The sequence below is a fragment of the Schistocerca gregaria genome, chromosome 2, assembly GCF_023897955.1.
Source record: "Schistocerca gregaria isolate iqSchGreg1 chromosome 2, iqSchGreg1.2, whole genome shotgun sequence".
NCBI lineage: Eukaryota > Metazoa > Arthropoda > Insecta > Orthoptera > Acrididae > Schistocerca > Schistocerca gregaria.
In genome coordinates this window covers 922,478,956-922,551,044 of record NC_064921.1, presented here as the reverse complement: position 1 = coordinate 922,551,044, position 72,089 = coordinate 922,478,956, and positions in this window count along the sequence as shown.

Below are 72,089 nucleotides of genomic sequence, written 5' to 3'. Positions count from 1 at the left end.
GAATTTCACCGTTGCCTAGATTAAACTGTACACGTGAACAAAATTCGTATATAATTTTTCTATGGAATGAAAATAGCACAGACAACTCTAACATTAGCTGAATGCTGGTTATCAGTAACGCTACTAGGGCCGGGATTCAAAATCGCATTTTATCTAATAGTAGCTTGCCACTTCTTAGATTTGTGGGGTTCCTGCGATGGTGCTTTGTAACATATACCGGAGCAACCCGAAATTCTTTCTCATCTTCTTTGTCATCTATGGTCAACCATTCATCATCTACGACCATACATTCATAAACGGAATATTGGATGCTAATGTCAACAGAGATCTCATAGTTCTGTTTTCCAAGAACGTGTATATATTCCATCTCTGCAGGAAACGGTATGTTACCAAAGTTTAATTTTTCTGCATATGGCCAACATTTAGACAAGTCGACTGTATTCTTATTTACGGGATATAAACTTACTGAAATTGACAACTTGAAAGAGCAACTGTTATTTGACTGAATGTTTAATATTGCATGTTTATTTGCCATTAGATTAGTTGTGTATTAAATTCTTTCATTTTATTAACCTTAACATACAGCTGCACTATTTCTTTCAATGTCCATCCATAATCTCTCTCTCAAAAAATTTTAAGTTTCTATAACAGCTTGTCAATAACGTAAGTTGAGTATCAGTCATCACTATTTCTGGTGGCACTAAACTCACATTATTTGTAGTGAGTTAGATTTATTTTACTTCACCTGGGATTGGACCATCTAAAGTTGCAAACTAGCGAAACACTGAAGGCAATAGGTTTCTTAATTAGCCAAACCGTGTTCTGAAAACCGTAAAAACAGGCTTCCAATGAATGCCTAACTCCTTGAACCCAACCTGATTATGTAATAGAACTTTGCACACACGACTTCTAAACACAGACTCAAGACAGCGCATTCAAGATCATTGGTTGGATCAAGTGCAGTACGTTTTGGAGACAGTTCACCTAGTTCTGTGAACTTCCCTGACACAAAAATATTACTAGGTCAGTTTCAAAGCCAGCGAAGTCCAAGACGTTCAGGTTATCGAAACTTGTCTATCGATGGTCTTCAGTCTTTTTCCAATGCTGCTCCCAAATCGCTGCAGTGGCTGCAGATTCTGCAACAAAGCATCCTTGAGTTACAGCTAGCAGATGAATTTCGGAATGACGTCATGGATGCATTCATAAATATGACAAGGTCTGAAGAGACTGGGAACTGTCAAAAGGAATATAACTAAGAACCCAGGTAAATCCTATGAAAAGAAACGTTTAAAGTTGACAAAACAGTTAGCAGAATTTTTTTTGTAATAAACGTGAAAGATGGGTCGTGATGAAAAGGATGCCAGAACACAGGGAATGGTGGCAAGCTGAATCACACCAGTTAGAAGATTTAAGGCCGACAGTACAAACAGTTAAAAAGATCAAAATTTATTTGCCTGAGGAAATGTAAAAAATACAAGCAATACAAGCCAAAGAGTGTCACGAAAACACGAAGCCCTTTACCACAACTTCAGTGACTGTAGCAAAAATATGTCAATGTCTACGTAAAACTACCTTTCCAAAAAACTTTCGCAATCCTTAGATGGTCTGCCTGAATGCTTTTTGGAACGTTTTGACATACCAATCCAATCTGTATTTTAAGTCAGTGGCAATGCATGCGTTGCGGAAATTTCTGACAATCTGATCCATCCAGTTTTTCAATGGTCTCTGTGAATGAAATTCCTACTCATTCCGTTCCGTTCCGTTTTTCTAAAGACCTGTTTCTGACGGAATTTCCTACCCGTTCCGGTGCGTTTTAATGGTTTTTGTGAATGAAATACATCCTAAAACTTTTTGACATTCCATTCCGCTCCGTTTCAACGAAGTACAACTCTTGCAGCGCAGTTAATCAAATATCTCCGTACGTAAATTTCAGTAGTTAACATGGAAACACCTTTTTGCATGCTGCGCATGAATTTTTTAAAATATATTTATGCACCTAGACGTGTTTCACATTTTAACAAGGTGTCTTTGGTGCGTGTAGCACGATTTCTCATTTTTAGATTTTAAACATTTTGCGTAAAATTTAAATACAAAATGAAGAGGTACATTTAGAAATGGTCTATTTCATTATTTAAAAATCATGCATTTTTCCCTCATATGGAAAACTAGACGGAAATCTCCACTCAGCTGTTTCTTAGCCCATGGATATAACGTGTAATTAAAGCCTGATAATATATTTGGTAATCGTAGCTTACTAATATATCAGACCTCAATTTTATTTAATACATGTATGATTTGAAAGTAAGTCCCGAACTATTGCTTGCAGGACCATACAATTTCGTCTATGAGACTACTTTTACACTCTGGACATGGATCCGTATTCGGTACATGATCAACAGTGCGGGGTCCCAGTATGTTCCAAAAAGTCTAGTGCGTTCTGTTGATCACAGAGATCAGGAGTCACGTGTTTCGGAGAGCCCTTGGTCTAGCTGCCATTTGTGTATCTATCTCGAGAAGGGACACATTCTAGCTATCCTTCAGTACAGGGTCAACATTTAAACATTACACACTTCGTACAACCTACGCACATTGAGCATTTGCATTAAGTGTGTTGTACGCACCATTTGTTCACTGATGGCGCCTGAAAAAACTCCGTCAATCATGATTTTGGCTGCGAAAGTACCATTTATTGGGATAGCAACTTCTACACTATACAAAATTTTTACCATACGTTCTTAAGATGATATTCTCGGGGAGGTTCTAAACTTTATGTGTATCATAATCCGTCGCCGAGATCCAGAGACTGAAAGTTACCGCAAGTACGAAGAAAATAGCAGTAAATCGAATTTTAGCCGTTTTTCCTCGGTGGGCCGTAATTATCTGCATAGGTAACTGTAGCAAATAGCTCAGATCTTATCTGTAAATTCTTTAGATATATCATCTAGAAACGCTATTTTCCAGTTTTCTAAAACTTGTGTCCGTTATCAAAATACACCCGAAAATCCGTGATTTCTGCTTACCAAAAGTACCAATTGTGGGCATGGCCACTTCCTTTATTTCTATTCATGGTAATTCGTGTGAGGTCTTAAGATCACGGTATCGGGGAACTGTGAGATCTATCCGTTACCAATTCCAGAAGGTTCAAAGTTATCGTACCTAGCGCATAATATCCAATATGAGCCAAAAGTGTTGTCTTAAATAGTGAACATATGGAAAGGATTGAAGGATCAATACAAGGGTTCTGAGGGCAGCAAACTAAATTTTTAATCTACAGTTTGTCATCAATACAAATTTATGATGAGATGTCTCTGAGCAATGGGCACTTCACACGCAAAGCGCTACTGCAGTGACAAAAATGGGCTATAACAAGTCTTACCATGACTGAGAAGAAATGGAATGACTATTACAAGTTATATAAAACAGGAAAGCAAAATATTTCTAATAACGTTTTTACACTTTTAAGGTACAACTCGTAAGCCCGATGTTTTCTGTTAATTGAGACCGATGAGCAAGGTATCCACAAAAGACGTAAAACAAACCCTTTTGTGTTAACAATATATAATATATACGTATTTTTTGCTTATAAGGGTCAAAGCATATAAACGTTTTGAAGCATGTAAACATACTGTAAAAACTTTACAGACCTATAGAATTCTTCTTATGTAAGCAGAATATCGTACTGTAGCAGTGACAAGAAGGGAAACAGCACAAAAATTTTACTGGCAGAGCACGAAAAAGGCGAACAAGATCCCATTTAAGAGACACGGACAAAACGGTGACTCATCTGCCTCAATCCTCGTTCCAAATTCCTCTCCAAAAGTTATGGTATGCAAACAAATTCGCGCTTCCCTGAGGTGAAAGAGTGTAGCGGAGAGACAGTGACTGTGGAACAGGCAGGCGTCTGTGGAAGTGGGAGACAATGCGAGAAGAGAGAGTGATGATGGGACAGAGAAAATGACAGAGAGAGAGGAATGGATAAACGTAACAGCAGTGTAGAAGAGAGACACAGTGAAGGTGGAATAGAAAGGAGACTGTGCAAGAGGGAGACAAATCGAGAGGAGAAGATGATGATGGGGTAGAGAAAATGCCAGTGGAAGAGAAAGAGTAACCGTGGTAGCCATAGAGAGGGAGGAGATCCTGGTGCTCAGTGAGAGATAGTGACAGCAAAACAGAAAGTGATATAAATGGAGATAGAAGTAGTGAGGGGAAAAGAGAGAGGAAACAGTGGAAAATGAAAACTGCAGATAAGTGGAGATATACAGGTTGGTGATAGGTGGGGTGGAGGACGGATATAGCACAAAAATTAGTTGGATCATCAAACTTTTTAAGCTGTCGAAGTGTGGAGGAGACAGTGATAGTGATCGTCTAGGTGAGAGAGGAGGCAATGGCAGAGGGATATACTGTAAGTCAGTCAGAGAAAAAAAGAGGCACTTGGAGAGAGACATAAACAGATATTGACAGTGACGGTGAGAGGGTGATGATCAGGAGGGCTTAACTACAAACAGAGACTGGGTAAAGGGATTTAGATTGTTCTGTATTAAAAGAGAGCGAATAAGTTCGCATGTCAAAAATTTTGGTGAAACAATTGGAATGAAGACTGATGCTTCTGGATCCCCAGTTTTCTATCAGATTTGTTTTTTTTTCTGCTTCGGCAGGAGCCTTTTTCGCTGGTGACAATGATGGGTCATGATAGATCGCTATTTTCCGGTCTTCAAAGGCTGATACACTGTCTCTTTCTGCAGAAGAGCTAGTAGTGCCTGGTAGGATTTGAGCTTTGTTGTGCATCACATGACAAGTTGAGGTCACTTAAGAACAATCCTAGCTTGTCGACTTGTGCACCTAGCTATTTAATATTGCTTTGATCACAAGTCCTACCTTTATATCAGCCCTCTCACCTCATGAGATGTTAACTTAATATCTGTCCACAATAAGATTTCTCCCGTCAGCTAGGCAATTAAAAACGACATTACATCTAGACGTGATAATTCTCTTAGAGCACACATGGGCTCCACGGGTATATTTCTGTGTTGGTGAAAGTGACTGGTCGTGGGAAATGATATAATTTAATACTTATAACCACCCACCTTCTGTCAGTGTATGTGCACTGCCATGGAACGTCTTTTCTGCTGCTGCGAGTTGAATGAGGAAAGGAGCAGCAGAATGGTCGTCGTAAATTCTTCTGTATTGAAATTAGTAAGATGTTTGTAGTTCGTTATTATTGCTTGTGTTTTTGTTGCTGCTGCAAGTACGTTGTTGTTGTCTTCAATAGAAAGACTGGTTTGATGCATCTCTCGACTATACCCTATACAACACATATGCATTTGAAAATACCTACTAAATCTATGATTCGTTATATGTTCTTCAATGTATGGCAGACATTTCTTTTCTCGTTACTTACTTATCATCCTTAGAGAATAATATCTCATCACTAAAAAATACAATAAGGAAAATGTGTCATTAAGTAGCTCGTATGGAAAACAGGAAACAAAGTGCCCCTGGCAGTAGTCGAAAGTGCCGATAAAACTTTAATTTAAGATGAAAAATAATTCTGCTATTTATGCTATACATGAATACGTCCGTTTTCCTCTTACACACGATATTACAACTGACTTGGTTAAGGCCAATGTGAGCCCCTGGTTCTGCATGGAGGGATTTTGGTTCGATGTGTATTCTACTTTTTCACAAAAATAGTGAGAGAGGGTTAGTCGCTACCATCGAAATATTCATTTTGCCACTATCACAGTACCCTACACCTATGCAGGTAATAAAGTATGTTGTTAGTTGGCTGAAAACAACTGCATAAATCACAACATAAAATTGTCAACACTTCAGGTACAATACGTGTGGGCATCATTATTGAACAAGCTTTCTCATTTATATTGACCACCTCAAATAACTCTTTTACCAGCACGAAAACAAAACCAGTGTTAAGCAAGTGTTGTTTTGCTACCAGGAGCATATTAACCAGCATGTCCGTCTTTCCTGTAACGTTGTTCCTAATGAAGATGCGCTTCTTTAAATAGGACTCAATATATTTTTTTTCGATCTACATCTACATATACATCATACACCGCAAGCCACCTATTGGTGTGTGGCGGAAGGTACTTTCGGTACAAATATCTGATCCTTCCAATCCTGTTCCACTCACGAATAGTGCGTAGGAAGAATGATTGTCTATAAGCCTCTGTATTGGCTCTAATTTCTCGAATTTTCTCCTCCTGGTCAGTAAGCGAGATGTACGTTGATGGAAGTAATATGTTGTCCGACTCCTCCTGAAAAATGCTGTCCCAAAATTTCAGTAGTTAATCTCTCCGTGTTGCACAATGCCCCTCTTCCAACGTATGTCAGTGGAGTTTGTTTGGCACCTCCGTAGCGCTCTTGCGCCAGCTAAACGATCCCGTGTCTATCTCCTCTACCAGTCCTACCTGACAGGGATTCCAGGTAGATGAACAGTACTCACCAATCGGGCGAACAAGTGCATTGTAAGACACTTCTTTCGTGGATGAGTTACATTTCCTTAAGATACTTCGGATGGATCTGAGTCTTGTGTCTGCTTTTCCCACTACCTGTTTTAAGTGGTCATTCCACTTAAGGTCGCTCTGTATAGTTATGACTAGATATTTTATGCCAGACGCTGTCTCCGGCTGTTTGTCATGAATAGTGTAGGTGTACAGTAGTGGATTTCCTACGTATGCGCAATATGTTACATTTATTTACGTTCAGGGTCAACTGCCAGAGTATGCACCACTCATCAATTCTCTGCAGGATGTTCTACAAATTCTTACTATCATCTGGCGTTGCTACTTTAGTATAGACAACTGCATCATCTGCGAATAGCCTTAAAGAGCATCCGAAGCTTCCTACTAGATCATTTATATTAATTGTAAACGGGAACAGTCCCATCACACTTCCCTGTGGCACTCTTTATATTACCTTCGCGTTGAAAGGTGGCTACACTGAGTCACACCGCCAGAGATTGCACCAAAGATTTTTATTCCACCGCCTCCACTGGGGCAGTAGTAGTTCAGAGGATGTCGAGATTAGTCGTTGTTCTGTTGAGCGAGAGGGTAGAGGATCTGAGTGTTGACTGAAATATTGTACTGTTCGGTTGGTGTAATGTATAGATGGAAGAAGATGCAATTGTCCGTATGTATTTGAGAAAGGAGATAGACATTTGATTTATGGTGCTGGTGTAATGGAATATTTCTATTAATATATAATGAGGTAAAAAGGTATCACAGTTTACTTTAATAACAATCCCTCTTGCTCACAGGTACAGTCAAGAAAGCATCTGGCTCGTGTTCATTTATTAGACTTGTAATTCTGGTTTCTATGTGCAATTACAGTATTTCTGGTTTTTCAATTAGTTCATTGTAAATGGTGTTTAAAATATTTCGTCGTATTGAGAAAGAACCGAGCCAGATACACGTACGCTGAGTAACACTACCACACACAGAACAGTTACACTCGTGCTTTGTTGTTTCGTAGATTTCATAGTTGCAGGGGACTTAATTAATCAATTGTGTTGTGGATATTCCTTGTCAATCTTTATTTTTATTTTATGCAGTCAGATTGCGTGCTAATACTAGCCAGGGCCAACCGGTTACGAGACTTCGTAATCGGTCACACAGCTAATAGAATTATTGCATTTATTCATTCATATCAGTCTTTTCTTTTAAATTAAGCCACCTTCCAATGTCTGTCGATGTAGTTCCGTTAAGAGCGACGTGTTGAGTTCTGTCTGCAAGAAAGTCTTGAATCCAATCGCAAGCCTACTCCGATAATCCGTCAGCTCGTATTTCTTTCATTTAATAATTCGAAAATCCACTTCCTGTCGTCAAGACCTGTCCAAAAATGTTTCACAGTGTACCATGCAAGTAAACGTGACGTTTTTATACACTTAACACAAAACTGACTTCGAGTTCCCTGTACCAGCTGACGGAACTAATACCAAGGGCGACGTAAACTCAATCCAGTTACTGAAGCTGACAATCAGCAAATGAAAAGATAAGGAAAAAGCACACCGGTCATTCAGACAACCGTCTTCAGTTAAAGTTTTGCCCTAGTGTAAACTGCACTAAGCAAGAGAAAGTAAAAATACTACTCATACAGGAGAAATGGATATTAGCGGAACAGTAATTGCGCTACTGTTTTCTTAAATACAGTACGGGTACATGTAGCAAAGCTCTGTAGTAATTTGAGACGAAATGTTAAGTACAGTAAAGGCAGTTCTCGGTCGGTAACCGTGTTATCATTATTTTTCTTAATTGGTGTGTATTGTATTCGCACAGACGTTCAACTAAAAACGGGTGACTGAGTGACCAGTGTGGCGTGTTCCTTGTGTTTCTATATTTTCACCGTCGACTCCAGCAAGTAGACGAGTTACTTCACCAGAGGTACCTACACTGTGCGTTAGTACAGAAGAGTCAAGGTCCATTTTTCGTTACCCTTTTAATAACGTCATCTTCACGTGAGTGGTACACTCTGATACGTTTCTGAAGAAGTCTTGACGAGAGGAATGGATTACCGAGTAAAACCATATTGGGTACTGTTTCAAAAAGTCGTACTGCTGTTCCTAAGCTTATATCAAACAAATTTACAAGAAATGAAATCATAATGGTTAACATCCTCCTGGTATTTTGGCTATGATCCAGCACCCATACGCTTTTTAGTACAGGACGTACTGTATGTACAGCCAGTTCCTTTACACAAAATTTTTTCAGTTGACCACGGTTTCGATTGTACTAGGATAATCTTCATCAGAATAACAAGTTGCATGGAATATATAATCACACCATGGTTGAAAACGTCTGACTAGAGCATTTTTGCTCTGACATTTTAATCCGTGGTGTGATTACATGTATTCCATGTAACTTTTTATTCTGCTGAAGATTGCCCTAGTGCAATCGAAACCGTGGTCAATTGACAACATTTTCTGCAACTGAAGTGGCTGTATATACGTCCTGCAGTTTAATAAACAACGTTTGTTTGATGCATTTTTTATCTGGCACCTAGACGAAATGTTGTTTGGATGGCTCAGGATGAATGGAACATTCTGCATACGTGACAAATTATGTAAGTAAATTACTAAGTTGTAAAATCTGACATCGATGTATTGATGAACTCTTTGATAATTAATATGCCATATGAAGAACTTTCATTTGAAACGGTAAGCAGAAAATTCTCCGTTAGTTGGCATACAGAACTGAAGAGAGCCAAATAAATTTCGATGTTTCTTGAAACTGGTGGGAAGGGACCATCATACACTTAAAGTTCTATTGCTCCAGTAATAAAAGGGAACATGGTTGCCATAGCGAAATTATTGGCAAATGTTGATGTCACAGAAATAAAAAGCTGCTCTTAAGACGATTGGACAACTGAGGTCGTCATTCATCTCATAGCTGGGTAGGAATCTGTGGAAGTTAATGTTTGGTTAGGAAATTTTTTTTACCTGGCTGTAAAAAAATTGTGGTATCAAATCACAAACACGTGGACAAAAATGAAATGTGTGAATTTGGATTCCTGGCTAACTATATGGAAAGAAAGGCTTCATAATGTCTGCAAAAACGTTCGACAGATGAAATAGCTATGAAGTAGCGGTATCAATACAGAATTTCACGACCCTCATTTTAAGATGTCCTCATATTACCTGTATATTGTATATTCTATGTAATTTTCTCCCGGTTGCCTTGTCGTCACTGTGTATTAATGTCGACAACAACATTTCACATCTGCTTGTTAAACGCGGTGAACAGAAGATTCCTGCGATGTATTCACAGCGTGCAGGCTGAAATATGGAGCTCATTAACTCTGGTACGTGATCTGTGGATAGCTGCCGTCCTTCTCAAATTCACGTGTTTTGATCCCACGATACACTGAATTAATGAGAACATATGACACAATATATAAATCATATATCTCGCATTATTAATGGAGTTTGATTACGTGCTTTTATTCGCTATTGCTGCGCCCGTGTTAAAGCGGCTGGTTAATTGCTGTTCAGCTCTCTACGCTTGCTAACTTTGTCATCATACACGGTGTTCGGAAATTCGCGTTACAGACTTCTACAACATGTAGAGAGAAGTGAGTGCATAATATTTTTAGCAGGAACCCATGACTGGATACGTACAGTTTCCGTTCTCCGACAGTGACAGTTCAGATGAGTAGCGAATTCACGTCTGCTGAGGGAAAGATAAGAGTGTCGGAGTTGCTTGTCCCGGTATGCAGTAGGGTAGACAGGACGATGTATACTACGTCAGACGGTCAAATGAAGTCACTTGATGTCTGCCTTGGTACTAGACTGCTGTAGAGACCGAGGATGATCTGCTCCCACGTGCTCTGTCCGCTGTTCTGGAAACTGAAGAGACACCATTTGGTATGGAGAGTGTGCACCAGAAAATGTTCCGCAGACTCAACGTCTCTAACAGCGAAGGTGGTCGCCGCATTTAGCTGCTGTTGTAATGCTTCAGTACTGTTCTGTACGTGTAGTGTACAGTGTTCTTTTTTGTTTTGGAATGATGTAAAAACGCCATATTTAAGTGTTTATAGCAACAAATATGTTTGAGTGAAAAATGAATATTTCGTTATCTTTATTTTCAGATTCTTACCTACTAATTGTAGTACATCATGCCTAATTCAGTTTCTCAAGCAGAAGTGGATGAGTTCAAGTTCTGAAATGAAACCGTCGTACGACGTACGTTTCCGTACACGGGTTCCAATTCAAAATATCATGTACTGTGACGGTACCTTACGATTACTACTTGTGTGTAGTTGCTGTTTCGAAACAGCATCCCATACAAGCAGAGCACCTACGTCTTTACCTGTGGTTACTCGCAGTTTAAGTATTGCGGCTATGCACGGCTCTGTTTAAAAAGAATAGCTTGATGTAGTCATAGGGTCAGGCTGCGCACGTCTACTTTCATGTCACGCATATAATTCACTGCAAATAATACCTTACAGCGGTGATCCAGCAGTCAAACAGTCTATGAATTGTCTGGAAGTACGAGTTAATAAACTTCACATAAACAGAAAATAAATCACAACTGCTTTATTTAATAAAGAGGGTTCTATTCCATCGTCTGCAGTTAATGTAGAAGGCAGAGAATTATGTTGAATAATATTTATTCCAGAAAGAACATCTCAAATAAATCGGGAGTGGTCCTACGATATTCATTTAAAGAGCGGACAGAAAATACCTTTATCAAATGCAATAAAGTTATGTTCAGGTCTATAAGAAGATGTTACCAAAACCTGCGAACTAAATAGTCATCTAAGACTCGCGAGAACTAGGCCCATTTCGTGATCACAATACGCGAAAGATTCAAAATTTCAAAGCAGTTCAGAGTTCAACATGATGATTCAAAAATTAACACATTCGATTTCAAGAACAGTAACACATGGTCTGTCTGTTCTCAATTCCATAGATCAAGCGGCAAAAGTTAGACTCCTGCTCTGGAGCCCATTCAGATGTTTTTAGAGTCACTTCGAAAATAATAGTATTGTAGCGGTCATTCGCCATCCAGAAACAATCACCTAGTTGACTGAATCGCAAACATCATTCTAGACAGTTCTGGCTTTTTCCAGAAGTCCACAAAAAGTGTTCAGAATCACTCTGTTGAGTTCTTCACTCGGAAAGTTCGAGTCTCTACCTGACTCCCGCCGTTTTCTGCTACTATTTGCTTTTCCATTGGCTGAAGTCCATCCTCATCAAAATTAAATCGTCTGCAAGTTCTGTAGATATGATAGGCTTCAAGTTGACCACTTTCCCAAACTAAACTATTATATTACAACAATATTTAAATAAAAGAAATGTTATAAACATTAAGTCACACTTAGACCATGTATAATGATTACAAATGGAAGTATGCTCATAAATAAATAAATAAGCCGGTATTCTTGCGCCAGTGAACTCACTTTTCATGACAATGATTGGTCGTTAAATTTTATTTTTAACAGTTATTTATGCGTTTTTTGAGAGAAGTGTCCCTTGGTTCTCTTTTCAGTTGTGGTGATCACCTTTAAATTAGCGCAGTTCTTAATAGCATTTACAACTCACATGTAAATAAATGTTACTGGCATAGTAGTAAACTGTTCATTAAATAACCTTACAAGTGTGATAAAATAGGAGCTATTGGCACTCTGTTCCAATACTCAGCAAAGGTGGAGAATACGATGTATTGACAAACATTTGCATAATGAAAGAAATACAAAGGATGTCATAAATCAATAATGATACATGTTGGTAGCTTTCAGAGACGCTAGCTTCGGTGCAATTACAACATCTGAGAATTGTTGAAATCGTATAAAGCGATTAAATGTTGTTAATGCAGTGGTTCATTGTGTACATGTTTATTCATTTTGAAATATCAACTTCTGTTATTTTAAAATAATAAAATGTTGTTATGTCATTGTATAAGTCTCATTCTTCTGAGATCGCAGATGTTTTCAGATTTGCATTAATATCTGACACGGAGTTATTCTCAAATCTCAAAGAGGTGTAACTTAGCTGTCTTTAACGTTGTCTGACACTTGGCCATTCCTAGGAGCATTGTCTCCTGCACCCTCAATCTCATTATCCTTCACTAGATTGTCGTGGCCTACCTCTAACTCATCAGTATATATGAAGCTCCCTCTAAATCCGCCGATACACCATCAACATAAGCAATAAATATATTGATCCCTTCTACACAATATAAAACGTTGTCTCTCTAACACAAAACGACACTTATCTCCGCTGGATCACTACGAACCTCATCACAATTAACTCCATTAACAAGCGGGTAACTCATAAGATTCATTAGTTAAAACAACCGTCACATCTTTCGATACATTATAGAAATAATCACCAATAACTTCATCCACATCTTCTGATAGACCTCTGAAATTGCCGTTACTACATCGGACAATATCAGAATTGACAGTACACTCGAATTCCACCAATTTCGGTATTACCTCTGTCTTCGTTACATTTCATTTCTCTCAGATTTCGCCAACATTTTGTATTCTCATACATTACCTAAAACATTGCTTTCACGTTGACCTTCCATGTCCACTCATAATTCATTCTTCAAGTAACAGAAGTAAGTGCGCGAAGTACGTCCTGCGAGATATGTAAATATCTAGCCTCAACTTTTGCAACTTCAGCCTTTAAAACATCACCTCTATATCTCTTTATCAATAAATCACCCTTATCTGCCTATATGCAATAAAATTAATCACCAGCTGACGAGACCATTGATAAGCCATCTTCACAAGCACCTTCACGTACTTCCATCGAGAAACCAGATAATTCATCTCCAGCTGACGAGACTACAGCTTCGCCGCCTTCACGGATAGTTTCATCTACTTTCTCTGACACAAAATCATCTACATCACATTCACCTACATTACCATAAGTGTTACTACTGATCGGTACTCATGAGATTTCGTCATACATCCGACCTCTACCAAAATCAGATCTAACCTCAACCTCTCTTCTGATCAGTGAATCTTTCAACAAACACTCATTCATTCTATCATTCACATCCCTTTCACAAAATAAAGTTTAAGCCCCACATCTCCATTATCAAATTTCTGTACACATTTTAGGAACTTTATGGAGCCGTCCTCACGTTTGCGCTGCTTAAATTTATTCCTCATTTTATTTTTAGCTGCTATAACCTCCGTCTCCAACATTTGAGGCTTCTTTGTCGGATTTTCGATACTCACAGGATTTTTAAAATAGCATGTCCTTTTCAACGCCGGTTTATTTTGCCGGGTCTGAGATGCGATGATATCTAATTTCAGAACCTCGTGTTCTGGTGTTGCATTTCGTGAGGCACCTGCCCTTCAAATCTTTGGTCTCCATTTTGTGTTTTGCTACGAAAGTTCTCGTTTCCATTTCCCCTATGAAAATTATTATTCCGGTGATAACTATTTCTGTTATGATTACTATAATTGTTGTTGATATTACTATCGATCCAGTTCTGGTACCCATCTCCCTGTCTACTGTTCCCATTGTGTGGCATGAAAGTCAATGAGTGTTCAAGTTCCTCAATAAAATCTAAAATCTCGTCAGCAGAAATTGACGGACTGTGGACAAGATCACATTGCTAAGTTCCGTCGTAATCTTCGTCAGCACTCCCAACAGACGATTTATATGCGCCAAATTATCCAGTTCACGCACGCAAAATATCCCACAATCGACCCACTTCCGTGTCCGAAATTTGGTGCGTTTAGAAACTCATTCAGAAGTCGCGTTTGTTTCGCTTCACTAGTGTCATAGTGAAGTTGTCGTTGAAACTAAGTTAATTGGATGTTTTACAGACCACGCTATTCCGCTTCGACAGTCCTAGAGACAAAGAAAGTGTAGGATCAGTATCGCGAAAATACCTGAATCATGCAATAGTAGTGGGACGTGACTTTAACGTATCGAGTGCAGCGTGGGACGTCTATGGAGTCATTGCAGGGAGTACAAACAGTCTTGCGAAGTACTTTTGAACACCCTTTCCAAAAACTGTCTTGAGCAGCTAGTTCGGAAGCCAGGACGGAATGGAAATGTTTTAGACCTTGTATCTACAAACATGCCGGAGTTTATAGATGGTGCCACAATAGACACGAGGATTGGTGATCATGATATCATCATAGTGACTATAGTTACTAAAGTTAATAAGTCATTAAAGAGCGCTATCACAGTGTTTCTGCTAGAAAGAGAAGGTAAGCAGTTGTTAGTATCTCAGACTATTAAATCTCATCATTTAATGCCATCATGATGAACATAGAAGACTTATGCACGAAGTTTAAACAGATTGCAAATTGTGCGTGCTTAGGAAGTGGATTAAGGACGGAAAAGACCAACCACGGCTTAACAACGGTATTTGGAAAATGTCGAGGAAGCAAAGACAGCTGCAGTATTGGTTCAAAAGAGGACGCGCAAGTAACGACAGGAATAGATCAATAGAGACTGGCACATCTGTGAAATGAAATGAGCGTTTGGCGTCATTGGCCGGGAGGCTCCTTACGGGGCAGGTCCAGCCGCCTTGCTGCAGGTCTTATTACATTCGACGCCTAATTGGGTGACCTGCGCGCCGGATGGGGATCAAATGGTGATGAAGACAACACAACATCCGGTCCTTAAGCGGAGAAAGTCCTCGAACCAGCCGGGAATCGAACAATCGAACCCGGACCCGTAGGATGGTAATCCGTCACGCTGACCACATTTTTTTTTATTTCGTTTTGTTCGTTATAGTTTGTTACATTTGTTCGGGGCGAACGTCCTACAACGTCCGTTTAAGTTCTTCGTTTTTTATTGCAGAGGGCAGTAACACTCTGACCAAGCACGTTGAGCTACCACGCCGGCTACCATTCAGCTATCAGTGTGGACGGCACATCTGTGAAAGGATACATACTCGAAGCATGCAACAATTATAACAGTCACACCTTAGCAAAGATCTGTCGGAGAACCCTAGAAAATTCTGACTATATTTAAAATCACTAAACGGCTCTAATTCTTCTATCCAGTCACTAGTTGACCAATCGGGTAAGGCAGTAGAAAATAGCAAATACGAAGCTCAATTTTTAAATTTCACGTCTAAGAAGTCGTTCACGCAGGATAACAGTAAAAACATAGTACCGGTACAGAGTCCCTGGCGTAGAGGAACAAATGAAGGAGTTAAAAACAAATAAGTCGCTAGGTCTGGGCGGAATCCCAGTTCGGTTTTACAGAGAGTACTCTACGACACGGGCTCCTTATTTAGCAAGCATTTATCACGAAGTCCCAAGCGATTGGAAAAAAGACGCAGGTGACTTCTGTATATAAGAAGGATAAAAGAACGAATCCGCAAAATAACAGTCCAATATGCTTAAAATCGATTTGCAGCAGAGAGTGCACGTAGGACACTCGTGTGACCTATTCTAGAGTAATGCTCGAGTGTCTGGGATCCACTCCAGGTTGGGTTAAGGGAAAACATCGAAACAGTTCAGAAGCGGGCTGCTAGATTTGTCACTTGTCTAAATATTACGTACATGCTGGAAAACTGAAATTCGGCTCCTTGGCGCGAAAACGACATCTTTTTCTTCCTTTTTTTAAATTTTTACGAGGGACACTATTGAGAAATACGATATCGCATAGCCTCTGTTGTTCAGAAGTACGATGAAATGTTCCTTCGGACAAGCATGCAGTGAAAATTTATGTTCGATGTTTCACGCTCAGACCCACACTTCTATATTTCGTCGACCGTGTGTTTACAAGCAATTTCTATGTCATCATTCTATTATTGTATAGCTAATGGTTGCTGATATTCGCCACTGTGAATTCATTTCACTATTGAGAAGATTTACACCTACATTTACATTTATACTCCGCAAGCCACCCAGCGGTGTGTGGCGGAGGGCACTTTACGTGCCACTGTCATTACCTCTCTTTCTTGTTCCAGTCGCGTATGGTCCCCGCGAAGAACGACTGCCGGAAATCCTCCGTGCGCGCTCGAATCTCTCTAATTTTACATTCGTGATCTCCTAAGGAGGTATAACTAGGGGGAAGCAATATATTCGATACCTCTCCCAGAAACGTACCCTCACGAACCCTGGACAGCAAGCTACACCGCGATGCAGAGCGCCTCTCTTGCAGAATCTGCCACCTGAGTTTGCTAAACATCTGTGTAACGATATCGAGCTTATCAAATAACTCTGTGACGAAACGCGCCGCTTTTCTTTGGATCTTCCCTATCTCCTCTGTCAACCTCACCTGGTACGGATCCCACACTGATGAGCAATACTCAAGTATAAGTCGAACGAGTGTTTTGTAAGCCACCTCCTTTGTTGAGGGACTACATTTTCTAAAGACTATCCCAAAGAATCTCAACCTGGCGCCAGCCTATCTAACAACTAATTTTATATGATCATTGCACTTCAAATTGTTCCGTACGCGTACTCCCAGAAGTAACTGCTACCAGTGTTTGTTCAAATGGTTCAAATGGCTCTCAGAACTATGGGACTCAACTGCTGAGGTCATCAGTCCCCTAGAGTTTAGAGCTACTTAAACGTAACTAAGCTAAAGATATCACACACATCCATGCCCGAGGCAGGACTCAAACCTGCGACCATAAAGGTTGCGCGGTTCCAGACTGTAGGCCTAGAACCGCTCGGCCACCCTGGTCGTCCCAGTGTTTATTCTGCTATCATATAATCATACAATAATGGATCCTTCTTTCTATGTATTCGCAATACATTACATTTGTCTATGTTGAGGGTAAGTTGTCACTGCCTGGGCCAAGTGCGTATCCGCTGCAGATCTTCCTGCAGTTCGCTGCAATTTTCTAATACTGCAACTTCTCTGTATACTACAGTATCATCCGCGAAAAGCCTCATGGAACTTCCGATTCTATCTACTAGGTCATTTTTATATATATTGTGAAAAGTAGTGGCCCCATACCACTCCCCTGTGGCACGCCAGATGTTACTTTATCGTCTGTAGACGTCTCTCTATTGAGAACAACATGCTGTGTTCAGTTTGCTAAAAATTCTTCAATCCAGCCACATAGCTGGTCTGATATTCCGTAGGCTCTTACTTTGTTTATCAGGCGAAAGTGCGGAACTGTATCGAACGGCTTCCCGAAGTCAAGGAAAATGGCATCTACCTGGGAGTGTGTATCTAATATTTTCTGGGTCTCATGATGAAATAAGAAAGCTTTCATTTCAAAATGGTTGAAGGAAGACTCTACTGCCGCCAGCATACATACAGGACAATGAAAATAAGAAACGAGAATTAGGGTTCAGAGGAGGAATGTAAAAAGTCTTGTTTCCCTAGCTGTGTCTGCGAGTAGAACAGGAAAGGAAATGACTAGTAGTGGTACATTGTACCCTCCGCCGTACAGCGTACAGTGGCATAAGGAGTATGTACGTAGACGTAATAAAAAAAAAGATTCACACATAGAAGGTGCTTACAACTTTCCTCCCTTGGATTAACTGACAGTTGCGCCAGCGGCAAGGGCATTGATCTGTAATGGTGAAAGGAAATAATTTTCAAGTCGTGACCCAGACGACTCCTTGCGATCGGATAAACGCAAGGAAAGAATGAGTGGGGGACGGTTAGATAAGCGGAACAGAAAGAGCTAACTTCACATTAGAGAGGAACACGGTTCAGCTGGGAGTCTTTGCACAGTGCTGACCTGTCAGTCAGGCCACGTCACACGTTTCATCACTATGCAGTGACCACGTGACACACACACCACTGTGCGCGGCTAATCAGGTCACGCCTGACAGCCCTCACCCCCGCCTTCCAGTGGCTGTCATCGACGTGTCACACACCCTCGCCCACGTACCGTAGGCCGGTAGACCTCCAGCCTCCAGTCACCAGTCCCCCGCCCTCCAACCCTCCGGGTCACCACCCTGTCCCTCGTCCTCCGCAGCCAGGACAAACATTTGCGCTACGCCACAAACACGGCGCTCCGTACTCTCACCTACACCCCCACCCCCACCCCGCTACTCTCCAACCACCACCACCACACCTATAACGCTTGCTGCCACCACCGTGGGGCCCGCTCACGCTCGATCCGAGCAACCCTCGTCCCGTCCCCGCCCAGTAGATTTTGCAGAAGCTTCCAGGGCGATGCGCAGGTGGGGAAACAACTGTAGTGTCAGAGTCCTCTAAAATCAAGTAGCCCGTGGCTTAACCTGGAATTGCTTTTAGGACTCCATACACTAAAGGAAAGGGAAGAATATCATTTTACCAACAGGCGCATTTACAGGTAGAACGTACTCTGGCGGAATGAAGAGCGCCTGAGGTACAGAGAGCTGGCTTAAGCCGGAAATAAATTCAGGCGGAATGTTTTCAACGATTTAACAGTGTTCACAAAGGATACATTAAATACAGTTGGTGGTGGAGTATTTATTGCTGTCAGAGGTAGTTTGCCTTGTAGCGAAATTGAAGTAGATGGTTCATGTGAAATAGTATGGGTAGAGGTTATACCTGAGAACTATTAATTGGATCGTTTTACCGACCCCCACTCAGAAGACATAGTTGCTGAACAGTTCAAAGAAAACTTGAGTCCTAATTTCAAATAAGTACCCCGCTCATACAATTATAGTCAGTGGTTACTTCAATCTACCCTCGAGATACCGGAAAAATTATACGTTTAAAACCGGCGGCAGGCATAAAACATCTTTCGAAATTGTACTGATAGATTTATCAGAAAATTAAACAATTAGTTCACGAGCCCACTCGAAGCGTAAATGGTTGCGAAAGCATACTTGACCTCTTAGCAACAAATAATCCTGGACAAATAGTGAGTGTTGTGACGAATATAGCGATTCGAGACCACAATGTAATTTCTGCTAGTCTCAATACCGTAACACCAACAACCATTAAAAAGAAACGCAAAGTATATCTATTTAAAAAAGCTGACAAAAATGCTCTTAACGCCTTTTTAAGAGACTGTCATCACTCCTTCCGATCTGATCATGTAAGTGTATAAAAGTTGTGGAATGTTTTCAAAGAGATAGTATCAACAGAAATTGAGAGGTATTTACCACATAAATTAATAACTGATGGTACTGATCCCTCATGGTACACAAAACGGATAAGATCTTGTTGCAGAAGCAACGAAAAATATATGCAAAATTTAAAAGAACGCAAAATCTCCAACATTGGCAAAGTTTTACGGAAGTTCGAAGTATGGCGCGTACTTCAATGCGAGATGCTTTTAATAATTTCCACAACAAAATTCTGTCTCGAAATCTTTCAGAAAAACCCAAAGAGATTCTGGTCGTACATAAAGCACACCAGTGGCAAGACACAATCAATACCTTCACTGCGCGATAACAACGGTGAAGTCACTGATGACAGTGCCACTAAAGCAGAGTTATTAAACACGGTTTTCCATAACTCCTTGACCACAGAAAACGAGGTAAATATTCCTGAATTCCAATCAAGAACAACTGCCAAGATGAGAAACATAGAAGTAGATATCCTCGGTGTAACAAAGCAGCCTAAACCATTTAATAAAAGCAAGGCTTCCAGTCCAGATTGTATACCAGTCAGTCTTCTCTCAGAGTATGCTGATAAAATAGCTTCATATTTTGCAGTTATATACAACCACTCGCTCACAGAAATATACGTACCTAAAGACTGGAAAATTGCTCAAGTCACACAAATACCAAAAAAGGGAAGTAGGAGTAATCTGCTGAATTATAGGCCTATATCACTAACGTCGATTTGCAGTAGGGTTTTAGAACATATACTGTATTCGAACATTATGAAGTACATCGAAGAAAACCATTTATTGACATATACTCAGCATGGATTCAGAAATTATCGTTCTTGTGAAACACAACTAGCTCTTTATACTCATGAAGTAATAAGTGCTATCGACAGTAGATGTCAACTTGATTCCATATTTTTCGATTTACAGAAGGCTTTCGACACCGTTTCTCACAAGCGTCTTCCAATCAAACTGCGTGCCTACGAAGTATCGCCTCAGTTGTGCGACTGGATTCGCGATTTCCTATCAGAAAGGTCACACTTCGTAGTAATAGACGGAAAGTCATCGAGTAAAACAGAAGTAATATCCTGCGTTCCCCAAGGAAGTGTTATAGGCCCTCTTTTGTTTTTGATATATATTAACGACGTAGGAGACAATCTGAGTAAACGTCTCAGATTGTTTGCAGATGATGCTGTCATTTACCGTCTTGTAAAGTCATCAGATGATCAAAACGACTTACAAAATAGTTTAGATAAGATATCTGTGTGCCGGCCGAGGTGGCCGTGCGGTTCTGGGCGCTTCAGTCTGGAGCCGCGCGACTGCTACGGTCGCAGGTTCGAATCCTGCCTCGGGCATAGATGTGTGTGATGTCCTTAGGTCAGTTAGGTTTAAGTAGTTCTAAGTTCTAGGTAACTGATGACCTTAGAAGTTAAGTCCCATAGTGCTCAGAGCTCTTTTTTGATATCTGTACGGTGCGAAAAGTGGCAATTGACCCTGAATAAGGAAAGTTACTCACATGAGTACTAAAAGAAATCAGCTAAATTTCGATTAGCCGATAAGTCATAAAAATCTGAGGACTGTAAATTCAACTAAATACTTAGGGATTACAATTACAAATAACCTAAATTGGACCGATCACACAGATAATATTGTGGACAGAGCAAACCAAAGACTGCGATTCATTGGCAGAACACTTAAAAGGTGCAACTGCTTACACTACGCTTGTCCGCCCTGTTCTGCAGTACTGCTGTGCGGTGTGGGATCTGCATAAGTGGGACTGACGGATGACATCGAAAAAGTACAAAGAAAGGCAGCTCGTTTTGTATTATCGCGAAATAGGGGAGATAGTGTCACAGGCATGATACGTGAATTGGTGTGGCAATCACTAAAACAGGCGTTTTTGGTTGCGACGGGATCTTCTCATGAAATTTCAATCACCAGTTTTCTCCTCCGATTGCGAAACCATTCTGTTGGCACCGACCTACATAGAGAGAAATGATCATCACGATAAAATAAGAGAAATCAGGGCTCGCACGTAAAAATGCTCGTTTTTCCCGCGTGCCGTTCGAGAGTGGAACGGTAGAGAGACAGCATGAATGTGGTTCATAATTGAACCATCTGCCAGGAACTTTATTGTGAACAGCAGAGTAATCACGTATATGTGGATGTAGATGTAGTGTCCAGGAACCTAGTTGTGGCCTTTACATACGAATAATATTAAGGAAGATACCGGGAGGTTATGATTAAAGTGCCCCTACACACAGAGGTCCAGTGTGAGCGGCAATTATCGGATGGCAGCAAAATTTGGTCCATATTCTAATGCACTAATAAGGAACAAGTTAACGCTGGAAAAAAGAATTAGATTCAGTTTCGGCCACCAAGTGGAAATCTGGCCCTGTGAATGTAAGAAAGAGGTATATAAATTATTCTATATATAATGGAGTGGGAATGCAACATGGACAGAAGAAGCTAGAAGGTGTTCTGCTAAGTCATAATGTAGACTGCTGCGTACACAGTTTGCTCAATACAGCACGAGAGACGTAGGCAAGTTGTTTTACAACGCCAGATTTGCACGTGGTGGCTAAAGTCTGAAATAATTCCTTTCCAGTGTAAATCGGTTGCGCATTAAAATGTTTACTACGTTTCGCTGCCATATGATAATTACAGGCCACAGTTGACCTCTGTGAGTATCTGCACTTTAATTATAAAAATCCAACATTTAACACATTTACGTAGATCCTATTCCGTAGTCGTTTGTATTTCGAAACTACGAACAGTGTCGTTTGCAAAGTAACTTCATTTCTACAGCTACATCTATATGACTATTCCGCAATCCACTCTTAGGATCTAGGCAGAGGTTTCATGGAACCAATTTGACACTATTCCTCTATGATCCCAACACGCGCAAAACGGACACCTAACTCTCATAGTGCGAGCTCTGCTTCCTCTTGTTTAGATGATTATTTCTACCTATATATGAGCTCGTCTAAGTATTTTCGCATTCGGCGGTGAAAGTTTGAGATGCAAATTTCGTAGAAACATCCCTCCACAACGAAAAACACTTTCGTTTTAATGAATACCACCTTAACTCCCCTATCCAGTCCGTCACAATCTCTTCCAAACTGGCGATAGTACAAAACGGTTTGTCGTTCTTTGAACTTATCACGTTGGTTCAAGAAACTGGATCATTTCTACATGAATTGTTACTTATCTTCCTGAGTTGTGGTATAGTGAACTGGTTGAAGAAGAAATACCGATAAAAATGCACTATTGTGTATTGATAATACTATATGTTGCATAAATATTACTGTCCTTGAAACTTTCTGCCAGATTAAAAGTGCGTGCGAGACCGAGTTTCGACCTCAGAACGTTTGACTTCCGCGGACATGTGCTCTACCATCTGAGATTCCGAAGCACGACTCACGACCCGTCTGCACAGCCATAATTTCGCCAGTACCTCGTCTCCTATGACCCAACCTTTACAGAAGCTCTCCTGCAGACCTTGCGGAACCAGCGCTACTAAAAGAAAGTTTATTCAGAGACACGGCTTAGTCACTGCCTGGGGGTGTTTCCAGAACGAAATTTTCACTCTGCAGTGGAGTGTGCGCTGATATGAAACTCCCTGGCAGTTGCTAGTTCTGCAAGGTCTGAAGAAGCTTCTGTGAAGTTTGAAATGTGGGAGACGAAGTACCGGCGTACTATGGCTTGAGGAGAGGCCCTGAGTCGTGCTTGGGTAGCTCAGATGGTAGACAACTGGCCTGCGAAAGACAAAGATCGCGAGTTCGAGTCTCTGTCCCGCACAGAGTTTTAATCTACCAGAGAGTTTCATATCAGTGCTCACTCCACTCCAGACTGAAAATTTCATTCTGGTTTACTGTCCTTGTCTCTTCACTCCAAACAATTCCTGAATCCAGCAACATCATTTGAAAATGGAAAATTCTGCCCAGTACCTTGATCATTTTTTAAACAATCCGCACATGTTTCGTAACCTTTGGAAGATCGTAGCATACGTGACAGTTTTGGAAGCTAAGACAGATTTTACAATTTCTGTTGACTTTCTTCTGACCAGTATCACATTTTTTGCTGCTGCGGAATCATGTTTGGCACTTAACCTAGAAGTATAGCCCACTAACTTCAGAGTCATGCGTGGCTTAACGGGAGAATAGCGCATTGCTAATTTGATGCTGTTGCAAATTTTTCCTAATTCAATGAATCTGGTACATAGTAAATGTCCTTTTTATGGGTTTGCAAATTACGCGTTAGTTTATACTGTAAGACAGCTAAACGATCCTTAGTATTTGCTCTTTCCCCACGTGCAATGAAAACATGTCACTTAGAAATGACACACTCATCTTCAGTCACTTCAGCTTCGTTTTACGAAGTAGCATTAATCTGAATATTTTCATAAGAATGAACTCTTTCTCTTCGGAATTTTGAGTTGGCTTTTGAAACAATCAAACTCTTTAACGACAAACTAAGGCTGGCACGACTCAGAGAGAAAAACAGAGAACCACGTTGTCGCAAAGTTAAAACTCATCTTTGAAACGGGACTATAACAGAAATCAGCAGCCGTACGACGCTGTAATACTTCTTAAGGATTTCAGACAGTGCCGATAATGAAAACTTCCATTATTTAGCTTAACAGCTTGAGTTGAACCGTAGATCCATGCAGGAATTCGGATAAAAAATAGTACGAGAATATGTCTCTGAAATGCGAAATGCGGAAGAAATTTCATTCCCGAAAGTATTTTTAGGGAAGTCGACTTCTTTGATCTGAATCCGAGACTGTCCCGAAAAACCTAGACATATGGAAACTGTATCTTTAAGTGTCAGACGGACATGAGGATACCCCGATATAGGGTTACGGGGTAAATTACGACGACGGGAGTGCGAAACTGCCCCTAAAGAAAGGAAGAATCGGTAGTGATCAACGGCTTGAGGATGCACACAGTGTGGACATATGGTTTGTAATTGAAAAAAGTGTCATAATGATCTCACTATTGGCAACGTTTCGCGATTGAAGATTAATCAGCCATTCAGATAACTGAGAGGGGACTGCCATGGGAAACGTAGCCACGACAAAATGATTGAATAATCAACGGAAGGATAACGTTCTCCGAAACGGAGCATAAAATATCAGAAGTTTGACTATGGTAAGGAGACTAGAAGATCTGACAACGGAAATGCGGAGGCTCAGTCTCGGTATGGTCTGTCTCGATAAACTGGGGTCAGTGAAGTGATTTGGAAGGAAGATTTCCAGTCAAACGAATATAGGATAATACTAACAGCAACAGAGACCCTTGTAACGGGAGTAGTATTCGTTATCAGGAGGAAGGTAGGGCAAACAATGAGATACTATGAACGGTTCGGTATAGGGTTGTTCTCATCAGAATCTGCAGAAAACCAACACAAACAACAATGGTTCAGATACACAGGTAGCGAAAGTATATGAGAATACTGAGCGCGTAATTGAGTATGTAAACGAAGATGATAATGTAATATTCATGAGAGACTGGAGCGCGGTAGTACTGGGAGGAACAGAAAAATTTGTTACGGGAAATTATGGGCTTGGTAGTACCAATAGAAGAAAGACCGAATTTAGCAATAAATATCAGCTGCTAACAGCGAATACTCTTATGCTTCTAGATTGAAATTTTCACTCTACAGCGGAGTGTGCGCTAATATGAAACTTCCTGGCAGGTTAAAACTGTGTGCCGGACCGAGACTCGAACTCGGGACCTTTGCCTTTCGCGGGCAAGTGTTCTACCGACTGAGCTACCCAAGCACGACTCACGCCCCGTCCTCACAGCGGGGCATCAGTCGTGCTTGGATAGCTCAGTCGGCAGAGCACTTGCCCGCGAAAGGCAAAGGTCCCGAGTTAGAGTCTCGGTCCGGCACACAGTTTTAACCTGCCAGGAAGTTTCACTCTCATGCTGTTCAAAAATCGTAAGAGGACACGATATTTTGACGTTAAGACATGATGTCCTATTGAGGTTGGTTTGTAGAATCTTTGAGACAGGAGACACACCATCAGCCTTTCGGAAGACTATCGTTTACACAATCTAGGGGACAGAAAGAATAGATAAGTGCGAGAACTATCGCACAGTAAGTTTAACAGCTGTAGACACATCGGACAGTGCACGGAAAGTAGACGAATCAGTAAAGCGCGGACAGCTCTGAAATCTCTCCGATGTGATAGAACAGAAAGGTTTCTGCTTACCATAATTCCATTGGAAGAATGCAGGAAGTATTATTGGAATCCGTTTACCGAAAACCGTCAGAAATCTTCGTAAAATTTGACGATGTTTGTTTCGGATGGATATCGAACTGTTCAAAAGTAGACCAGATGAAATTCTGGAACTAGTGATCTATGTTTTCAGTTGCTTCCTTAGGGAGAACGAAGGAGGGGCTAGAGATTTCCAAAGAAATGGAAAACATCTTATATAATTGACATGTATAAAAGGTAACAGGAAAAATGCTCAAACTACGTGTAGCAAATTCAATCTCCAGGTGGACAGAGAAGAACAGAATGGGCTCCATATCCAATGTCTTTTTCATAAAACATGACGTGGCAAAAGACTGGACATGAATTTAGAGATACGAACCAGTTTTTATAGACCTTAAGAAACATATGTTAGCATTCCCGTCGGTAGACAGTGGATGCATTTTTAGAGAATGGAGTGAGTCGATTAGATGTTCAAGCTGTAAAAGCTTTATTCACTAGCACAATTTGTAGAATAAAAGTAGGTACAAAATGTCTGAAGATATTCTTGTATCGACAGAGTTACGTTAAATATGCACAACACAGCATACATTATTTCCTTTGTACTTGACAAATTCTGCCTTAAGGTTATGGAAGTGTTCCTGTCGTATTATGCGTCTGTAAATCAAAAACCACAAATCATCACTTTTGGAGAATACTCAGTGTTGTGGTTGGCAGGAGAGCCAACCGTATGGTTAAAGGAGGCCGATATGCACGCGTTTTAGCTCACGCAGGGTGGCGTGAGGTCTGGAACATGACAAGGGAATTAGAAGTGAGAAAACCGGACGTAGCTGGTGGAATACTTAACTTTAATCCACTCATGGAGAACGTCGCTCTTTATGGTACATGATTCACAATATCAATAGTACGGATACTGGCGCCTTGCTAGGTCGTAGCAAATAACGTAGCTGAAGGCTATGCTAACTATCGTCTTGGCAAATGAGAGCGTAGAAGTTAGTGAACCATCGCTAGCAAAGTCGGCTGTACAACTAGGCGAGTGCTAGGAAGTCTCTCTTGACCTGCCGTGAGGCGGCGCTCGCTCTGCAATCACTGATAGTGGCGACACGCGGGTCCGACGTATACTACCGGACCGCGGCCGATTTAAAGGCTACCACCTAGCAAGTGTGGTGTCTGGCGGTGACACCACACTCATTATTGTAGAACACTTAGTATAATGTCGTTTACTGAAACTGAACCACACTTCTCGAACAATCACTATATACACACAAAACTTGTAGACGACCATTTATCAAGAGCGTCAGTGAGGTCTGTCGGAGCTGGTCCTAGCTCGCCGAGGAACTGGCTGTACTGCTGCTGCGCTGGCCCTATAGGGCCGGCCGGCGGATTACTCCAACTTTCCCTGTATCTGTTAGGCAACCTCGGCAGGAAAATGTTCACATTAGTCTCTAGCAAGTTCTCTTTGTTTTGAAGAATTGTTCTCCTCTTGGTTGCGCATGCAAGTGCTTGTGTATATGTTATATGGTACACAGCGGTGTCTTGAGTGTAGTCTGCCTGGCAGGGGCTGTCTGTGGCAGACGTAACAACTTTCTAATTTGCTACGATCAAGATATTTTTGCAGAGGATAAGGATGACTGTGCGTAATTTACAAATGTTTCACACTTTGTGACGATTTTCACAATAATGCTATATGAGGGCACAAATGAAAACCATTTTAGAGAGTTGTACTATATACATACAAAGCCTCCAGAGGCCGATAACTGCACCTGCTTTTTATAAGCGATTTTGACATACAATTTAACTGTTGCTACATTAACAAGAGCCAGGATGTAGTACGCTTAGTATAGTTGTAGGTTAAAGCATTGTGATATTCTGGCATCTCACTGGTTGAAGTCTATTTCGTGCTGTTGTGATTTTCCTGCCGGCCGTGGTGGCCAAGTGGTTCTAGGCGCATCAGTCTATCAGTCTGGAAACTCGCGACTTCTACGGTCGCAGGTTCGAATCCTGCCTCGGACATGGATGTGTGTGATGTCCTTAGGTTAGTTAGATTTAACTAGTTCTAAGTTGTAGGGGACTGATGACCTCAGATGTTAAGTCCCATAGTGCTCAGAGCCATTTGAACCATTTTTGTGATTTTCCTGTCGAATTAATTTCCATAATTTAAAAATTTTTCACGGTCCATAAAAACTAACAGCATCAACGAAATCAATAGACAGAAACAACGAGGATCAACATGCCTTAGTTATTCATTACAGTACTATTGTGACTTTTTTGTGATACCAACTGCCATTTTTCGTAATTTACAATTAGTGAATAGGTAGAATATTTTATCGCAACTATAACGGCGTAAAACTCAGACCCAGTCCAGTGTCGTTGCCAGGCTGCAGCCACTACCAGCAGCAACGTCCGGCAGACGCGTAGCAGTCATTTTCTGTTGGTCCACTTTCACGCCAACCACCTTCCACGGGACCCCTTGAGCACTGAGTATCGTTTGAGACGTTTCATTACGATACAGAAACTTGGTTTCTTCTGCATGTCCAGTGTCAGACACCTGTGCTTCAACCACCGGAGCTAGCCTGTCTTTGTCGGGACAGCCAGCCATACCGTGACACGCAGTCTGTGTCTGTCGCCACAGTTCTTATGACGCAGCCTAAACCCTGCGTCTCCGGGTCGTGGACCACCGGCCGTTGACCGACTGTCTTGGCTCCCAGACATTAGACTAATGTTCCCAGCTGGGTACACGTGGCTAAGGCTACAACGAGTTGTTTTACTTTTGCCTTGAGCACAATTGCTCCAAACTCTGACTATTGGTTTTTTTCAATGTAATTTTACGATTTAGCAACTATCCAGTGTGATGAAGACATTCCTAACTGGTGTTTTAACGTAGTTAAATGTGCCTAACGTTTGTATGAAATCGGTTGGCTATTTAATCATGTATTCAAATGAATTAAATAGTTTTGGGAATATTTTGATTTACAGAGATCAAGTGTACATGATGGTTAACTGTGTTTGCTTCTATGGGCACAGTTGCCTCTGCTCTCAGATCCCTGTGTCATGTTCTCACATCTTAGTGGGAGTAGTGTAGTAGATCCACGAAATACGGAATTAACGCGTTATGAGTTTTTTCGGCCAAAAAACGCCCCCCTTTTATTTTAAAAGTTAAAAACTTTTCTAAACTTAAAGAGTACCTTGAAAGCCTCTTCGGATGTTCTGCCGGATCCTAAAATTAATTCGATTAGATATTTCGGCGATCCAACTGTTCGCCATATTCAGGAGAGTGCTGCTTCTGCTGATGAGTCCCGCTGCGAACTGACACCAGGCTGCAAATCGACGTCCTATATAGGTCTCCATACCGTACGCGGCACATGCGCCGACCATCACAGTTGCTACCCTCCGAGAGTCGGCAGGTGGCGGGATAGAAACATACAAAGGCCGTAGAATGACAGGATGGAACCCACAACAAAAAGGCAATGATGGAAATAAAGGAAAGGTTTAGAAGTGGAATTTAAATTAAAGACGAAAGAATACTAATGATACGATTCGCTTATAACATTGCTATCCTGAATGAAAGTGAAGAAGAATTACACGATCTACTGAATAAAACAAACACTCTAATAAGTACAGGATATCGACTGAAAGTAAATCAAAGAAAGGCGAAAGTAATGAGGAGTAGCAGAAATGAGAACAGCGAGAAACTTAACATCAGGACTGATGCTCACGAAGTGGATTAACTAGGCAGTAAAATAAACAATGAGCAAGCAGGACATCAAAACCAGACTATTAATGGCAAAAAGGGCATTCCTGGCCAAGAGCAGTCTACTACTGTCAAACATAGGCCTTAATTTCAGCAAGAAGTTTCTGAGAATGTACGTCTGGAGTTCAGCATTGTGTGGTAGTGAAACATGGGCTGTGGAAAAACTGGAACACAAGAGAATCGGAGCATTTGAGATGTGGTGCTATGGGCGAATGTTGAAAGTTAGGTGAACTGATAATGTAAGGAATGAAGAGATGCTACGCAGAATCGGAGAGGAAAGGAATATGTTGAAAACACAAATAATGGAAAGAGACAGTGTTGTGGTTGGCAGGAGAGCCAACCGTATGGTTAAAGGAGGCCCAAATGCACGCGTTTTAGCTCACGCAGGCTGGCGTGAGGTCTGGAACATGTCAAGGGAATTGGAATTGAGAAAAACGGACGTAGCTGGGGAATACGTAACTTTAATCCATTAACGGAGAACGTCGCTCTTTGTGGTACATGATTCACAATATCAATAGTACGGATACTGGCGCCTTGCTTGGTCGTAGCAAATAACGTAGCTGAAGGCTATGCTAACTATCGTCTCGTCAAATGAGAGCGTAGAAGTCAGTGAACCATCGCTAGCAAAGTCGGCTGTACAACTGGGTCTAGTGCTAGGAAATCTCTCTAGATCTGCCGTGTGGCGGCGCTCGGTCTGCAATCACTGATAGTGGCGTCCGGCGGGTCCGACGTATACTACCGGACCGCGGCCGATTTAAAGGCTACCACCTAGCAAGTGTGGTGTCTGGCGGTGACAACACAGACAGGACGATAGGACATCTGTTAAGACATGAGGGATTGGTTCCATGGTACTAGAGGGCAAAAACTGTAGAGGAAGACAGAGATCGGAATACATCCAGCAAATAATTCAGGATGTAGGTTGCAAGTGCTACTCTGGGATAAAGAGATTGGCACAGGACAGGAATTCGTGGCGGGCAGCATGAAATCAGTCAGAAGACTGGTGACCGAAAAAAAAACCGTGTACTTACATCAGAAGTTCATCCAGACGATTTTTATGTTTGTGGCTCCCGTCGAGCTTGGGTAGCCAACGTAATGAACTTTCCTGTATGGTCTTACGTGAGTGGTTGTTTGCGGTTTTAATAAAAATTTTGGTGCAGATTAGAACCATGCTTTATAGTGTACATAAGACAGTTATTTAATTGGCCTCCATTTAGCTTTTAGATAATCCGATGATACCTAACCACGGTGAAACGCGTTAATTTTAAACAAAAATAACTTTCCAAAGGTGAATTTTTTATTGTAATATAACCATGAAAACCGGTTGCTGTATTAATCTGCCGACGAGGGAGTGGAACGAACACTACAGTATTACTTAGGCCTATGTGAGTATCTATGCTGAGCGTCTATGCTGACGCTAGACCCTTAAACAGCAGTCCAGGGGCCAGATTTGCGTAAGGCGGAAGGGAACGCAGCGGCTTAAAATTCAGCCACAGTCCAGATTAGTAACCAAGTCGCAGTCACCGCCTGCAGGTGACGACCTATCGTCGTAATCGGACCATTGTAGGACCACTTTCACGGTGACCACCTTCCACGGGGCATCTAGAGCACAGAGCACCGTTTGAGACTTTTCCACGCGACACAGAAGCACACGACATGGAAACACGGTTTTTCAGTGCCAGACGGCTGTATTTTTAAACCGCCGGAGCCTGCCTGTCGCCACCGCGGCCGCTGGACTGTGCTAAGACGCTCAGTCTGTGTCAGTCGACCGCGTGCTTGTCACGCTGCCGCCCTGATCGTCTCCTGGACTCGAACCACCAACTACTGACCGACAGTCTGGTCTCCCGGCATCCCGCCCTCTGCCGCCGCCACCAACTCCCGTCTCAGTCCTGTGGTTACGAGTTCAGCAGCCTGAGAAAACCGGTTGGGTGAGCCTGTCTGTCCTTGGCTAATGGTATAGTGTAACGACGCGTGTGACTCAATGATTTTTGTTTCAAATATGACCTTGCGCAGACTTCGTCACCTACGTCGTTTAAAAACACTTCCAAAAAGGTATTTAAATTCTTATAAAGTTCTCTATAAAAGATTCTTGAACGGAACTGTAATTAAAACATCTTCACTAGAGTCGTTTGTGCCAAATTAAGTCACTCAGTCCAACTGGACTGCGCAGACTTTTGAAATTTAGATGTCGTTTGTTTCTTCTTGGAAATTATGTTCTTGCAAGTTATCTTATTTTTCCCATATTAAAATAAGACTGTAAGACCTTTAAGATTCAAAAATCGAAATCAAACTCTTCTGAAAATTAATATCTTGGGAAATATTCAGTAATAATTCTTCCTCAATGTAACTCTTCATAAATAATTCTCGAACACGTATTTAAGCTTCAGAGCATACACTGTTTTATTGTCTTCGTATATGCTACATACAGATGCGAACATCACACTTGACAAAACAGAACTGAACAAAACACAACATGAACTAAACATTCTGTGACGTCATTGCAATGGAAAATTACAAATTTTTATTTATTTGAATGTTGGAGGTTCGACGCAACAACCTGGTCACAGGATCTTCTGCTGCTCTTTGGCCGGTGACCCGCGACGTCTAGTGGCCAGCAATTTTCTTTCTGGTTCCGGCAGTGAAGATGCCGTTTCTTCGAGTTGTGATGCTCTCTCCAAACGTGAAACATACAAAACAAAAATACAGATTTTAAATATTTTACAAACATCTCAAAATATTAGAAATACGTAAAGCAAACACTAAATTAAACTTATATTTGCCTGCAAACTGAGCTGATCCTCGTGGATGGGTGACGCTTTAATTTCGCGTCCCATTACAATGTCGTCGGTTGCTGACCCTCCAGCTTCAGTAAGCAGTAGCCGTCCACCGCAATGCAGAGATAGCAAATGTCTTCAAGGAACGTCTGCGTCGTTGTGTGCCTACCAACGTGCCCGAGACCAAGGTTAACGGCCTGCCGCATGCAGATACCTGCTGCAGACACGCTTCACTATACGAGTATATACATAGTAAGATGGTGTCGCACATGTCCAAAAGAACAGATACCATATTAGCATATATATATAGTTAAGGCTCATCGGCCACTTGACTATCTTCTTCTTCTTTGCTAATGCATAAACAGTGCCGAAGTCTTACGGGAGTCGGCAACGCGCCGCGAGTAATGAGTATAAAGGGCGGGGGCACTACGAATGTAGTGCGGGACACTACGTTGAGAATGTGGGTTTCGCGGGAGGCGTGCCAGAGATGAATCCCTGCAGTCGCGCTATCCTCTGTGTCCTCGGTGGCTCAGACGCAGTCGGCTTTCAGCCGTGATACCGTGCGGACGGGCTCGGCGAGCCGGGCAGTGCTCCGCAGGTGTTGTTGTTTACCCGCTAGCGCGCGGTCGCGTCGTTGTATTGCCGTATAGTACCTGTACCGACCCGCCATGGCGTTCTCATATCGAAAAGCTACAATCAAACTAACGTACAATGCATTGTCCACGAGACCGAAGGCCCATGAAATCGAACGGTTTCTACGAGACATCATGCACATAGACCCACACGAACTGATAGGCATTCATTTGTCTATTGTAACCAGCACAGAGTACCTCAAACTGATTGACGAAGCGGCCTGCGACAGATTACTCCAACGATCTGCAAACGGCTTTCGCTTCTGTCACGCAGACGGTAAAGTGAGCGTGGTAGGAGTCGACCATGCTGGTCTGGGGGTGCGTACCGTGCGCATCTTTGAACTACCGTTCGAATTTCCTGCCGACCTAGCCGTTGATGCGCTGCGGCCGTACGGCACAGTTCTGAGCTACACGGAGGAGAAATGGAACACATTCGAAACGTAGCCTGTCCTTAATGGGGTACGACAAGTGCGCGTAGAACTTACGAAGCACGTTCCATCATATATTTTCGTTGGTGGCTGCCGCACAATTGTTATATATGATGGACAACCGAGGACCGGCTCGGGCTGCGGCCAGGAGGGCCATGTTAGAACTGAGTGTCTGCAGCGACGCCTCGTTCAGGTGCCCCGCAATGAACTTCCCCAACGATCCACTATGACCTCTCTCCCGCTAACGTATGTGGAGGTGGCACGACATGATGTGATGGATGATCAAAACCTGCTACCTCCTCAAGCCGCTGCCAGCTCCGTCGACGACGCCTCAGCCCAACGGTGCAGAGGTTCCTACAGCCTCTGCCCACCGCAGCGTCGTGAGCACCCAGCCACCGTCACTGTCGGGATCGGACACAGGGATTCCTAGCGACCGAGACTGTGTCGAGCCCCGCCCTCCAGTGGATGTCAAATCTCGGACCTGAAAGTAAATGTCACCGAAGCGACACAAGAAGAGGCGATTGTCAGTTGAAGAACAGGACAGGGACGTGAAGCCGGCGGAAGACATCGACTTCGTTGACTCGTTCACAATTGCTACGGACTGCAGTGGCATCAATCACCAGAAGATGCCTGAAGACAAGGAACACTCCTAAATTTGGTGGCCCAGAAAACGAGGCGCATTGCGAAGACTCCCAAAATGTGGGTTCCTGTGAAAGCGACCAGCCACCAATGACATCACAATCGTCTCTTGGTGATTGGGCAGACGATATGGAGGCAGATGATGCACAGCAAACATCGATATCTCCACCAGAGCCTATGGCTGACATTGAGCCCGGAGGGCTCTGCCAGTCAGGGGCTCATACGACACAGTAATGCACAGCATGCAGATGGATGGCTGTGTGGTGTGTGAGATCACTGTGGGCTTGCACCGGCACACTGCCTCCGCCACTTGATATGTCTCAGGCATACCGTGTGGGAACAGTCAATGTCAATGGTGTCCACTCCACTGTCAAGACCCGCATGTTACACGACATGATCAGAGCGGCAGACTTGGACATTGCCCTTCTCCAGGAGGTCCGTCCCGAGCTGCGTTTAGACCTATATGGCTACACCACCTACAGCCTACCCACCGATGATGGCGCAGGAGGAACGGCCATCCTTCTCCGAGATGGCATAGACGCGACGGACGTGACGTACTTGCCGAACAGGCGAGGCATCGCACTCACACTTAGCGCAGTCCGCCTCATTAACGTCTACGCTCCCTCCGGTAATTCTCACCGTAGTGACAGGCATGTCTTCTATTCGGAGGAGGTAGCCCCACTTTTGCAAGGAAATATGGACCATTACATAGTGGGCGGCGATTTTTACAGTGTTCTGCTGCCCGAGGACCAAATACCGCATTACGTCCCATGTCCGGCTCTACAAGCATTGATACGTGACCTCGCGCTCCACGACACATGGCTCTTACATCATGGGACCCAGAGTGGATAAACGCACTTTACCAGCCATTCTGCCAGTCGTCTGGACCGGATATACGTCTCGCTTGCCCTCCGTACAGCAACCCGTGATGCAGAACTCTGACCGACGGCCTTCACGGACCATCTCGCATACATCTGCACCATCACCTTACCCCGACAACCCAGAAGACGCAGCAGGGGCCCGTGGACGCTGAACGTCTCCCTCCTTCGCGAGGAAGAGTGTCGGCGAGCAGTCACTGACACGTAGCGTCGATGTCTCAGGCGCCTACTCATGTATGCTTCCACGTTGCTGTGGTGGCTGGGATGTGTCAAACCTGCACTCCGAAAGACCTGGATGGCCTACGGGCGTGACAGATCGAACTGGCAAAGGGCAACATCGGAATTTTACTATACAGCGTTACGTGAGCTGGCAACGCAACCGCCGTCTCCGGAACGTCAGATGTCCGTACAACGCATGAAAGGTCGTCTACTTCGCATCAGGAAAGAGCAGCTAGAAGGTGTCCGCATCCATGCGCGAGTGCAAGACTGTATCCCCAACGAAACGGCGTCAGTGTATCACATTGTGCGCGAGAGGAGCCACCGCAAACGTCAGCTCATTACGGCGCTAAACACGGAGGCGGGAGGCCGCGCAGTGACACAAACGGACATCGAGCACACGTTCGCCAGACACTAGTACATGGAAGATCCGCGAAATGTACGTGAATATGACGAGCTGTTGCACGATTTTCCCACCCCTCGGGGCGTGGCACCCGATGATAGTCTGCTGTTGTCCATTACACCCGACGAGCTCACATCGGCCTTGGCACTTGGAGCACCGAACAAGTCGCCTGGACCGGACGGCTTATCCCTTGAATTCTGCCGCACTTTTTACGACCTTATGGGCTCACACTCCTCAACAACGAGTACAAGATCTTCGCCCGTATCCTCCGCGCGCGTCTCCACACCCCTATCGGGAAAGCCATCCACACCGATCAGGCGTGTTTAGGAGGTGTCAGCAACATTCATACGGCGTTAGGAGCATACCGCGACGTAATTGCTTTGACGGCGGCCTGCAAAATACGAGGCGCCCTTGCCGTAGATTTTGACCACGCATTCGACCGCGTCGACCACGGCTTCTTACGCGCAGTTTTGCAACACATGGGCCTCTCTCCGGAGTCTGCACAGGTGGTCCTTCGACTGGTCCACGGAGCGCGCTCCCGCATGATGGTCAACGGTTATCAGTCTCGTCACATTGTTGTTGGACGGTCAGTGCGACAAGGGTGCCCCCTGTCGGGTATATTATTTGCTGCAGCGCTTGAACCAGCTTTACATGGTCTACGGCAGCGATTAACTGGTATCTCCTTGCGGGACGTGACCTTTCGTTGTGGTGCATTCGCCGATGACGTGGTGTTCTTGGCCAGATCAGAGGATGAAATGCATATGGCGCAACAGTGGCTACGCCAGAACGGGGCGGTCGCTGGGAGCGTCATCAACGTGAAGAAGACAAAATACATGGATGTCGGAAGGGGGCTTCCCACACAACGGCGGTGCTCTTTGACAAGGTGCCCGTACTCAAGTGTTTAGAAGTGCAATTCTATAGCAATGTCCGCCGCAGGGCGGCGGCTACGTGCCGCCGGATCCTACACCAGACGCGTGCTCTGCTGCAGGACAACAAACTGCTTCGCTTGGATATGCTCTTCAGAACACGTTATGTCAACACCTATCTTCTCTCCAAACTGAACTATTTTGCCCATATCCTTCCCTTGACGGCTACGATGGCCGACAGATTTCATGCAGCATATGGACATTTCGTAAGTACCAGTCTGGTTTTTAAAGTCCGATACGCCACCCTGACACTGCCACAGCGGGCGGGCTGCATCGGTTTAATTCATGTATATAATCATGCGCGATCGCTTTATCTCAACACATGGACCTCTGCCCACGCCACTCTGACGGGCACGCTGATTGCGGAAGTGGCACCACGCTCTCTGCATCCCCCGGTTTCTGTAGGATACATTTCACCGGCACTCACCCACATCCGAGAGTTCTTGATTGACTTCAGCTACTTACGGTCAGAACTTCCGACGCCACGGAAGCCCAGCACAAAAGACTATTATCGCCTCTATCAACAGCAACAACCTGTAAATACGGTCGCCCAAAGACATCCTTAAGTTGCCTGGAACATGGTATGGCGAGCGGTACACACGCCTTTTCAACCTACGACGGTGCGTTCATTGTGGTACGTGGTTGTGAATGGGAAGTTCGCAACTCGTCAGAGGCTACATTCCATTCATCTGACGGACGACCCCTTGTGTCCGACATGCTCAGTCGTTGACTCGGATGCACACCGTCTGACGTGTGCCGCGACCAGCGAGTGCTGGCTATTCGCGCAGCGCATTACTCTTGCGGCAATTGCTGATGATATATTGCGCCTCGATGGAGTATACTTTCCATCAACCAGGACGAACGCCGTTAACTGGCTAAAGGGCATGGCCCTTTACTACACATTTTGCGATGCCCCCAAAGGCACACTCGACTTTTGATGACGACATATGCAGCTTTCAGCCACCACCCGAAGTACGGAACTCGTTTCGCAAATTATTTAGGTTTTTTATTTGCGTATCCTCCTACTCACTGGGGCGTTTCGGGTATGAGACGCTGAAAATGAAGAAGAATCCTGGAGCATATTGATCCTCTGCGGACGGAATAGGGGGGAAACCCTCCCAACAGACGAGAAGACAACTCGGACCCCCGGCTACGGCTGTTGTAGGATCTTTCTTTGTAATGAAACAAAACTAAATCTATAAATACAATACAAAATGAAAATTTTAAAAAATTAAAAAAATGTTCTAAAAATTAAAGAAATGAATAAAACAACATCGACAAACCCACTACATCCTCTTCCTGATCCTTCGATCCAAAAAAATAGAAAGATGGATAGAGCGTCTGCCATGTGAGCAGGAGATCCCGGGTTCGAGTCACGCCCGGGGCACACATTTTTATCTGTTCACGTCGACGTATGTCAACGCCTGTAAGCAGCTAAGGGTGTTCATTTCATTGAAACGCTTCACTATATTTACTGATGACCGTTAATAAAGGCTTTTTCGCCCATTATGTAACATTGTAATCGATACACCAATCGACTGGTTTATCAGACTACAATAAGACTAGTTCGTTAGATAAATGCCTATGTTATGTACGCAGAGAAGCTTGCACGTGACGTGGTGTTGGAACACTTCAAATTTATATTTTACAATAACTATTGGTTTCTAGTTTATTCAGACAGTAGTGAACATTTGATGGTGCTTTCTTTTATAAAGAATTAATAGTTGTATCTAAGATACTTTTCTGTTAGAGATTAGGTAGACCCTTAGTAAACTGAGACGCTCTCGTTACATGGTTGGTTGGTTGATTCCGGGGAGGGGGGCCAAACAGGGAGGTCGTTGGCTCAATCGGACTGAGGAATGAGTGAATGATGGGGAAGGAAGTCGGCCGTGCCCTTTTAAAGGAACCATCCCGTAATTTGTCTGAAGCGATTTAGGAAAATCACGGAGAACCTAAATCAGGAGGGCCGGACGCGGGTTTGAATCGTCGTCCTCCCGAATATGAGTCCATTGTGCTAACCACTGAGCCACCTCGCTCGGTGTCGTTATATGCAAATTGGTTTATGCTGATACAGTTTTCAGATTAGAACATCTGTTGGTGAAGCTATTCACAATATAAAACTTGCAACAAAGCGCTTTACAGAATTTCAGCTTCTATAAATCTTATTGCTATAAGATCAAGGACATATTACACGTGTTTGTGGTAAACCCCAATCAAAGAGTTGTTTGCTTCAGACCTAAACTGTCTGAAATTGTATGAGAATGCACAGAGGAGTGCTCAATATGATGTGATGAGTAAGTCATGTGTAGGATCGTATCGATCAAGGCCTTCTCAGTGTCATATCTTTGAGGTTGTTACTTGGTAACGGGTATTGCAGCGTTCCACCAGAGGATGCGCAACTGTCCCTCGGGCGATTTAGGAGCGTTGTGCGGTAGTCTTGCTGTCACAAGAGGACCACGAAACCTGTTTATTGTGGATTTAGATAAGTCTTAGGTACTTTATTCAGAGACCTGTTCTGCGTACTTGGCTAGAAGCCTTTCATAGCCTTTCATGTGACATCCTCTAGCTTCCGAGATATTCGATGTTGAAGTTTTATGCACACTACCAATAATTGTAGTGTTTATCATGTTTCTACCAAGCGAGCGTAGTGCAGGGACGAAGGTTCTCGGCTACCACGATCGAGGTTCTGCTTCAAACGCTGTCTGCGTACTCTTTTGAAATCTTCCCTCGAAGCGATTTCTCTATTAGTCTTTAGAAAATCGTTTTAATTTCGTAGTTCAGAATGTCATGAAATAGAATAAGTCATGGAAAATTTATCCAGAAGTAGCCATTTCCGCTGTAGTAATTTCATTACTAAATCAATCATTACAGAAAATTTTCTTCAAATGTCTATTTTACTCATGGTTCGTAGTTTAAATTCCAAATATTTCGAACGCTCCAAAGAGTTCTCAACGATGGACGAAGTGTTAGCAGCTGTGGAATATCTCCAGATACAGACGAAAGTTCTCATCCCTAATTTTGATCTCGATTACGTAATTAATAGCGATGAAGCCGGCTACCAGTACCAGACGACGGAACAAGGAGCGAACTCTTGCGGAACAAGGAGCGAAAACCGATTAGTCGTTCCTTCACAACTGCGTCAGGAGAAACATTCCGTTTTCTTACGTATCCAAAAACCATCTGGGAAATCGAATTGTTCAAACAAGGCTTGAGTACTTACTCATGACTCAAAGAATGAATGTAACTGCGACGTGAGAAATATCAGGGAATTTCATGAAAGCGCTACAAAGAGACTTTTTAAAACCTGTCATTGTTCCGAATGTGGGACAAGAAATAATTCTTTACATTATTGATTCGCGGTGAAGTGCAGATTGCTGTCCGGTGTGGACGAGCCGCTCTAGGCTCTGTAGTCTGGAACCATGCAACCGCTATGGTCGCAGGTTCGAATCCTGCCTCGGGCATGGATGTGTGTGATGTCCTGACGTTAGTTAGGTTTAAATAGTTCTAAGTTCTAGGGGACTGATGACCTCAGATGTTAAGTCCCATAGTACTCAGAGACATTCCAACCATTTAAAGGCTAGATTGATCAGTCATTCTACAATCAAACCGTTTTAGGTGGAAGATAAGCGTGGATCTGCACCGTAATCATCATCCGACCCGAATGCATACCATTTTGCCAAGACTGAGATGTTTATTTTTACAGGCGGGTTAAAATTTTCTCGAAAAAACTGAAAATGCTTGGAGGGAAAAGTCCTGAAAAACAGGCTATTTCACTGTGCATCAATTTAGTGCACCTAAAATCACAGGAATGATCAACTAAGTGTGGTTTGCACCGAAACTAACCGAAGAAAGAATAATGTTCTTGAAGTCGAACCAGCTGTGTTTTTTTTTGGCAGTTCTTCTGAAAACTCCGCGTGCATGCAAGGCAGTAGTTTTTAATTAAATGTGCGGTGCGCTCAACGGATCTGTATTTCGGTTGCATTTGTGACAAATACCACCCGAAATTATGTTCTAGCTCAGCAACCGATGCAAGCGATAGCGTCAAAGGCGGTTCTATAATCCAGTCTGTAAGAAGTGGAACGCATATTTGAAGAACGTTTACTGTTATGATTGATTTATTACTGAAATTAATACTGCTAAAATGACTATTTTTGAATAATTCCTGATAACATATTCTGTTTCATGACTTTCTGCACGATTCACCTGAAAAAGATGTGCAAGCGGAAGGTTTTTGATCCGACCCAACTGTACTCCGTGTACGTCGCTACGCTCGCTACCAATATAGCAGATACGGATAATGTTTCAATATCGGTTTCCTTGGAAACTAGAGGCCGTCGTATGAAACTCGTTAGCCAGGCAGATCGGACAGGTCCCTCTGCAACAGTGATCACAACCTTTCTTTAGCAGGTACCACTTTGATTTCTTTAACTATGTCGATATAAAAATAAACTTTAATTAAAACTTTTAGCATATTTCTTAAACTCAAAAGTAATATGCATTAACATTACAATTACTCTATAAATCACTACACCTTCAATACTCAATTAAATTCGGTTTGCATCAACGTGATTTTTGAAATGACATCTTCTATACACGTTCCGTAATCCTGGGGATAATGTTGTTCAAATCTACACCTACATCATCACTTACTTTCAGTCGATTCCTGAACTTGTTTTTACGACCATCAGAGCAGAAAACCTTTGTCAGGTAAATAAGATCTGTAGAAGGCGATTTTTCAAATTTTACCTTATTAACCTGGTTTCCTTACACAAAAACTGCCCAAATAATCGTAGTGAAATTCGTCTTTGTAGTTTCTTGCAGGGTTGCAAATCAGTTTTTGGTCAGTGACAGGTCATGATTAAATTGATGAGCGAGCATTTGGAGATGTCTCTTGATGTTTTCTTGTATATCTGACTCAGTCTTGCAATCCTTTTAATCTTCAGCTAACGCAAAATAACTGGTATTGCCAGTTTTACCTATCCATAACTGAAACTTGAAAACAAAAGCACGAAGTTTATCTTCAGATTTAAGCATATCTGAAAAGATTTCTAAATATCTATTTCCGGAACCTTGCAATTGCAAGTTCAATTTATTGAAGTTATTGAAGTTTGTGAAAATATCCACCAGATAAGCCAAAAACATCTGAGATGTCAGATCAGAAAACTGTTCTAGCACGTCTTCCATGTCTTTCTCACCTAGAAACAACGTGAGATCGGCTCTGAGGTCGTATAGTCTTTCCAGTGTATCACCTTTCATCGTCTGACGAACTTCTGTGTGAACGAGAAGGGTCACGTGGTCAGAGACCATACCAGTGCACAGTTTGTTGAAAGGGCTTTTATTTACTGCTTGCTTCTGATCATATTTACCATATATATGGCTAAATGCATTGTATTTCTATGGTTTTCAGGAATAATCTTGGAAGCTAACGCCTGGCGAAGTATGGCACAATGTGCTGTTAACGCCGAAGGACTCATCAGTTTCATTAGACTCACCTGTATTATTAACGTCGCTAGACCGGTGTGTGAGTCTACCACATCACCTTCCGTATAGAAACCGATCAGATTTTCCCACATAACGTTATGTTTCTGAAAATATTTAATTATGATTTTCAGGACCTCCATAAATTTTGGAGTCCTTCCCAGTGTTCGCGAAATCAGCAGTACTTCTTTGGTTATATTGTCGCCATCTAACAAGCGGACAAACACGAGCGACTGACAGCAATTAGAAATATATGTCGATTCATCGCTCTACAAAGCGAAGCATGACGACATTTTAATTCTTGAAACAAGTTGCTTCTCGATATCATTTGACATTACTTTAATTCGAGCTTTTATCGTGTTGTTCTATACAGATTTTTTTTTGTCTAACCCTTAAACGTCTTTGACAGCTTTAATCAAACAAGGGTTCAGTAGTGTTTCTTCTATTGCGTAAAGCATTTTTTATTTCACAATAAATTTAGATACCTCAAACGACGCTTCTAACTAGGCCCGCGTTTCGTTTTTTCAGATTTTCTGATTTTTTCAATGAATTCTGGCGTTTGGTCAGAGAAATTATGATGCACCGTTTCTAAATGGCGTTTTAAGTTCAGTGGCTTCAAGGAATCTTTTGAGAAAACGGTTGCTCATATAACGCACTGTGGTTTTATTTCTCCATTATGTTCTAATGAAGTAAATCCGAATTTAATGCAAATACTTTCGTATTTTCTCTTAGGCGCCATTTTTTAAAAATAAAACAGAATCGCAATTGAATACAAGGGTAACAAGCGAAACCGTAAAAATAATGTAATTGCCAATAATAGAGTAAATAAATAATGTAATAGTAAATAAGTAAATATAGTTTTAGTAACTTTATATTTAATTACATATCGTTGTATAATATGACCTAATTAGTCAAGGAAATGCACGTAACTGTTGTGAACTTACTGTAATGCAGATACATACACACATACATGCCTACGTTCCCTTCTCTAAAATCCAGTTTTGATTAAAAGAGCTTAACATAGAATAATGTGTGCTTATCTCTTCCACATAAGTCAGTAACAGACAAAAATACTGAGTACTAACGGTCAGTGAAACTACTGATATCGTCGAACCACTGAACAGCTACTTATAATCACTGACAAAACCGAGCAAGATAAAACAAGAGTGCTAAAAAGTGCTACTGATTGACCGGATCAAGCCTTGCTTCTTCGTTATCACCTAACCTTCTACCGACCCCCTGCTGTCTTCATAGTCAACGTGCGCTCAGCGCTGCACCACCCTCGTAAGCAGTTATTAATAATTTAAAAAGGAATAAAAGTTTGAAATTTTGAATCTTTCTCGCTCCATATTTTAGCCCTAGCGGACCGCTGATGGTCCGCGGACTACTGCTTAGGAACCATAGCCAGGACTCATCAAAATCCGTGAATAATAGGTCTAAAAATTCCCTTGCCAATATGTGTTCATCACTGAATCCTTTGGAGGATTCGTACCGCTGTTACACCTAGCCGCTACTGTGCTATACGCAGCTCCCACTAGCATCGACCGAGAAGATTCAATCTGTCAACAGCATTGGAGGAGATCTCGCCCTGCACATGCGATGGTCTCAAGGGTCTGGCCTATGATAGACCGATTCTGCCTATACATAAGGACCTGGCAATCGTCTACCTGCTTCACAGAAACTCTAGCGCAGCTCTCAAGAAAATTAATCTGGTGAGAAGCCTTTTAGAACACACTTTCAGTCTGCTGCGGCGCCTCAGCAAGACACTTGTGGGTATTGTTCTTACAAAACGAACTTGTAGCTAACTTCATTTAACATCCGCAACTTTCTTTGCTTTGCAGTGTATTGGCTGCGTAGTCTGGCTGTGACTGTGTTCTCAGATTGTTACTCCCCTGGCAGAACGTTAAAAGGTTTGTAAATCACTGCCAAAGCATTTAAGAAGCTGTTTATAAAAGTGTATGCGATTGTGCTCTTGTATCGGCATCAGTTGTTGCCTGTCTGACGGTTCTTAATGGTTAATAGTTATTTTATTTCGTACTATTGGATTTTCACTAGCGTTTATTGATAGCTCTGAAGGCTATTTTGTTTTGCATGTTGTATGTGTAAGCTGAAAATTTTAGGGTTTAGATACTTTATGCGTAATTTGAAATTTTTTGAGTTTACTGCATGTATTCAAGCTGTATATCTCCAAATTATTATTGTGCATTATCGACTGTGTTTTATCATTCGATGACTCATGTGAGTTTTTTCTAAAAGTTTTAGATACCATGTATGGCTGTTTTCCTGTGTCAGATTCTCAAGTTACATCAGTTTTGCCGGGCAGAGTGTGCATAGTTTCCTGAAATATGTAGTTTTCATAGTTTCTTAGTTACGTGTAACTAATAATAGTTGATGTTCCAAGGCTGTAGATAAGATTATATAAGAGCAAGGAGTCATAATACAAACAACGTCATAAACTGACGAGAATGTTTTACCAAAGTAGATATATAAGTGGTGAAACAACGTAGACTCTTTGTATGCCATTCACATTCTCATTCGTATTCTCACCGCGTTTTTTGAACATTTGATCTTTGATTTCTAGTCATTGCCGATTTAATGTAAGTGTAGGTTATATACGTAGTTTTAAAACACAGTGTTATTCTAAGTAGTGTTATCATTTATGCAATCCCAGTCACAGCTTAATTTCAAAAATAGCGTGAGGTGAGTGACATATGTTAAAGACGAATTGAGCGAGCTTCTACGAGATTTGACCATACTATTTAGCTGAAAAAGGAGTCTACAATTTTCGACATAACGCTAAAGAAGTTCTATGATTTTCCTGATAGGCGACACAGTCCAATATTTTCAGTGGTTTTATTCAAATCTCACAAGCCGAAACCACGGAAACTTTCGCTTGCAGTGGACCTAATTTATGAAAGACATTTATTAACATAAATTACAAAATATTAGAATGTTTTATCTCATTACATTTCATACGACAGAAATATTCTTGACAAAATTTTATGAACAAAAGATAAAGCACGAATGCATTACAGTTTTGTGTAGGATTTCATTGTTATAGCTAAATAAAACTGATCACAATATACGAGGGTGGTCCAGAAAGTAAGTTCCGATCGGTTGCTTAATGGAAACCATTGTGAAAATCGGAAACAATTTATTTTCAAGAATTAGCTACACTTTCCAATACTTCTCTACATAGTCGCCGCTCCGACTTAGACATTTGTCGGACCATTATACCAAATTTCCATCACCGATCGTCATAGAAGGCAGCCGCCTGTGCTTTCCGATAATTCTCTACGCTGGTCTATAGCGCGTAGACTGTGTCCAAGTGTTGTCTTCGTATCCAGCGTTTTATGTGCACAGAGGTGATACTCAGGACAAGCCAATTAGGGCTGTGTTTTGGGTGATCGAACACTTCCCATCGAAAAGGCTGCAGGAGCGTCTTCACTGCAGAGTGCCGCTGAGTATCGCCATGAAGAAGGAAGTTGGTGGCATGTGTGTTTGGTGGGCTGCATTCATTAAGGCGAAGCCTCTCAGCGGGCCCCCCTACTTGGCGGGAGACATTGTTGTTCTAGGCGCATTTACTCGCTCATGGTGAGCTCACAACTATAAAGAGCGTCTTGATGCAGTCGCCGGTTATACTAGAGACACTACCCAATACATCTGTGCAAAGCTTCATCGGGTTTTCACTGTGGTGTCCCTTTCGTGACTGATCGGAACTTACTTTCTAGACTAACCTCGTATAACAGTTGGTAGAAATATTTTAAAATAATATTTTTTGATTTAGTTACTGTGTCCAACCTCAGTGACAGAGAGTAGATGCTGATTGCCAATTGCTTGTATCTACATTTTCATCTGCAACTACATCTACATTATATTCTGCAATTCACAGTTAAGTCCTCGCGGACGGTTCATTGACGCGGCTTTCATACTATCTCTCTACTTTTCCACTCCCGAACCGCGCATAGGAAAATCGAACACCTAAATCTCTTCATGTGACGTCTGGTTTCTCTAACTTCGCATTCGGAGGAGAACGTTGAAGACTGAAATTTCATGAATACATCTCGCTACAACGAAAAACTCTTTCGTTCTAATGGCTGCCACCCCAATTCAATTATGATGTCCGTGGCACTCTCTCCCCTATTTCGCTATCGTACAAAACGAGCTGCCTTTGAAAATTTTCGATGTCCTCCTTCAATCCTCATTGGTAGCGATCGCATACCGCATATCAGTACTCTAGCAGAGGAAGAAGAGCGTTGCGTGGATTTGTTGAATCTTCTAAAGAGTCGTGCGTTCCAGTTCAAGTTGTTCACAATGGTAATCCCTAGGCATTTAATCCCACTGACCGCTCTGAGTTCTATGTGACTTATCGTGTAGCCGAAAATTAACGAATTAATTTTAGAGCTAGTGTGGATGACCTCACATTTTTCATTATTTAAAGTCTTTTGCCACTTTTTGTAAAATACAGATATGATGTCTAAGTCAGTTTGCAATCCTTTACGACTTAAGAAGACGCAAAATGGTAGCATCATTTGCAGACAAACTCCAAGGGCGACTCAGGTTGTCTCCTAAATCCTTTACGTCGAATAGGAACAGCGGAGGATGTATAATATTTCTGTGCCGAACACCAGATATTACTTCTGATTTACTCGATGACCTTTCACCAGTTACAACGAAATGTGACCTTTCTGATAGGAACTCACGAATCCAGTAGCACGACTGAGACGATGCTCCATTTGCACGCAGTTGTGAGGAACTGCAGCCAAAACCGTCTTGAAATCCAGAAAAATGGAATGAATTTCAGATTCCTTGTCGATAGTACTTATTACTTGATAGAATAAAGTAATAAGCGTGCTGCACAGGAATGCTATTTCTGAATCCCTTCTGACTCTTGTCACTGTGGCGATTTCTTTGACGTAACTCATAATGTCACAACACAGAATGCTGCTACAAGTAGACGACAATGATACGGGTTCATGAATCAGCGGAATATTAATATTTCCTTCTTGAGTATTGGTGTGACCTGGGCAACTTTACGGTCTTTAGGTACAGATGCTTCGCCGACCAGGTGGTTGCATCGTTTTGCTATTTATGGAGCTATTTTATCACCATACTCTGAAAGGACTGTAAGTGGTATACAGTACAGACTGCAAGTCTTGCCTTTATTGAGTTATGTGAGTTGCTTTCCTACACCAATGATATCCCCAATCATGTACGAGTACAAAATGAATGACCTGTCTCTGGAAGCGGTAACATCAGACAAGTATCTGGGTGTGACTATTCGAAATGATCTCAAATGGAATGATCAGATTACATAAGTAACGGGTAAGGCGAACTCTAGAGTGCGATTTATTGGTAGAATCCTGAAGCGATGCAGTCCTTCAACAAAGGAAATAGCTTAAAATACGTTAGTTCGTCCAGTCTTAGAGTACTGTTCGTCTATATGGGACTGTTACCAGTTGGGTCTGACTCAAGAGATTGAGAAGGTCCTAAGACGAGTGGCAAGATTCGTGAATGGTACATTTAGCCATTAGGAGAGCGTTACAAATCTCATAGAAAGTTTGAAGTTCGACACACTTGAAGGTAGACGACGCGCTAAACAGAAGGGGCTGCTCACTAAATTCCGAAATCCAGTCTTCGCCGAGGATGTAGAGCATATATTATTACCATTAAATTTCAAATCGCATAATGACCATCATTCAAAGATACGGGAAATAAGAACTCGTACAGAGGCGTTCAGACAGTCATTTTTCCCTAGCGCGATCCGCGAGTGGAACAGGGAAGGGAGGGGGAGGGGGGTGGGAGAAATACGACTTTGGCGCGAATTGTGCCCTCCGCTACACACCGCTTGGTGGCTAGGGGAGTATATATATGTAGAGGTAGATGTACTTCCAAGTTACTTACATTGGCAGGAGTTCTTCTTACGAATTTTGGAATATTTATTTCGTCTTCTGTGGTAAACAAATTACGAAAATCAGTGTTTAGTAACTCCGCTTCTCTGGCACTGTCATCGGTATCATTACTGTTGCGTACATAGTTCCACGTAGTCAGCTCGTACATAACTTTCCCAATAGAGCGCGCCCCGCTAAGCACAACAGTGCAGGCGCAGCGGTCGTCCGTACTACGAGATGGCGCTGTCTTAGAGACGGACCAAATTCTGCTTCGGGCGATCCGCGTATTAATATGTAACACAGCCAATGAGATTGCTGCTAACGTAGAACCTTTTCTCCTCACGGATCACACTCGCGCAGTGATACCTGAATGCGCGAGGTATTATAACAAGTGTACAGACCTCCTATCAGTCAGTCTGCATTATAGTCTACATTTATCTGCACCTGTCTGTACCAGTCTATAGTGAAATTTGAATCTGCACCTAATAAGATTATCATATTCCTGTATATAGCCATGAAGAGAAATGTATAGACACTTTGTCAAGTATCAGAGATACGTGAGAATAAGATTAACGTACCAAGACCAAAGGAACTTTAGATTGTCAATTGTAAATAGCATCCAGAACCAAGTTATTTTTATGCTTGTTATTATTTTAATAAATGTGTGTGAAAAATAATCAAGTTCTGTTTAAAGTTGGTCTCCGTCAATCTGCCACTCTAAGCGTGCAAGTGGCATTTCTATCGTCTGACCTAACGGCAGAAGATGAACGCGCCACGACAAGACCACGAGACATATTGCTGACACTCGCCTACTTCGCTAGAGCGACAAGTCAAATAATGTGATGGTGTGTGTACCGAAGGTCTTACAGTGCACACACCACAATTACCTTTGATATCACTTAGTGCAGGTATTTTTTTTTTTTTTGTCTCGCCGCTGGTGTATTTCACGTACGAGCAAAAACTCTCTGAATTTCCTACCGGATTAAGAGACAGAGATTCATTGAAATCTCTGCCACATCAAAAGCTCTTGTAAAACTTCGCTAGTTTGAGGACTTTGAGTTCTTTTAAATCAGGCATGTTTTTTTGGTGCTTCCGCATTAACGCAACTTCTTATAAATTCTGATGTGGTTCGTGATTAATTCCTTGTACATATTGTTAACAGTCGACGCAATAAACTTCTGCACATTTTATTGTTTCGGTTCAGTGGTCTGGCAACTTGCCGTGACAGCTTCCCCCTCTCATCCTTTCAATGAGTAAGTTCAACGGACGCACATGGTCTGTTTTAAACCCTTCCCAATTATAAACTCATCTCCTCGATGCCTGATACTGATTAAGACTCTGCAGAGTTGTTGGGGCTGTACTACTCGACATCTGCGCCGGAAGCTGCGCCTGAATGCCGTGGCGTCAGCTGCACTGGAGGTGACGCCGGCAACAGAATCCTCGTACTTAGCCGGGGAGGCCAGCCCGAAGCCAGACTAATTCACTGCAACCTGCTGCTCTAGGCGGGGTCAGGCGACAGCAACACGAGTGGCCGGATCTACATTCCAATTACGGCAGACTCACTGGCAAGCTGTCGCAATTGATTTCACTAGAAACGGAACTACAGTCTCCGAGCCGTTTAAACATCGTTTCTCTTCCACTATCTATCACATCTTTCACTTTCTTTTACTCCATCTCTCTCTCCCTGTTTCTCTCTCTCTTCTTCTTCTTTGTCTCTCTTATGTTCTACGGAATACATCCTCGGCTACCCCCCAGAATCTCTGCGCATGCGTTAACCCCTCCCTGTACCATTCCGTTCGACGAAATTCGTAACCAAGCGGTTGAAAACGACGGGTGCGAGAAGAACCAGTGTGATGCACGGAAGATCGCCGAAAAAGACGACTTGCGTATATCTGTTATGTAGCTAGAAGTTTGTTTGGATCTTGCTGGCCTTAACTCTAATTTAATTCTTGATTCTTATTTATACATACACAGAAGAGCCAGAGAAACTGGTAACCTGCCTAATACAATCTAGGCTACTCCCGAGCACACAGAACTGCCGCAAAACGATGAAGCATGGACCCTGAAGTAGTGCTGGAAGGAATTGACACCATGAATCTCGGAGGGCTTTCCATAAATCAGCAAGATTACGAGGGGGTGAAGATTTCTTCCGAACAATACGTTGTAAGGCCTCCCAGATATGCTCAATAACGCACATGCCTGAGGAATTTGGTGGGCAGCGGAAGTGTTTAAACTCGGAAGAGTGTTCTTGGGACCACTCTGTTGCCTTTATGGACGTATGGGGTGTCGTATTGTCCTGCTGGAATCGCCCAACTCCGTCGGAATGCACAATGGGCAGAAGTGGATATTGGTGATTAGACAGGGTGCTTGCGTACGTGTCACCTGTCAGAGTCGTATCTAGACTTGTCAGGCGTCCCATCTCACTCCAACTGCACACGCCCCACACCATTACAGAGCGTCCACCAGGTTGAACAGCCCCCAGCTGATATTCAGCTTCCATGTATTCATAAGGTTGTCTCCTAATCCGTACATGTCAATCCGCTCGATACAATTTGAAACGAGTCTCGTGCGACCAGGCAACTTTTTTCCAGTCATCAACAGTCCACTGTTGCCGGGCCCAGGGGAGGCGTAAATCTTTGAATCGTGCAGTCAGGTAGATTACGTGAGTGGGCCTTCGGCTCCGAAAGCCCATATCGATGATGTTTCCGTGAATGGTTCGCAGATTCTCTTCAGTTGTCGTTGGTCCCCTTCACGCAGGATTTTTTTCCGGCCGCAGTGATGTTTTACCGAATTCCTGATATTCACGCTACACTTGTAAAACTATCGTACTGGAAAATCCGCACTTCATCGCTATCTCGCAGATGCTGTATCCCATCTCTCATGCGCTAACTATAACACCACACTGAAACTCACTTAAATCTTGATAACCTTCCATTGTAGCAGCGGACACTTGTCTTATATAGGCGTTGCCGACAGCAGTACCGTATTCTGTCTGTTTAGATATCTCTGTGTTTGAAAACGCTTGTCTATACAATTTTCTTCGGCACTTTAGTGTATTTTTGTAATAAATATTTCAAACAGTACTTATAAGGGTTTACGCATAAACGATATTTTAATAGGAATTACAAACTTCGTGGGCATATTAAGGTGCGACTTCTTCAGAAGAATTTAACAACACCGCGTCTGAACTCAGATATTCTCAACGAAAAATGTAATTCCAAGAAGAAATACTCAACTGGAACGAATTTCTAAAAGGAGAACACTTACTACTCCAAAAATTAGTAGTCTTGCATGCCACGACAGTTTCTAAACTGTGGTAGATGTAACGCCACTTTACACACCGTGTTGCTTCCTACTTTGTGATTCTGCGAACCTTGCACATCTTTGTTGGTTTGGTGTGGGCGCAGGAACAATATGTGTTGGGAAGAGGTGTTTGACATACTAGGTCTACCATGATTTTCGTAGTCCAGCTGTTGGACATATTTTTTAACTTTACCTCTGCTATATTTATTCGGCAATCAACATATGTTTTCATTCTCTGTGTTATTTGGATAATGTTCGTACCAGACAAATGCAAAAGAAAGTTTCGGGCGACTTTCGTTACCACGAGCATGACTCGTGATGCTTTCGTCAGATTAGCATTTGTTTAAACAAGTCGGATTCGTCAAAGTGCGGCTGGGTAAGAAGTGTCCGTTTAGAGTTATCGCAATCCATATTTTTCCGTACGTTTCAGACTTTTTTTAAAAAACGTAACTAAATACTCATAAAGGAGCCTCTACAGATTAAACCCAGTGTGTAGTTTGCGAAGAGAACCCCTAGCTGTAGCCGGCCGGGGTGGCCGAGCGCTTCTAGGCACTACAGTCTCGAACCGAGCGACCGCTACGGTCGCAGCTTCGAATCCTGCCTCGGGCAGGGGTGTGTTATGTCCTTAGGTTAGTTAGTCCTATGTTGTAGCGGACTCATGACCTCAGATGTTAAGTCCCATAGTGCTCACAGTCATTTAAACTTTTTTATCCTAGCTGTAACGACATTCAGTTACGAAAATATCTGATTTATTTACGAGGTTAACTTGATTTTGTCAAACACACTTAAATGTTGCATTTCGTGTCATCCCACATGAATCTAGAATTTCACAAAACTACCGTGTTTGACTTAATGTATGAAACTACTCTGAGCCGTTGGGGAGTCGCTGTCGCCATTGATTTTCTTATCTGGTAGGGGCAGTAATTCCGCTCGTTCTGGCCTCTGTTTAAGAGCGCCGCTTCCGGCTATGGTTTCCTTGTTTCTCCGCGGCGGGCCACTTGTGGTCGTCCTTGCCTATTGGTTGTGCATATGTTGTGTTGGTTAGTCTTGGAGGGACCGTTACGGCGTAGCGTTGGTTGCTCGCGGCGTTGTATTATGATTTGAGGAGTGTGTCGGTGGCGGGCTGATGATGATGGCCTCCAATGCACTAGCAAGTGCGTATATTGTACTACCTGATGATGGTGCCTACGTATGCTATGGGGCTTCTCGTCGTTTGCTGCTACTAAATGTGGACATCAGCTATTTCTTTGTAGTTGTGTTTTGTGATCAGTCTGATCTTAATTTGTGTTTACAGCCGGATGTGAATATCCCCGCCTTGGCGGGAATAAGGAATTCACTCTTGGTTCCGGCAGATATATGTTGAATAGTAGCTGTGAGAGTGTGAAACACAGCCCAGTGACAAGAATACTAAGAGTGTGAAACCTGTGGGAGCCATTCTAGCACAGTGTGCAGGCCTTGTTTTGTATTAAGACAGTAGGTTTCAGATGTACCTAAGTATATTGTGATTTATACTGCGGTCTCCTTTAGAAGGATCCGGTGACATCGTGTTTTAATATTCTTCGTTTGGCAGGTTTTTATCTTCTCCTGACTTTATGTTCGTTAATGGGAGCGGGGCTGCCTGTAAAATTTTGAATTATCAACTGTAAGAAGTGAATAATTTTCCATGTCATTTATTTGAGCTTTTCTTTCTGTTAAGGGTGTCAAATATAACAGGGGCCTAATCTTGAAATTAGAGTGTTTTGTGTTGCCTCTTTTAGTTTGGTTGTCCGTACTTGTTTTGTTTTAAAACCTTTCCATTGTACTACCTGCGCTCGGTACAACCGGTTCCGGATTGACCGATACGGGAGGCGGCGCCTTGGGCGAAATGTGTTCGGACGCCGTTAGCTCGGCGAGCTACGGTTTGGAGACGCTAAACGCTACATGACTGTATCATATCAATGTCGCTGCTCGCCCCGGTAGCTAACAGAAGTTCAGTGGTTTTCTCTCGCTATTATTTTGGGATTACTCCCGTTAGGGTGTTCGAGTTGGACCAAGGTGTTCCCCGGTTCCTAGTAATTGGTTTCTCTTGCATCTGTGAGGGTCATCCGACGAGGTGTGCCAGCTGCTGCATGGAATTTAAAGTTACTATTAAAATAACTGTTTTGCACATATTTGCTGTTATACTTTGAAGTAATTCCACGAGTGAGTTCTGTGGAGTAGTCATTACATTATTAGTGGAATTCCGTTGATCTGTTTAATGGACTAAGCTTCCTATTGCTGAAACTGCTCTTTAAAAAGTTGTTATTAAATTTCCTATACTGTTGCTTAGTGCACCTGTGGGGATTTTGTCCCGGTAAATTCCTGTTACCTTTGCGGGGAATTATGATTGTCATTCATATTCATTGGGGTCCGTTTATTTTTTTAATTAAAAAAGAAGGATCTTTACTTAACTTGTTTCATTCTAAGTAATCATGTAGAGATAGTATAAGGGCTTTGATTATCGTTGTTATTGGTAGCACTTGGAAAGCCGGTTTTGTAAAAGATTTTGTAAAAACTGTTTTGGGGATATGTGCAATAAATCTTTGTGAACTACAAGTCTATATTTGCGTTTCCTTGTGATTGCTCTTGGTGACTGTAGAAGCAGTGTAAATTTCACCTCCCTTGTTATCATTACTAAGGCCTATTCGTAGTGGAATTCTGGCACGCTTTTGCTCCTAGATTTGTTGCAAGTTGATTTGGTCAACACCTGGCTACTACGAAAGTTCTCCACGAACCGAAACTAGAATGCCTGATGAGAAGAAGGTGTTCTTTCCACGAAACACTAATGAGAGAATTTGCAGAACCGGAATTTGCGACAGACTTCAGAACTAATGTGTTGCAACGAACATACATCTCGCGTAAGGGCCGCGAAATAAATCAGGCTTCGTACGAAAACTCGTAGTCAATAGTTTTACATGTCTCCATTTGTGAGTGGAACAGGAAGGGGAATGAGTAGCAGTGCTACAAGGTAACCTCTTCCGTGCCCCGTTTGATAGCTTGCAGACGTGGTTGCAGATGTAAATGTACACTGATTTTCGACCCAGGAGTGTGTACTTGTGCTGCGGTATGATTCAATTTGCTCTATCAAGTCGGTGTCGGTCAAGGATAAGTTTACTACAGACGTGTCCTTACGTTGCGCTGGAGAACGTTCCTATTGCTATGTGTATACCAGTATTTTTATGGAGTTATCTTTGAAGTATGGAGTTTTTTACAATTTCGGCCTACGGTTCATGTAGCCATCAATAACAAATATTATCTTAACAACGTTTCCGATTTTCAGGTCTGTAACAATGGAGCAGTTTATTGACCATTTCATTAGTGAGCTCTCTCATCACACAATTACAACTTCAGAGTAGTCGAGAAAACTTTATATGAGAATCAGCCCTTGGGGGGGGGATAACGACTATGTTGCACAACTATAACGAGATAACTCTGCGCCTCTAGCAGAACTGCAGATGCTATGCTATATGCTATCACACCCCCCCCCCTCTCATTTCTGAAACTTTCTCTGCCAAGATTTGGAAAATCACATAATTCCGTTAGTGGAGTTAGTGAAAATGAAGCACCATTGGAAGATATTACTTAAATGTACTATACTGATGAAAAACTAGGAATATTTACCAATTTGTTGTGTTATGAATTTTAAAAACATTGTTTTGAGAAGACAGTTGTTCTCTTTATAACTTAATACGCGTATGATATGCCCCCGTATTAAACACGTGATATGTTACTGAATAATGTAGTTCACTGTGTAGGCAGGCGTTATATTATTATTTATACAAAATTTTGTTTTTGTAGTATTAATATTGGATGAAAAAGGTTGATTACTGGATACTGGAACTATAGATGTTTATATCAAAACATTCGAGCTCCATAGTCTTGTTGATTCTGAGTGTCCTTTTCATCTTCTTTAGTTTTCTGTGTTTTATTTATTATTCTGGGCACCTCTGTCATGCTTTCGGCAGCTTTTTCAACTTCAGTGGCAAGTTGCCGTCCACTCGTAGCATCCGCTTCTCATGTTGTCCCGGTTTTGATGCCTAGTCTGCTCATGGTTTTAATCTGCTTGTTACTCCGCCATTAAAACATTTTATAATGTCCATCACACTAATGTGAGATGACACAAAGAAAAAAGTTTTCGGCAAGCGTTCCCAAATTGAACTATTATAGCTTTCATTCGGATTCTGTGTTTTTCCATGTAGACTTTTTAAAGAGTTTAGAATCTGAACGATCACTTTATAGTGGCTTTGGTTCCACCATAACTGTTTCTGGCATGGGGTGTGTATGTGTATGTTTTTGTCCATTTGCTTCACAACTGTTATATCATGAACTGTCTCCTTTTCGGCAGAGGTCAACTGTGACAACTCCATTCTGCGCTGTATGGCCTCTCTAGTGCCAGGAACCGTCCAAAGCAGGAATAAAATGAGTAGATTGACGAATATCTGCAGTCTCACTTTCCTCTGCATAGATGCTTCAGTGACTTCTGTTAGCGTGTTATGCAAGCGTTTATAAAAGCTCTCAAATTTGCCTGATGGCGGTCAGAAATCCATCATAGCACGAAATGAATATCTGTGCTGTTTTCCTCCCTTTCCCAATACAGCTCATGGTATAAACTGTAAGGTGTTAGGCAAATCCAACATCTTCCATGAAAACCCTGAGATGATAAGCAAATCCAGTAGTATGTCACATAGCTCCGAATAAATCGTGACATTAAATTAACCAAAGTAATACGAGTAATAAGTCAGCAAATGGAATACCACAGACTAACACAAGAATGCATAAATGCTTGTCGTACTTCCCACCGTGAGACTGACACAGTTCCGAGGGGAGAAACGGGAACAGAAGCTGAGAGCAGAACCGTGTTAAGCTAGAAGCCCCTACGATAAGGGACGGACTGGACACCCACGTTGCCAGCTAACCACTAGGGCCACACAACCCGCACGTTTTAGTGTGAGACTGTTTCGCGTCTCTGTTACGTCAAGGACCACCCCCTAGCCCATGTTAAAAGCTGGAGCCCTCCAGAAAAACAGTATAGATCTTACGATAACAAAAAAAGGGCCACTACCACCCGCAAGTTTTAGCGTGAGCCTTTACGCGTGTCTGTTACATTAGGATCACTCCCCAGCCCACGTTAAAAGATAGAGCCCTCTAGAAGAACAGTATAGATCTTACGATAACGCTAAAAGGACCACACCAGCTGCAGGTTTTAGCGTGAGACTTTTTAGCGTCTCTGTTACGTTGAAAACTTTAAAAACATTGCCCCACCACGAAAAGTATAACGTTTCTCATTGGATAGACAGAATCTTTGTAGGCGGAGCTTAAGGTTAACATTGAGACCCTGATTGGTCAGATGAAAACACAGCCAGATAGCTTTTTTAAATCTACTTCGGTAAATTGTAGTAAGGAGAAGTTAGGAGAGTTAGTTCCGAGACGGCGAGCTGGATGGCTGGTGCGCCGGCTGCTGTCGCCCTGACGCTGCCTAAACACCGTCAAGGTAATGAACGCACGCGATGCCGCATTTTTGAGCGCATAAGGCTTCACTCAGAACTGCAGAAGACTCATCTGTTACACCCCTTTTTTGCGTAATACTAGTGTCGATCGTTAATTAAAACTCATGGTGTTCACATTCTCCACTTGAAGTAAAGATCTGAAACGCGATGATTTTTCTATTTTATAGTTATTGAGAAGCCACGTCAGCCACTGTAACTTACGACAAGTTAGATAAGTAATTAAAGATAATTGAGGGTCACTGTAGACCATTTTGATAGTTTTCTCTTTTGTGAAACTTAAATTAATACTAGATTGTAGATGTGATATGGCATAGGTCATCCTTCGATCGATTGTAGAACTTGGAAACCCATTCAGGGAAAATTCGTTCACATTTTTGTTGAACGCAGTTGGTTTTTACCATCCTGTATTAAAATATTTCCTTTTATCACTAGTGCAATTTATAAACGATGTTTTGTGAGTAGAATGAAATTTCCAATGGTAAACTTAACTGCTTTTTCGACCCTTTCCACTATATTTAGTTAGTATTAAGATTCTTTTACAGTGAGTGCAGTGGAGCTGACGCTGAGATCATTTAGTATTTGGTTATGTCATCGCTAGTCTCACTGAACTCTTCTGAATTCTACATGTCATGTGTGGTCTGACGTCTCCTTACCAGCAACAGGTCCCAGCTTCTAACTAGTCAATTCCCTAAAAAACACGCTCAGAGCGTCGTTGCGCGAAAGTGGTAGGGAGACACGATATAGTACAATCAGACACCACCATGAATGTTTAGAAAACAAGGCATATATTTACTTTACTTTATTTTGTGCATGATACAGGAGATGTCATTGTACATTTGGTTACTTTACACGACATTCCTCTAACTATAATCTCGATAGGTTTCTTCTCTTATGTTCTTACCAAACATAAGGGAGTTTTCGCTTAGCAACAGATAAAAGCAATTCTGAAAGCCTGCACTGGCTAATTAAAATGTAAGACATTTTCAATACTTACAACACGAAAATATTGTTCATTTTCGGTAAGATGTTTCTACTTCACTTTTGAATCACTAAATGGCGAAATTTCGCGCTTCACCTCACTTCGCTGCATCCTAACCATTTTTTCAGTTTTACGTTTTCCAATAACACGCCTGTGTTGGGGACCGTAAAATTTACGACTACTATGAATGTTCTTCATTTTTGGCATTTTACGATGTAAAATGGCTGAAGGAAGCACTCATAACAAGTTTTCAACACGAACGCACGCGTGAAATACAGGTAAACTCACGTAACTTACGGTTATCGACAGGAAGCTCGACCGCAATAAATCTCTGCTAATTGTACAGTCGATACGTTCTTGAAGAATATTACACAAACAAGTTACTACGGAAATAGTGGCGTCAAAATTAAATAAAAAGACATCGTAGGGTAGATTTTATGTTTGACAGTAGCGTGACAGCTATGTATTCCCGCGTCACATCTGTTTTAGAATGGAATTTAAGCATGAAAACGAAAGATGACGTAGTAAATATAAAGCATGTATTTTGAGCATAAGCAAGAATCACCAGAACTTTATTTTAATAAATTCAGTTCTCTGGGCCCTCATGACGTCCCGCTCCCGGTAATTTTCATACAATTTATTCAGAGTTTCACGACAACTTCTACTGTAGTGGCCCATGCAGTTGTGCTAAATGCTTAGGTTCAACCCACTGCGTATGTAAATAGTTTAATTTTCATGTAATTTCACAATAACGCTTAAGCTCTGGAGCCGCAAGGCATTGGGTTTAACGCTCCATGTGTAAATATCTTAATTTTCGCGAAACTGAATCAAAATGTACAACAATGTCTAGTTTGAATCCCTAAGTTTCATTTTGCATTACGCTCAGGGGCTCCACGGCTCGAAGAACTTTAAATTCATCCATAAATTATCGCCATGAGACGTTTCTAATATGGGTGCAAAAATTTTCCCTACGTTTTCAATAAATCAATTTAATCGAACCCTATCATGTGCCGGTTGTTCCTATGGATAGATATGTGTAGCAAGGTATGTATACTTTCACTTAATTTCTGAACAACTATTCAATGTTAACCGCACTTCCTTGGATGTGCATTTTGAAATACACGTAAAAACAAGCACGCAATGTCATACAAATTGTAGCACTGAGCAGCTGTTTAACACACACGGTAAGCTTTCAATATCATGTGGAAACATGAACGTGATGAGTAAGTGAACCAGTGGTCCTTGGCTCACGTTTACAATATTTCCCCTTGTTTAATGCAAAGTGAAATTAAAGTTCCTGGAATAACGTTTGTCTGTGTAATGAAAAGTGAAAGCTGTAGGTTCTCCACAAATAAGTTCAAAAATGGCTCTGAGCACTATGGGACTTAATATCTGAGGTCATCAGTCCCCTAGAACTTAGAACAACTTAAACCTAACTAACCTAAGGACATCACACACATCCATGCCCAAGGCAGGATTCGAACCTGCTACCGTAGCGGTCGCGCGGTTCCAGACTGAAGCGGCCAGAACCGCTCGCCCACTCTCGCCGGCCACACATAAGCGTTTCCACGTAGTAACTCTACGCAAATGCTTTAAATAACGCTCGTTAGATGTCTCTTGATAAAATAATTATGATGCATCTATCGCCATTACAGAGAAAACAATATGGTCATCAGATGTTCTTGCGTTAAACAACACGGAAAGACCTTTCCGTCACCCTTGTAAGTGATATACACAGTCTAATAATATGACTGTGACAATGATTTTATAGGTAACATTATCACTCCTGTATGCAATGTGCTGGAATACCACTGCTACACGTCGTTCAAACAGTAATGACTTGAAAATTGCACTTTACAACATTGCATTTAGTTTAAAAAACAAAGATTCCAATCATGCGGTTATAGGGATGATTGAAACTGTAATTCTAAGCATGCGATTGCATTTGAAAACCCACAATACATTAGAAACGAAGAGAAATCAAAGAGTTACGAGTGAGAACACTTATACACAAATTCCAATAATATGAAATGTTTACTCGAAAGATTTAAACTCATGCACTCAATTTAGAAAATAACATAGTTAGCAGTGCGGACATTACACACTGTATAAAACTGTGTAATAATAGTGAAAGTATTCTCTTGAAGGAGGTTTCTTTTATAAATCTCATGAACTGTAGTCACGCCATTCAGAACTGTGTGGACATGAGAGCTAGCTGTGGCGCTAAAACAAATCTTCTTATTATATTATGAGCCCATCCAGATGGACTCGATAGAGGTACACATTCAAAGGTTTCAAAAGCATCTGCGCAGAATGTTGGAGCTAAGAAATATGGATCTCTACTCATTGATACAATTCTAATACTGGATTGTACAGAAGTAACTTACAAAATTGTTTTATAAGATCTAGTATTGATCTGTAATTAAAATCAAATTTCATGACATTCAAGATTAATGACATCAGTAATGGACAGGTTTGGTAGGTCTTCACCTACACGTCCCGACAGGGTGCAGATGCAAAATTCATGTTTATATCTTACTCAGCACTGGAGAAACGTATTTTAGATCTTAAAATGAGGCTACATAATAAATTTTGCTAGAAATGACGATGAACTGATGGAAATCTCGAAATATTGTGGAGAGCATGCAGTTCACTACTTCCAAAACCTACAATCACTCAAGAAAGTGTGATGAAAAATAAAAGAAATATATAATTGAATATACTCTCCATGCTAGTTTAGTATTCACCCACATGTCGAAAATACAGAAAATTATGGATGCAGGTGAAGCTATACATAAAAAATTATTGTTGTTAAAAGCAGGAAACCAGACTAGAGATGAGTATTTCAAAGTAAATTTTTAATCTGTTACCAAAAGCCCTGACTGTATCTCAAAAGCAGTTATTAATAAAACAAATTGTCATGAGAGATATGATACGATTGAAGCATATATTACAGAGCATGGAGTGGCAGGTTTACACAGAACATACGGTACATGGTGTCTGCATTGAAAGACTTCCGATAAAATTACGCAGGAAAGTAATTCATATCGGAGAGCGACATTTTACATCAACGCTTGGTTTATTATACCTTATATTCTTGAGAAAAATCATCAGAACTCAAAAGATATACTTCGCAAAAGATACGTACGTATGCGAAAATACTACGCACGACAAAAGATCATGAGAAAACCAATGGTGAAATAAAAACGATGTACAGTGATAAAATCCGGCCGTTGTAGTCGAGCGGATCTAGGCACTTCAATCTGGAACTGCGCGATCTCTTCGGTCGCAGGTCCGAATCCTGCCTCGGGCATGGATGTGAGTGATGTCCTTAGGTTAGTTAGGTTTAAGTAGTTCTAAGTTCTAGGGGACTGATGACCTCATATGTTAAGTCCCATAGTGCTCAGAGCCATTTGAACAGTCACAAATGTAAAAAAAAAATAAAAAAAAAAGAAATCAAATCTGCATTGAACGGTGAGATGAGGGTAGTGGGATACCATTATCGACATTGAGCATAACAAACTGAAAACTTTATCTATGCAATTCAAGTGTTATGACAATCGCAATTAGCTTTTACATCATTTAAAACTGTTGGTGGCTTCAACAAATGCCGGTAATATGGCACATACGAATGAAATAATTTCATTTATTTCAGAACTGCGAGAATAAAACATCATAAAATAACTATGGAAACTGCGATTAACAAGGTTCACAGGCCTGCACAAAAAAATTTTCCGTGGAGAGGTGTTGCATTACAAGGTTTGGATGATTTATAGCATGTTGTAGACATTACACAATATGAAAAAAACGTTCAAATATATTGTAACAATCATTGACACATACTGTATATATGCATGGGCTGTACCTGTGAAAGCAAAGTCGTGAGGTGCAGTTGTGCAGACAACGGAATATCTATTGCAAAATCATTGGAACAAAACGAATTTCAAAGAACCTACAGACTGATCACAGACGAGAATTTTACAGTCAGTTATTCACAACTCTGATACCAATCCTGAGCGGTCCATTCGGCATGTTGTTTGGCCCATCTGTACCGCACTGCATGGTTTCATGGTTGAAAAGATGGTCCACGCCATGGACGTCGAGAGTGGAGTTGCAGATCATGCACCCTATTCCGCACAGTTTGAGTCGTAACAGGACGTACTGTAGCTGCACGAAAAACGCTATTCAACATGATGGCGTTGCTATCAGGGTTCCTCCTAGCTATAACGCGTAGGTAGCGGTCATCCACTGCAATAGTATCCCTTGGGCGGCCTGAGTGAGGCGTCATCGACGGTTCATGTTTGTCTGTATCTCCCCCGTTCCCGAACAATATCGCTTTGGTTCACTCCGAGACACTTGGACACTTCCCTTGTTAAGAGCCCTTCCTGATACAAAGTAACAATGTGGACGCTATCGAATGACGGCATTGACTGTCTGGGCATGGCTAAACTACATACAAGACGAGCTGTGTACTTCCTTCCTGGTGACATGACTGGAACTGATCAGTTGTCGGACACCTCCGTCTAATAGGCGCTGCTCATACATGGTTGTTTACATCTTTGGTTTGGTTTAGTGACATCTCTGAACAGCCAAAGGGATTGTGTCTGTGATACAATATCCACAGTCAACGTCTATCTTCAGGATTTCTGGGAACCGGGGTGATGGAGAACAGTTTTGTGGTGTGTGCACATTTTTCAGATTTAGTAAAAAGCTATTATTGACGTCAGGTATTACACATTACTACCAATAAGATATTCTAACGCAACTAAATGAAAACAACTGCTGGCAAAATTAACGTGTGGACGCACAGAAACTTACTACAGTGTATTACGAAAACAAATTGCTGGTAGAATTTAACAGAGTGAGGAAATGAGTAGAAATCTAAACACCAATTGCCATAAGGTCACAATTTTTTTGAATTACTATGGCGTTATTAAAATTTAATCCTGCACTGACAGTTTAGTTGGAAGTTAAATTTAATTTAGGGTGGGTATCACACCGAGAGAAGGGAAAAAATATGTTTACTGCTACTCGGTCAGCAAGGCCCTTTCACATTGTGAAAGTCAGAACAAACGGTACACCTTTCATAAAACATGCATGCCCTAATATAGCACAAAATTCTGTCTGTAACATAGTATGGTCAGATCGTAACGGATATACAAGCAAATCAGAAATTTGGCTTAGTAGCACTAAACAGCTGGCCAAACTAATTTCTTAATTTAGCTCTATTAGCGCTATCTGTGTTGTTTAAATAGTGTCTTTTGCAATTGTAAAAGAGCCTTATCAAGATAGTGCAGCTTATGCATAACATACAGCTCTTTCTTTGCACGTCAACTGCCTCTTTCACTAGAGCCGTTACCTGTAATATGTTGCTCCGTATCCGAAACGCAGGAATACGTAAATGAAAAATCAAGTGAGAGAATTCAAGTTCCCCTTCCTGTGACAGACGACACACAGATGAACAGTCTTAAAAATTACAAACTATACATATACAAAACAGACCTCCTTCAGATTTAGGGACAGCTCGTTCTCATAAGATTCAAGAAATATCTGTAAGGGAAGGTTTAACGACTACATCGCAGGAGTCTCTTAAATCAAACGAGAACACGACCCTCAATCAACATGACCTGAACTGGCCAAGTGGCTCCATTAAGGGGGAGCGACGGAATGACTAACAAAAATATTCCTCAAATTCAGAATTTTTTATCCATACAGGAACGTGTAGGCAACTGAGGTTTGCTGCACTGACTAAAGGATCCACTGAAATTTTTATTGGTATTTTCTTATTGAAAAATATTCATATGTTCACTGTATAATTAGGATTTTCCCGAGACATTCCTGAAAGAACGTAGTAGGACGGTTGCCACTGTAACTCCGGTTGTGGTTATCTGAAACATGAAATTAACATATCACTCTGATTCTTCGGATGTAATTTGAGTTCATAGTGGCGAAATTATAGATACTTGAAAAAATGCCTGTTTTTTGGATCCGCCTTTTATTGGCTGAAAAGAATACTAAGTATCAACATTAAAAAAATCAGCTACGATGAAGTGAAGACAATTCAGTTTGCTTCGAGGGAAACCAAAAGTCATTAAAATCGGATGAAAATCGTAGCGTGGGCGACAACAACCATGCCGGAAAACATGGTTTTGAGAAATACGCGTTTTAAGTTTGACGAGTATTTGTCGTAAAAAAAGGAACGAGGCTTACACCTTACCGGATACATCGATGCCTGGTCCACAATAACTATCGCCCCGGCTAGTGGATGGCCGATTTCTGCTACTTTGACCTAAAAGCCCCTCAATTTCGTCCTCAAATCCCTTTTCGTCGCTGAGCGAGTCACCCACCGCTGGCGCTTCAATCTTCACAGAATCGGCGCATTTCATAGCCGATACAATATAGCCTACATTGAATAGACTTACGGCTAAATTTGAAGAAATGATGATAATTTCGCTTTGCGAGATGTTATTTTTGGAGCCTATCTCCAAATAAGATTATCGAAAGTTTCTTTCACAGTTTGAATAAAACAGTCCAATCAACGCTCCAACAAATCATGTTTACTCAAATCGTTATAAATAGGGGTGATGGCATCCATAACCACTAGTGACAATGGCAACGAAGGGAGTGTGAGCGCGGAAGAGGTTCACGCCGACACGGGCCGTGCACGCTCGGCTTTAAACGCTCACAGAACCGTTAGTTTACGGGGTTCGTGCATGATATTTTGGAGAACAATTCTTCAATGAATATACATTCGAATTCTGCAATGAAAAATATTTAGAAGAAGATCAGTTAAAGACAACTACTAGGATATCCTTTAACGACCAACGTGACATAACTAGTTCACTGATTCTACTGTTTTTTTTTTTGACAAAATCTGTCAAGATCTTTTAACGATGTAGCAGCTGTAAAGAAAGAAAAGTGCTCATAATAATTTCTGAGCATAAATCAATTGACGGCCCCGAATAACAAAGACTGCCAGCTACTGAGCCCTTCCAGAATATAGGTGTCGATCAGGAACCAATAGCACAGTCCTTTCCACGAAATAATTGGAACGGGCTAACAGGTAGCAACCTTGTCAGACCAGTTGACACAGGTTTCTTTCAGAAACTTAAATGCAGAACACAAGTAAATGTCCAACCGTCACATGGGAGCAAGTTCCACAGCGGGCAATAGTCACTTGTCAAGTAGAGCATCGCTACCTCGGACCAGCGCAGACTACTGTTTTAAACGTAGGTGTTGTCCAAGTATACTCCCGGCCACTAAGTCACTGCCTTTCGTCGCTGCTCACTACCTGCCCCGAACTGACTGACGGCGCTGCCTTTTTCTTTTCTTTTTTTTGTGGCAGTTTACTAATACACAGCGTCACCGGCTCAGATCCGGTGCAACTGTCTCTGTGGACAAGTGACATGGGACTCAAAGCAACAGCTGATTAACAGCCGAGCACAGCACGTTGAAGATGTGGCGGTGGAACTTCAAGTTCCGTGCCGCCCTCCGACGGTGGAAGCACAGAGGAGGGGTGCAAGAATGTGCGAACTCTATGGTCAAAATAAAGAAGTGGCTGGACGAGAACAGGCCGCTGCTAGTGAATGTACGAAAATGGACAGAAAAACGTTGTCGTATTGGGCCTGTCGTCAGTCATAGCCCAAATCCGAGTCCTCCAGGATGTTGACATGAACGGGGTGTCAGGGCCAGCGACGTGGAACTGTGGTGCTGATGGTTTGGAGTCCTGCGACCGTGTCATGGACGGCGCCCACTTTACTGTATAGCTGGCGAGCCTTACAGCAAATGGTCGTCTTTAGAAGGGCTGTATTTGTCTCCTCATGCAGAGTGACAATCCTTGTGAGCGGAGGGGCGTGAAGACTCCACCTGAGAACTTTATTCTGTAGCGCTGGAGCGTCAGCATCCGTGACTTACTAATCGTGGCCCACGTAGAGGAACTTTATGTTAGTGAGGGTAGGACAACGGAGTAATACAGCCGGAGCTTGGTATCTAAATTCAGCTTTCGGCTGGAGAAGAGCGGGTATAAGGCCTATGTCAACTTTAACCCTTTATGGGTGACGTATTCTGAGTAGCAGTGGAAGACAATATTTTTAACCAACCAGACCCCGAGATACTTGGTAGCTTGGGCCCATGGGATTCGGAGTTGTTTTGGAGTATAGGGCGTCGTTTAGTGAAATACACAGCCATAGTTTTGGTGGCATTGAGGGCCATTTTATTGGAGCGACACCAGGTGACTGTTGCTGCCACTTGCCTTTGGAGGTGAGGAATGAGTTGATCAGGATTGCGACCGGTCGTATAAAATGGCCATATTAAAATGGTAAATCCACGCAAACAGAGACTGAACGTCCGTAATTTCGACTGTGTCCCCAAATTCAAGACATCCTTGGAGATATCATTTTTACCAAACTGGTCCACGGAAATGTATATTTTTTCTAAAGCTGAGCCCACTAATCCTACAACATATATTCCGAAATATAGGAAAGGTGATAAAATACCAGAATACACTACTGGCCATTGAAATTGTTACACCAAGAGGAAATGCAGTTGATAAACGGGGATTCATTGCAGAAATATATTGTACTAGAACTGACATCTGATTACATATTCACGGAATTTGGGTGCATAGATCAGTACCCAGAACAACCTCCTCTGGCCTTAATAAGGGCCTTGATACGCCTGGACATTGAGTCAAACAGAGCTTGGATGGCGTTTACAGGTATAGCTCCCCATGCAGCTTCAGCATCATACCACAGTTCATCAAGAGTAGTGACTGGCGTATTGTGACAAGCCAGTTGCTCGGACACCATTGTCCAGACGTTTTCAGTTAGGGAGAGATCTGGAGCATTTTCTGGCCAGGGCCGCAGTCGGACATTTTCTATATCCAGAAAGCCCCGTAGAGTACCGGCAACATGTGGTCATGCATTATCCTGCTGAAATGTAGGGTTTCGCAGGGATCGAATGAAGGATAGAGCCACGGGTCGTACCACAACTGAAATGTAACGTCCACTGTTCACAGTGCCGTCAGTACGAACAAGAAGTGACCGAGACGTGTAACCAGTGGCACCCCATACCACCACGCCGGGTGATACGCCAGTATGGCGGTGACGAATACACACTTCCAATGTGCGTTCATCGTGATGTCGCCAAACACGGATGCGACCAACATGATGCTGTAAACAGAACCTGGATTCATCCGAAAAAATGACGTTTTGCTATTCGTGCACCCAGGTTCGTCGTTGAGTACAGCATCGCAGGCGCTCCTCTCTGTGATGCAGCGTCAAGTGTAACCGCCATGGTCTCCGAGCTGATAGTCCATGCTGCTGCAAACGTCGTCGAACTGTTCATGCAGATGGTTGTTGTTTTGCAAACGTCCCCATGTGTTGACTCAGGGACCGAGACGTGGTTGCACGATCGGTTACAGCCAGGTTTCGAGTGGGGTGATTTTCTGGATGAGGTATCGAATGTATTGCTTTCCCCTACTTACACCTCCCGAGGAGATCACGAATGTAAAATTAGAGAGTTTCCGGCAGTCGTTCTTATCGCGTATCATAGGCGACTGTAACAGGAAAGGGAGGTAATGACAGTGGCACGTAAAGTGGCTGCCGCCACAGACCATTGGGTGACGTGCGGAGTGTAAATGTAGATGTAGATGTAGATGCGGATAAGATGCCTGTCACCTCCACTGCTAGTGATACGAGGCCGTTGGGATCCAGCACAGAGTTCCGTATTATCCTCCTGAACACATGGATTCCATATGCTGCTAACAGTCATTGGATCTCGACCAACGCGAGCACCAATGTCGCGATACGATAAACCGCAATCGCGATAGGCTACAGTCCGACCTCTATCAAAGTCGGAAACGTGATGGTACGCATTTCTCCTCCTTACAAGAGGCATCACAACAACCTTTCACCAGGCAACACCGGTCAACTGCTGTTTGTCTATGAGTAATCGGTTGGAAACTTTCCTCAGGTCAACACGATGTAGGTGTCGCCACCGGCGCCAACCTTGTTTCAATGCTCAGAAAGGCTAATAATTTGCAAATCACAGCATCTTCATCCTGTCGGTTATATTTAGCCTCTGTAGGACCTCATCTTCGTGGTGTAGCAATTTTAGTGGCCAGTAGTGTATTTCTGAACAGAATAACACAGAATACTGAATTTGTGGCTGAGAATTCTGTCGTCACATAGTAGCTGGACTGAGGCTAATGAACTGATAAATAACAAGGCAAAACCTCCAAACTGTGTAATTGCTTAGCATGGGTGCTATTATGTACGGAACAGGCAGCTTCCTAGGCTGACAACCAGCTGAACTACATATACCGACTTATAACTACTAGCTAAAGATGCTGAAGAAAAGTTTGATAAGAGGTATTAACCAATTACATAAAACGTGTAAAATTCAAGACATCTCATATGCTGCAACTAAAGACATAATTAAATGTCGTATTTTAGCTGACAAAGCTAAAACAATACGATTAAGAAGAGAGAAAGCCTTAGGACAGCGAATTGATTCGTGAGACAGCACTTGCCAAGAGACTCCCCGGAAGACCTGATTTGCGCTTAGAAGATTACGTCAAGCGTGATATGACCGCTTTTAATGTTAACTCAGACAAATGAGAGGAGTTCTCTGAAGAACAACAAATGGACGAAACTCATCAAGGAAGCCAGCCAGTCCCACAATGGCGGTTGGCTCAACAAGTTATCTGCAAGACGACCGTGCAAATGTGCGCCTCCGACAAACTACTCTTTAGTTGTGGTGTACACTTGCTTCGCCTATGGGTGTCACATGGACTGTCACCTTGGACTCTGAGCCACCCCGAAAGTGTCTAGGGGATGGTACTTAAATCTTCCGTTAGGACGTACAGGCCATTGATGAAGGTATTTACAAACGCCGACAGTTACAACCACGGTCGTTGACCTCCAGAGCTTAAGTATTGTTGTGAAATTACATGTAGTGGTTTGAAATCATAGGTATCGAGGCTCTGAAGCTTAGAGTACTTAGTGCAATTCCATAGAGCTCTACACTAGACTCTGTTGTGAAATTCTGATTTAGTTACAAGCAAATTAAGCTATTTACACGTGCTGGAGTCGACCCCAGAAACTTGAGACTCCAGGGCTTATGTATTGTTCTGAAATAGTGTGACACCATCATATGCCCTAGGGGAGTCATATAGCAGTTGAGCTGTTGAACACCTTGGATTGTGTAATACCTTTTGTGACTTTGGTTAATTAGGTTGTTTACAGCCTTGAGCTGGTCCCGAATCAACCCCCCCCCCCCCCTCCCCTACACGAAGAAAAGAACTAAATCACCAGTCGAGTTTAACCTGTATCTAAAGCTACGTCACCAGTGTAGAATTAAAAATTTAAGTGCTTTTCAGAGAGTTCATAGAACCATTTTCAGACTATTTCTCAAAAATCACACTCGCGAACAGTATGTGGAATGAATGAAACCTTTGCGTTCGAGATATTATTTTCTTATTTTATTACGATTTCTCCCTTCGCTTCGGAGGAGAAAGCTGGTGGTTTAAAGTTTATGTCAAGTTCTCGGCGCAACTAAAAACCCGTTTGTTTTAATGGTTTCCGCCCTAGTTCTTGTTAGTTAGTTAGTTGGTTGCATGTTCCATTGATCAGTCGCACGGTACGGTAGTTGTTATGGCGTGGAACGTGTCAAGTGTACAAGAAATCCAAACATGAAACAAGATTTTTTAATACACACACACACACACACACATATTTCTATTATTTACCACATTCCCTTAAATAGCACAAAATGCATATACTGTATTTGTAGATTTATTTATTCCTATTCAAGAATTCATCTATGGTATAGAAGCAGCTTTCGATGAGATATGATTTCAATTTATTTTTCAAGCTATTTCTGCTGTCTGGCAGACATTTTATTTCATCTGGTAATATGTAGAAAATTTTTATAGGAGCATATTGTACCCTTTGCGTGCCAAAGATAGATTGAGTGAAGGATAGTGTAAGTCTTTCTTTTTTCTGGTATTATAATCATGACTGTCACTGTTGTTTTTATGCTGATCCATGTTGTTGAGAACTAATTTCATTACTGAGTAAATGTACTGTGAGGCTGTTGTAAGTATTTCCAATCTTTTAAAAAGATGCCTACAAGATGTGCGACTATGAACCCCACACATTACTCTAACCACTTTCTGTCAAGGAGTGAATACTTTTTGTCTAAACGTTGAGTTAGTTGAGTTACCCCAAAATATTATTCCGTATGACATTGGAGAGTGAAGTATGCAAAGTATGTTAGGTTACTAATTTCTATATCCTCAAAATTGTCAATTTTTCTGATTACAAAAGTCGCTGAACCTAGTCGTTTAGAAGTTGCAAAATGTGAAATTTCCTATTAAGATTCTCTTTTAATATGTTCACCTAAAAGCTTCATATGCTCTACTCATTCTCCAGACTTCTGCTGAAGTGTTATATTTATTGGAGGATCTGTACTTTTTGCAGCAGAAAACTTGATGTACTGTGTTTTTTCAAAGTTTAGAGCAAGCCCATTTGCAGAAAACCAGTTAATGACTATTCCAAAGACCTTATTTGTATCACTTTCAATTGGAGTTCCTTACTGAATTAATAAAAATGCTTGTTTCATCAGCAAACAGCGTCAGTTCAGCTTCCTGTTTCACATGTAAAGGGAGGTCGTTCACGTATATCAAGAACAGAAGGGGACCCATGATTTAACCCTGTGGAATACCTAATGCATCATATCCGTGACATACTCCGTCCTACTTCGCGGTAATACGAAAACGGCTGCCCGTCTTTGACATTTTGCGATGTCCTCCGTTAATCGTGTCAGGGAAGCAGTCGTTTACAGTGAAATACTCCAGAAGAGACTGGAGAAGTGAAGTGTAGGCAGTCTCTTCAGTAGATCTATTGCTTCTTCTAAGTATTCTGCCAACAAAAGGCAGTTTTTGTTCGCCTTTCCAATACCATCTTCTGTGTGGTGGAATCAACTGAAGTTGCTCCTAATTCCTGTCCTTAGGTATTTAGTTGAATCGACGATCTTTCATTATGGACGATTTATCGTCAGAACAATATTTAACACAATATTTTTAGGGCTTATGTCCAGGACGTTTAAAATTTTTCGCTTTTCATATCATGTCTTGTTAAAATGATTTTGTATCTCATACAGATTTTCTGAAGACTTTATTAGGATACTAAGTCTTTCAGTTTATTTGGTCAAATTTTCCACACATTTTGGTCGTTCAGTTTTTGCGAGGGTTTGATTGGCTACCTCATATGATACTACCTTATTGTCTTGCAAACGACTGCAAAAGTCGCTGAACCTAATCATTTAGAAGTTGTAAAATGTGAGTTTTCCAATTAAGATTCTCATCTAATATGTACACCCAAAGGCTCAATATGCTCTACTCATTCTACTGACTTCTGCTGAAGTGTTATATTTATTGGAGGATCTGTACTTTTTGCAGCAGAAAACTTGATGTACTGTGTTTTTTCAATGTTTAGAGCAAGCCCACTTGCAGAAAACCAGTTAATGACTTTTCCAAAGACCTTATTTGTATCACTTTCAATTGGGGTTTCTTACTGGATTAATAATAATGCTTGTTTCATCAGCAAACAGTGTCAGTTCAGCTTCCTGTTTCACATGGAAAGGGTGGTCGCTAACGTATATCAAGAACAGAAGGGGACCCATGATTGAACGCTGTGGAATATCTTGCAAACGACGTTATAGAATCTGTCTGATAGTGTTGACAAGAAAATTAAGGTAACGCTATGTCACGAGGGAAAACGCGTTGCATCTTGGTTTCAAGACTCCGCACTGTCCTTCATCTGCATATAAAAGCTAGTGTCATTCTCGTGATGGCCAGCATTTCGTATTAATGAGGGTTGTAATAAGTAAACATCTTAAAGAACGAAGAGTAAATTTGTACAATAATGCAATAAGACAGTACCTCTGAAATCTTCCTTGCTTTGATTATATCACACGGAACGTTCACGAGGTATACCACCAAACGTGAAACAACTTCACAGATGTGTTATTAGCCCTACAATTTAATTCCTGCTAAGCTTTCTTACTGAGAGATTGTTCAAATAATTAAGTTCTGAAACTAATAGTCACAGGTTGAATCCTTTAGAGTCTGTATGAATGAAGTGTTTTTGTGACGGCATCAACACCGGAACTTTCTCATGGTGGAAACAGAATGGTAAATCCTCTGCACTCGGCGGTGTCCTGTTGGCAGAGTTCCACTTCACAGTCTCGACGAAGTGAGGGGGAATTGATCGAGGAAGCGCGCCGTCCAGGAGAAGCCATCCCGATGCATCTGACTTCGCTGGAAAAGCCAGTTGCCATCGCAGCACAGGTCATTTATAGTCGTCTGGTGGAGTGACACTTCTGTTCGATTCGCTGAAACTCACTTTCGGCGGAAGTAGGAAATAGAACGGTCTTCGAGCGCTGATCGGGGCTGCTCGCGCCCCTTGGAGCCGCTGCTTTCCCTGCTGCTGGTGTCGCCCTCTGTCGATCTACTTGTGAGGTGGCCAGTCTCAATTTCCGTTTCTTTAGTACCTCCAGAACGGAAATAGGTGTATCATGTCTGTT